At 35.9% G+C, this 72089-nt stretch overlaps 1 pseudogene; it reads left to right on the forward strand.

The window, feature by feature from the left end:
• The first annotated feature begins 24554 nt into the window (after window positions 1–24554).
• LOC114216494 (ras-related C3 botulinum toxin substrate 1 pseudogene) lies at window positions 24555–25267 on the forward strand (annotated as a pseudogene).
• The last annotated feature ends 46822 nt before the right edge of the window (window positions 25268–72089 follow it).

Raw genomic sequence — 72089 nt, forward strand, 5'->3', positions numbered from 1 at the left:
CTTCGTTTTCAGTTTGAATGTTCAGCCAAAACTAAATTCTTTGGGAATATTACATTTTCTAAAATCTTAACTTCTTAAAAATATAACCAAGTCCAAACAATCCAGTGTTTTCTTGCACAGGCTTTATCCAAAATAATCAAAGGTGAACTCTTGTATCTTTATTCATATAATATAATACCACTGCAGTGGCTTCTCAGAGAGCAATATGTAATTAGAAAGTCAGACCAACATAAAATAATCACTAATCTACTTGTAAAAGGCTAGGGAGAAAAATCAGGGGGAGGCTAATCAGAATTATATGTTGTCTTCCCTATACATATTCTCTTTATTAAGTTTTGTTTATACATATATGTTAGCTATAGGCAAATATTATCACAAGAGGTGTGTTACAAAAAAAAAGTATATCTGGAATTTTTAATAAAATTTCCATCAAAGCTCACAGTTTCATGGGAGCATATAAAACTAAGAGAGAAAAAGTTACTGGGAATTGCCAAAATCCTTCCTATACCTGGATATAGATAAAGTGGGATGGTCACACTTAGCCTGACAGGTACTCTTTCTCCATTACCTTTTAAAAGAGAATTTATAGATGAATACAAGATATCCATTTGTTCTGTGTTTTTGTAGATTCTAGTTTTGTCTACTTGGAATCTATTCATCACAGGACCACGTATAGTAACTATATTTTCCTATTTTCAATATTACTGATGATCTGGCATTTGAGGCCTTACAGACCCAGGGAGAGACTATCCCTTTCAGGGCTAGCTAAATCCCAAAGATAACTAACAACTTGCCTACAAATATACTTTTCATATACAAACCAACCAATCCCAAATCTATACCACCAACTTCCTCCTCTAACTCACACAATCAAATCAATAATTCTTCTGCCCTAAATCATCCCAGGGCCAGGTACCAGGCAACCAGAGACCACATCTATAGCCCAAAGCCCACCAGAATTATTTAAACTAGACAATTCTAAACTGTTTATTCTGGCTTGCTTTGCCTTGCCTTTCCATATAAAGGCTCTGGCCTAAACTTTTCCTTGCTCCTGTCCCCTGCCATCTGACCAAAAGCGAGCACTTCCCCTTGCCCCTGCAAAGCATGTAGCAAGACCCTTTCCAAAGACCTGTCAGTATAACATGGCTTTTCTGAGACTCTCCTGTGTTATTTTGCATAATTAAAACCTTGTACGTTTGACCCACACCTCCCCCTACCCTCTTCTCCCCACAACCACTCTTCTACTCTCTGCTTCTGCGTGTTTGACTATTTTAGATTCTGCATATATGTGAGATCATGCAGTATCTGTCTTTCTGTGTCTGGCTTACTTCACTTAGCATAATGTCCTCCTCAATTGTTTCTGAGTATTCAATTATTACTTCTGAAAATCAAATGGTCTCTAACTCTCGCATGTCTAATCACTTTTGTGAAACGCTAGATGGATTAAGACCCATCTTGTCCTTATCTTATTGTAACCTCCTTGTCATTTCAAATTGTAGTCCGAAAAGTTCCCCAAATCTTTAATAAATAAGTTTTATTGTGTTTAGTTTGTGTGGTCTTTTTGTCTTTGAAGAATGGTCGCTAAGGACGAAAATTTTTGTTTTCCTCCCCCTCATCTGTGTCTCTTTTTGTGGCCACACCTGACTGACCATATCATAAAAGCCCACAGAACACTGAAACTATTGACTTAAAAAGATAATCTGAATTATCTTTGAGTCTTATTTATTTGTAGTGATCTGATTCTCCCTTTATCGTGGATTTTCTGCACAAAGACATTACCAAAACAGTGCAAAATGTTTCTTAAGCCCATGATTGGCACATTTTACTATAACATCCTATGTAGGTGGAATCTTTGCTGCATTTCTTAAAAAACAGAAAAGCTACTTGTTTACCTCCTCCATTCTCATCTAACAGGAAAGCTGCCATAAAGGTAATTAATGTAATTGAATCAATTAAAGTTTTAGATTCATTAAAATATATGAACCGTTCATATATTAATGTTTGTATTAAAGTTCAATCGCATTTTGTGAAGCACTCATGCTTCTTGTTCTCTAAATATACAGGTACTTTTTGAGATAAATATAAATATGTGTTTATAAATTATTGAAACATAATCACCAAATTATTGTTTTATGGAACAATCTGCAATTCAATAAACTTTTGAATCCTCTTCATTCCCTTTTCAAGATATTTTAGGAACCAAGAGAAACACCAGGAAAGTATATTTTTCCAAGAAAAATTTATTCTAATGTCAAAATTTTCAATGTAACCATGAAAGTTAGGTAGTAGAATTCATTCTAAAATATTTGACCTACTTGAAATCAAGAGAGCTACTGAGCTAACTAGATACTTTGCACTGAGATACATCACTGTCCTAGGGAATCAAAGATATAAGCCCTTTTTTAACCTGTGCCAGATCAAACAACCATTTCTAAAGATGGGAGAAATCTGTTTAGAAGAGAAAGCCATATAATTCAGTATTCCTAATCAAAGAGATATAAGGAAGTTTAAGTATGTAAAAGGAAATGGAATAATATTTTTAAATCATGAAAGGGAATAAGTGAAATTATAAGCTACTTGAAGTAATTTCGTGAAAGGCTGATCTTTCAAAGCTGGGTTCAAGGCTGATTCAGCATGTTTTAAATGGATATACCATAGTTAAAATTTCCTGAATTATGAGAAAGCTTCACTGATCTTTTAAGCAGACAAAGTTGATATTAAGTTCCTCATTTCTGCATTTTTGTCCTCATAAAGATTTGGCAAGATATTATATTACTTTATGTTACAGAAATGGTCTGTACTGGAAATACCAGCTCCTTTATTAGACTGGCACTAGTATCTAAGCAGTTTCTAATATCAAGCTAAAAGAGTGGCTGTTCAAGATTTTTTGTTGTTTAGTTCTTATGATAACCATTTATAATGGATATTTATGTTAAAAACTAAATAGAAAGTACTAGCTTACAATGCCAAGACAAATGTAAAACAATTTCTGTTGTATAACTGTTTACTAAATTACTTGAATTAAAGTAAATTAACCCTAATATCAGTTCTTAAGAACTAATTATATTTTTCAAGCCACATAAAGATAAAAAGAATTATTAAATCAGAGAGTTACGAGCACAGTCCAAATCATCATGTTTTATTTAAGTAACAACATATAGAAAGGTCTAAGAATTTTACTTTTGTCAAGTTTGTCATCAGGATCTTCAGGTACTTCTTCAACATGGTTTTGGTGACATGAAAGGTCCTGGATGGTTCAAATAAGAATGACAGTCTCTTCTTAAGGAGTGGTAAAGATGAAAGTGCTGTACATAAGAATCATCTTAATACAACAAATAAAACCTGAGTGCCTATCATAGACTAATAATCAGTTAGGCTGAGAAAAAGGGTAAGACACTGAAACAGCTTGTGAAATAGACCTCTATGAACTTCATTCTTAAAAAAATTTTTTAAAGAATGTCTGTGGTTTTGAAGAAGTAGGGGAAATATCTCATTCATTCAAGATGACTGAAAATTTTCATGGCCAAAATGTTATCTAGTATGGATCTGCAATGATGGGGCTAGAGTTTCATATCTTCACTGTACAAAGGAGCCCTGTATATAAAAAAAAAAGATAAGCTAGTAACTATAAGCAGAATTTTGGTAATAATTTGAGTAAGGTGAACAAACTGAAGAATTTTCCAAATCGTTCAACAGTCTTCAGAACTGTGATTTAAAAAAAAAAAAAATACTTCAGAGAGAAACACAAACTATAGTAAAGTTGCAAATGGAATACAAAAGAAAGTGTTAGCAAAATGTTGTCAATTGCCAACGTTTTAAAAATACCTGTGAGGCTTCTAGTGGAAATAAAAACTGGTTCTATAATCTTTCTGGAAGGAATTTGGGCAATATTTATATGTAGCCTCAAAAATTAGCCTAGTAGCTCCTTGAAGAAATTACCAATTCCGGGGCTGAGGCAGAAAAAATACAAGATGACCCTGGGAAATCTTAGCGCCAAACACTAAGGAAGTGCTCAAAAAGAATGAGAGCTTGTTGAAGGAGCTCCTAATGTCCAAAGGTGAAAGCACTGGAGCAACAAAACTGGAAGTGAGAGTGTTAGAATATGGCCCGTAGAATAAAATAAATAGCTCTGAGTCCATACTGAAATGAGCAATTGAATGAATAAATGGAGGCTATGTGACAGCTCTTCCCTACAGAAAAAAACCTAATTTCTGAACACAGAAAGAATGAGACAGAAAATCATCACTAGGCAGATACCACAGTAATACGTAAATAATAAGCAGGAAATAGTCACTGATGAACACTAAAATTTGTGGGCAAAGAGTTGAGGAAAAATAGGACATTCGCAATGGTCTTCAAGTATCTCCTCAAGATATTCATTATTACAAAGCAGAGATTTTTAATTTTACAGTCGAAAACCCAGCAGAGGGGCGCCTAGGTGGCTCAGTCGTTAAGCGTCTGCCTTCGGCTCAGGTCATGGTCCCAGGGTGCTGGGATTGAGCCCCACATCGGGCTCCCTGCTCAGCGGGAGGCCTGCTTCTCCCTCTCCACTCCCCCTGCTTGTGTTCCCTCTCTCCCTGTGTCTCTCTCTGTCAAATAAATAAATAAATAAAATCTTTAAAAAAAAAAAAAGAAAACCCAGCAGAGACCTCCCTAATCAAGGTTAACATCCCCCAAGATAAGACTTCATCTATCCCCTGATATAACTCACTGAGAAGGAAGCATCACTTCAGTGGTATTCTTGACAATAAATGCATAACCCCAATCTCATTATGAGAACCTCACAAACACAAATGGAGAATCTACCAAAAAAAAATGCCCTGTATACTTCAAGAGTGTCAAGGTTATGAAAGGTAGGGGAATAACAAATTGGAGATGATTAAAGAGACATGATACCTAAACACAAAATAGGATCCTAGAACAGAAAAATGATATTAGTCCTTTGATATCCTAATAAATACTGTGGTTCATTTAACAAAATTGTACTAATGTTCATTTCCTTTTGATTATTAACTATAGTTATGTAAGATGTTAATATTATGGCAAAGTGAATGAAAGGTATATGGGAACTCTTTGTACTATTGTTCCAATTACTGTGTGCAAAATTTGTCTCAAATTAAGAAGCTAAAAATTAACAAAATGAATTTTTTCTTTTATATTTGCTTTTCTGTTTTCTAACCCACTTTAAAAAATAAGTATTAATTTTAGAATTAGGAAAAATATATTTTATTATGCTTACCAGATTATATTATTGGCTTGCATCTTATTACTCTCAAATGGATAAACCAAGTTATTGACTAAGCATTATTAAATCAATAATTCGTTATTGAATTAACTATACATATTGGGTATGAAAATCTTTGGTGCAGTTATTTTCAATCAAAGAAGAATATTATTCCAGTAGTCATACCAATGATAGCTATCATTTTTGAGTAATTCTTCCAAACAGTATAACTCTTATATGAATGTGTATACATAATTATGTACATAATTTATTGATTCTCATGAGCCTGTGAAGTAGGTATTATTATTGTTATCATTCCTATTTTATAGGTAAGAAAAATGAGGCTGTGAACAGCTGGGAAATTTGTCAAAGCTGGCATACATACTTAATTGAAACAGAACGGTGTGACAACAAAGTTTAAGCTCTTGACAACTGATGTCTACTAATGTTGCTGCTTAATATAATATATATATTATATATTACCCATGATATGTTTAAGAAGGACTTGCTTGCACTTGGCTCTGTTAGAGAGCAGCACACAATTACGTGAAATAGACTCTGCTTTTAAGAATCTAGCACTCTAATTAAGGAAACAAGTTATATGTATGTGTATTTATATATAAGTAAAGTAATTTTATATATACATATAAATTGCAAAGTGATATGTAATATGTCATAAATGCTAATAAGTAAAATAAGCAGTAAGCAATTTTGTAATCCATTATGATCTATAAAAAATAGCTCTATTTTTTTTTTGGAAGTTTTGGTCTTCTAGCATTCCCAGAGCTAAAACAATTCAGACATACTATAAGTTTTCAGTTAATTTTTTAAGGTAAATGTTCTCAAACTCTAGTGTACATAAGAATCACCTAGGCAGTTTTTATATTTCTTGTTTATTGGCACCACCTCCTTGATAATCAAGTCTTCAAGTTTCAGTAAGTCCCAGAACTTGCATTTTTAATGAGCCCTCCTAATGATTCTGATGCAGCTTGAGTTTAAAGTTTCAATAACAATCCCTTTGTTTAGGAGGAAAAAAAAATATCTCCTGGAAGTGCTTTGTAAAATTATATAATTTCAGATTTTTGGAAGGCATTTACATCATAACATTACTCATTAATAAAATATGAAGTACATGATATGCACTTAAATAACAAATTAAATTATACATTAGGTCTATGTCTTGATGTCTACATGGTCTACATGTTTTTCCATTTTTTAACCACAATCTTGTTTCTGAGCAAATCAGAAGAGTTTGGATAGGCTTATTCCAAGAGCAGCTTAAATATCAACAGAAAATCACCTCTGTACTTATGAAAGGAACAGAGTGAATCTAACAATAATGAAATGTGCTTCATCAGCAGAGCTGTTTTCATTCCATCTGGCAGTTATATACCTAACTACTTTTTATGGCACTTGCTTTCTGGAATGTGACTAGGTTATCATCTTTGATATCAAAGCCCCATTAATAAAAAAAAAAGGCTTTAGGAAGCAATCACCTTCTCTAAATAATATTGGTTTCTCAGAATAAGCTAGAAGAAGCATAGGTACAATAAATGTTGGAGGCACTCCAGCAACCTAACACATTCAATATGCAATGGGAAAATTCTTCTTAAAAAAAAACTTGCTTATTAGATCCTTAGAGCATAATATTCATGATGAATCATCAAGTCTTGATGATACTGATGTAAGGACTTTATCACTAAGTCAAAACCATACCAAGTCTTTGGCTATAATACTTTATCCCTCTATCTCACTCAATCCCATAGATTAATCACTATTTCCATTCTCTTGGAAGACCCTTGGAGTCCTGAACTATTTGGAAATGGCCTAAGCTTAACATAGAACTTGTATGTAAATGGCATCCAGAAATTTTTGTGTCATCCTTGATATAGTACTTAGAAGTCCTCACTAAAAAGAAAATAAAACTATAAAACATTGTCACAAGAAATTAAAGATCTAAATACATAGAGAGACAGTCCATGTATGTGTTTTGTAAGACTCAATATTGCCAAGATGGCAATTCTCCCCAGATTGATCTGTAAGTTTAAAACAATCCCTATCAAAATCTTTACAGGTTTTTTTTTGGAGAAATCAGTAAGTAGATCCTAAAATTCATATAGAAATACAAAGAACCTAAAATAGCCAAAACAATTTAGAAAAAGAAGAACAAAGATGAAGAACTTAATCACTTGATTTCAAATTTCACATGAAACCTCAATAATCAAGACAATGTGGTATTAGGGTAAGGAAATGCACATAGATAAACAGAACAGAACTCAGAGCCCAGAAAAAATGACCTTCTATTGATAGTTACTTTCAACAAAGCTGGCAAGAAAATTCAATGGAAAAAGGTGGCCTTTCCCACAAATGGTGCTTGGGTAATTGGATATATATATATATGCAAAGAATTTATTTATTTTTTTAAAGATTTTATTTATTTATTTGACAGAGAGAGACACAGCGAGAGAGGGAACACAAGCAGAGGGAGTGGGAGAGGGCAGAAGCAGGCTTGCCTGCGGAGCAGGGAGCCCGATGCAGGGCTCGATCCCAGGACTCTGGGACCATGACCCGAGCCGAAGGCAGACGCCCAACGACTGAGCCACCCAGGCGCCCCAATGCAAAGAATTTAGACTCTAACTTCACACCATACACAAAAATTAACTCAAAACAGATCATTGATCTATATGCAAGAATCAAAACTATAAAACTCCTAGGAAAAAAATACAATAAAAATCTTTGTGGGCTTGATTTAGGCCGATTTCTTAAATTCAATACCAAAAGCACAATCAATAAAAGAAAAAAAATTGATAAACTGCACTTTGTCAAAATTAAAAACTTTTGTATTCCAAAAGTCACCATTAAGAAAGTTAAGACAAGGCCAGACAGTGAGAAAATATTTGCAAATCGTATTTCTGAAAAGGAAGTTGTATCCAATATATATATATGTATATATATATAAAAGAAAACTCTTGGGGCGCCTGGGTGGCTCAGTCGTTAAGCATCTGCCTTCGGCTCAGGTCATGATCCCAGTTTTCTGGGATCAAGCCCCAGGTCGGGTTCCCTGCTCAGCAGGAAGCCTGCTTCTCCCTCTCCCACTCCCCGTGCTCATGTTCTTTCTCTCGCTTTGTATCTCTCTGTCAAATAAATAAATAAAATTCTTTTAAAAAAATTAAAAAAGTAAAGAAAACTCTTTTAAGTCAAGAAGACAACAAAATAACCAACTTGAAAATGAACAAAATATTTTAATAGACATTTCATCAAAGAAGATATATAAATGGCTAAATAAGCACATAAAAAGACGTTCAACATCATTAGTGCTATAGACTGAATGTTTTTGTTTCCCCAAAATTCGTATATTGGAACCTAGCCCTCAAAGTCATGCTATTAGAAGTTAGGGCCTTTGGGTAGGTCTTTTATAAAAGAGGTCCCAGGGAGCTCTCCTCCCCTTCTGCCATGTGAGAACACAGCCAAAAGATGCCCATCTATAAACCAGGAATGGGCTCTCACCAGATACCAAGCCTGCTGCTCTATGATCCTGGCCTTCCTAGCCTCCAGAACTGTGCAAAATAAATTTTTATTGTTAATAACCACCCAGTCTATGATATTTTGTTACAGTAACCAAATGGACTAAGACAATTACTCATTATGAAAATGCAAATCAAAATCACAACAGCATACCACGTCACACTCATTAAAATGACCAGTCAAGAAGACAAACAATATCAAGTGTTGGCAAAAATGTGGAGAAATCAAAACCTTTATATTATGGTACAGGTGGTATATGTAAAATGGCACAACCTCTTTGAAAAAGAGTCTCGCAATTTCTTTGAACATTATACATAAACTCATTATATGATCCAGTAATTCCACTCATAGGACTCGATCCAAGAGAAATGTAAATATGTGTTCACACAGAGACATATACATGAAAATTTATAGCAGCACCATTTATAATAGCCTAAAGTTAGAAACTATACAAATGACCAAACTCTCAATGTGATACTTTCCAGCAATAAAAGGAACAAACTTCTGATACATGCTACAACATGAATGGACGTCAAGAATGGCTCACTTAAGTGAAAATAGCCAGATGCAAAAGACTACCTATTGTACAATTCTACTTATGTTAAATGTCCAGAAAAGGCAAATCTACAGAGGCAAAAAGCAAATCAGCAAAATGTAGATTAATTATTGCCTAGGGTCAGAAGTGGATGTTAACTACACATGGGCTGAAGAAAGCTTTTGGGACAATGAAATGTTCTAAAACGGATTGCAGTGATGGTTGCTCAGCTCTGTAAATTTACTGACAATCATTGAATTGTACATTTACAGTAGGAGAATTTTATGATATGTAAATTATATATATGTATATATTATATGCATTTATTATATGTAAAAAATCTCCTTAAGCATCATAAGATCTTAGAAGAAACATACTTTGAAAATCACTATAAAATGACTGATAATGAATCGATGTTTTCCTTGGAATTTATTATAGTCTATAGTAACATGACACTATATGAGGCTAGACCAACAATGGCCTTAAAAAAATGTTGGTAACACAAAGTGAGGTATAATGGAAAAAAATATATTTTCCTAGAAATTTAGGTGTTTTGATGTTCCTTATGTTAAAGTTTAAAGTATATCAAGAGAAAGTTCAGAAAAATGATTTGGAGGGAAAAAAATAACAATTTGACCCAAGTTAAATAGTTATCTTCCTCTGCCACACATAGGATATGCTATATACTCTCATAACTCAGCTTTGAAGATATATTCCAAAAGACCTCTAGGTCTGAAAATAGTTTACTGAAACCCTGACCAACCTCAGCATTGTCTTGACAAAAAGAATAAATTTTGTGGTAAAGACTATCCAGGGTGTGTGTGTGCGTGCACATGTGTATATGTGTTATGTGCATTGTAAATTTTCATGAATATATTCCACTTGCCCTTTTCTTGATTTATATAAATATGACTTACATAAGAACTGTGTAGATCCTCAATTTTTTCCCTATTAGTGATAATGATTAAACAATAACTTACATTTTTTGCGATATTTTTTAGGTAAAATTTGACATTTTGCAGTATACAATTCAGTATAATTCACAATGTTATACAAACATCACCACTATGTAACACCAAAATGTTTCCATCACTCAAAAAAGAAACCCATAGATGTTAGCAATCACTCTTCAATTTTGCCCCAGGCTCTGGCAACCACTAATCTACTTTAGTCTCTAAGGATTTGCTTATTCTTAAGTTTTTATATAAATGGAATCATGCAATATGTGGCCTGCAGTATCTTAATTTTATAAGATCTTATATCAGAGTATTTTCACTTTTGAAGAGGTAGATGAGAAAGCCCATTTTATAATGGTATTCCTTTTATTTTTTAATTGGTTCTAATTAAAGAGAACAGTCACTTTTTAATTAGATGCAATATTTTCAAATCCTAGCTCAGTACGTATTAGCTATGTGAATCTGGGTAACTTACTCAATCTTCTCAGCCTCAGTTTCTTACTTGTAAGGCTGGATAACATTAGCAACCTTTCAGAATCATCATGAAGACTAGAGATGTCTGTGCTTAGTTGTGAGCCTGAGACAATATTTCTTATCACTTCATAAGGATTGTCTAATTACCATCGTCATTTTAATCTGGCACTCAGATATTACTCTATGCTAGAAGAGGGACTACACAGGGGCGCCTGGGTGGCTCAGTCGGTTAAGCATCTGCCTTCAGCTCCGGTCATGATCCCAGGGTGATCCTGCTTCTCCCTCTCCCTGTCGCTCTGCCTATTTGTGCGCTCTCTCTCTCTCTCTCTCTCTCTGTGTCAAATAAATAAATAAGATCTTTAAAAAAATAGAAGAGGGACTATACAAAGATGGAAAGAAACAAGAGATTTGGACTCTAGGCCAAGCTCTGCCATTAACTAGTGTAAGCAGAATGACCTTAAATACATCTTCTTATCTCTTTGGTATCCAGTTTCACCATGTGTAAATTAAGGAGTTAGTCCAAAATATGCAATTGAGCTTTATAGTCCTTTTCTGACCAAAACATTTATGACTCCATAAAATAGATGCATTAAATACTAGTTATTCCCTTTTTCTAAATGAGCAACATACCTCCAAGGGGTATCCGAAACACTCTTTTACGTGAGACAATATATTAGAACTTTAATTTACATTTATTTTATCTAAAAATAAATAAAACTTAACGAATATTACTCTACAGATTGAAAGTGGTATTCTCACAGAAAGCCAAATGATCAAGTGTCAGGTATCCTATGAGGTATGAGAATGGAAGGAAGGGTAGAGTTTCTCTACACAGAAGTGTTGAGCATGGCACACACATTTCCCCATTCACTTGAAGCATCTTGCAATACACTGTAGTCTGTCTTGCCCTGTTTAGACTTCTGAAGCAACCATCATCCCAAGGTTAGAAAGAAATGATATCTTGGAAGTGTGAATATTTTTTTGGCAATGCTCGCTGACTCTATCTGAATTCCAGAACTTTGTCCAGATATTTTCTAATTCTCCATGAAAAGCGATCTCACTTCCTCATCTGACTTCAATATTTTTAGCATAAACTTAATACTTGTAGGCTTTAGACTCTACCACTCATTAGCTACCTTAGCATCCTATACATATGTTTATTTCTATAGTCACTCACCACTGTAGAGTAATAATTCAAGTTATAAAGGGGAAAAGGAGAATTGATTTCTTATATGGCATCTTGCTTCCTATGTATTACTACGAGAGTATGTTTTCATTAAATTAGTATTATAATCTAAATTACAATTTAAGTAAAATAAAAATACCAATATTACTTCGCCAACTTATGTATTCTTTTTGTTATTTGACATTTTAGTCCCATTTCCCTTTCCTTAATTTAATAATACAGAAGATTTTTCATAACTTTTTTTCACAAATAAAGCAATAAATTGGGCCATCTGGAAATCTAGAATTAGGGTGCCTGGGTGGCTCAGATGGTTAAGCGTCTGCCTTCGGCTCAGGTCATGATCCCAGGGTCCTGGGATCGAGTCCCGCATCGGGCTCCCTGCTCCTTGGGAGTCTGCTTCTCCCTCTGCTTCTCTCTCTCTCTCTCCTTCTGTCTCTCATGAATAAATAAATAAAATCTTTAAAGACAAAAAAGGAAATCTAGAATTAGCATTTTAAAAGGTACCATATTCCACCATCTACTCTACACCAACAAATTACCTTTAAAAAGTGATCTTTACTCTAGTTCCATACGTCAGGGCAGTTTTATAAGCAAGTTCAACTTAAAATAAGTTCCTTTTAGGACAGCAGAATTTTAGAAAGGATCCAACATGGAACCACTACAATATCACCCAAAATTAAGTGGCATGAGATAAAAATATTTGTTATAAAAATATTCTCCTATAAGTCTCTTCCATGGTCTAGTAATTTAAAGATTGTCAGGTTACTCCTAGAAGCAAATTCAACTCTGAATGTCAATGAAAAATTTGAAGTCCTATGCAATATCCTAAATTCCTGGCTTCATTTCAAAAGATTAATTCTATCTTCACTGAAGTGATATCACCATCATTACTATGACATATAGTCTCCATATCCACCGATGTCAAACAGCTTATAACAATGATTAAATAGTTGAGGAGAAAACAGCACTTTTTCTCAACAAGTTAAATAAAGCTCTATCTATAGACTAGCTAGATTGTGAGCTCCATGTGGACAGGGTTTTTGTCCATCTAAGATGTTCAGTGCTGTATTCCCAGCCCCAAGAAAATGTCTGGCCAACAATAGACTTTTAATAAATGGAGGAATCTTCTGAACACAGTTTGATCCATAGCTTCAGGTGCTATCAAGGCCAGACTGTATTCTGGGCCTAGAAGAGCAGAACATCCTAACCTTTAGAGTGACAAGGGCCTATAAAATGCAAAGATGCCTCACCCAACAAAAGAAAATTATCTTTAAAGCTCTCTAGGGAGGACTGAGGAAAAAAAGGAAACATGTCAGGACCTCCTTCACTCACACCCTTAAAACGAACTTTATATACAGTAAATGAAGGTAAACCTTGGAGGCTTAAAAAGAATGTTTGCCTCCCTTTCCTCCCTACTAGCAGCTAACTTTTATTGAGAACTTACTAAATTACAGATACTTCACATTGATTATTTGAATCACTCCTTACAAAACCCAAGAGATATGTACCATTCCCTTCCCATTTTTCAGCTGAAGAAACTAAGGCTTATCACGTCCCCAAGATCATAGAGCACATAAATAGCAGTGCTGAGACCTACTAGACTGTTTTTAAGTACTATGCCATATTGCCTCTTACATAATTATTTGCAAAGTCATCTGATTAATTTTCTAAAACAGAGTCCTAAAGCTATTTCTTCCTTTCTCTTCCAAGTAGAAAAACTCCAGTCCAGGATCCGATTATGATAAGACTGATTAATAATGTAATGTAAAAAAAAAGAAAAAGAAAAAGTGCTTTTTTTCTGAACTAGTTTTAGAAGACCTATATTCTAGTCCTGGCTTCAATACTGTGTGACCTTAGACATGTTATTCCAACTCCTTGTGCCTCAATTTCTCATTTTTAAAATTAAAATAATAAAATCTGCTTTACTTAACATGATTGTTTTGAAAACTAAAAAAGGGGGGCATAAAAGCAATTGGAAAAACTGAAAATACTATATAAATATAAAAGTAGGCCAGTAATTCAGCATCCTTTTTAGCCTCTCCAGTTTCTTTTTCATATAATGAACTGCTAGCATGATCTTCTTTTGCCATTAAGCTATGGAACTATGGAACTATTCTGTACCTGGCCATTATGCACATAAAATGCAATCTTTGACTCTTCAAAAATTTCCATCAGACTGATTATAAACCTTCTTTTCTAGCCACACTTGTATTTTCTCTGTTCCTTTAAGCCACACTCTGATTGCCCATCTAGCACAGTAATGTTATCCCCTTCTAAATCCATCTTGTTAATCCTCATTTCGTCCCAAACCCTTTAAGTGTTCCCTACAAGTGGCAACTCATATACCACACCAAACTGACTTCAGCCTGCTTTTCTAGGACAACTTCCAAACCCCTTCCCCCTACTAAAAGGGTTTTTTCCCTATATCCTAACCTTTACTAAATCTCCATCCCTCAATTCCTATGCATAGTTCCTTCCTTTTATCCAAGGAACAATTGTTCTCTGGTATGTTTGTCATTCTTTATTCTGAGTACCCACAGAATCCTAATTTATGTATCTATTCAAGTTTGGGAAGATAGACAAATCTTTTACTCTCATTTTTATAAAACAACTCTACTTTGATCCATAAAGAAATGTCTCTACTTTTAAGCAGGCAGGCTAATTGATATGCTTTCTTTTTTCCCTCACTGCCCCTGCTCTTTATTTAGGCTCCATTCGTGGTAGTGATGTCTGCATTCTTCCCATCCTCCTGCTCCCTCCTGGCCCAAATCTAGCGTCCTGAGGAGAACTGAGCATGCTCAGTAGCCACAGCCAATTCCGGATGCAAACTGGCATCTTTTGCAGATTTTGAGCCCAGCAGGAGAGGTAAGGCCCTAAAAATACAGTGGCCCAGAATTTGCCCACTCCCCCTGAGGTATCATTTGATGTAAAGATGTGTTCAAAGCCTAGAAATGGACTTGGAAATGGACAGCCTGCTGCCAGTCCCTAGTCTGCAAGGTGGGTCACCAACCTGAGTAACAGAGAGCTGAGAAGAGCCCCTCTTCCTCATTTGGCGCAGGGAGGAGATTTCTGCTGCTCTGAGCTGTGATAGTGCTGATAGATGGCTGGAAGCTTACATTTGGCATTTCTGTTGCGTCAAGAAAATACTGTTGTTGTTGTTGTTTTTCTTTTTTTCCTTGAACACAGCAACATCAGCTGCTCCAGACTGAGAAAGATGTTGCCTGAAGAGCTACAAAGTCTATGAGCCAGCCAGAGAGATTGTGGAGAGGATAGGCAAACCAACAACTTACCCAAGAATTAGATCTAGGGAGGTGTCTTAAGACCCAGAAATAAACAGGCTTTTTCTAAATGACAATTCAGGAACCTTTCAGATATTCAATGCCAAATTGTCTGCTTGTCCCCCCAAAACACACACCTTCTTTGTATGTGAACCATGACACATTTCCTTTTAAGAGACTGACAGAATACACACACACACACACACACACACACACACACACACACACACACACACACACACAAATCCTCCTGTTCTCCTTTCCCCTGGTTTCTGCAGACTAAATCTCTGGAGCTGCAACAGCAGCAGATTCCCTTACCTCACTGCCAGGGGGGTGAGGCATAGGGAAGAAATTTATCATGAATGGAATATGATAAAAAAAGGGGGAGCTTCTTTGCAGGGTCTTCAGCCACCACTGCACAGCCTGAGAAACAGAGATAGGCAGAAACAGGCTGGAAGAGAGACACACAGCTGCCCCTGCTGCTAAAACCTAGCCATCTCTTCCAACAGCAACAGACATGAGACATTTCATCACCGTAGTGCATCCATATTGAGAAGAGGGGGGAAAATATCATGTGCTTTGCGTTATGCATTTCAGTCACCCGAGATGGGAGGAGACCCCTGTCCATATGTCGTGGGAGCTATCCACCACCCCAAAAGTACGATCACTGCATCTAGCCAGCCGACCGCTTGCCTGACAGGTTTTGCAGCAAACGCGGTTAATCTGTGACAGCAGGTTGTCTCTTACCGTAGGCAGCAGCGGCTCCATTTGAGCTCCCTGGTCTTTAATCTCCATGTTTTGTAACGCCTCTGGAATAAGCACCTTTCTCTGCAGTGTCTTCAATGTCCTACACTCAGCCCGGCACTCGCTCTGCTTAGTATTCGGATCAGGTAGCTCTGAAGCAGGAGGCAATTGCACACTCCAACTCACCAGAGTCACATGGCTCCTACTCACTCGGGCTGCTGGCCAGGTTTTGCACTGAATGCCTTGGATCCCTGGGCCGGTAAGAGCGATCTCCCAAGCCCTGTGTCACTGCCCACACCTGGCTACTGGTATAAAATACAGCCTGCAATGCTGCAAGTCTAGTGGACATTAAGAATCTCACCTAAGATGCTAACTTCTTATACAGACTCGTCCAAGGGGGACTCCAACCAGCTCAGCCAGATTTTAACACTTTGAGGTACTACACTTCATTCCCAGAACCCCACAGAGGAGGAGGCATAGTTCAAACAAGAGGATGTTAATAAGGTGTACTAGATGTCCTGCTCCGAGTACGTGGGGTCTTTAAAAACAGAAAAGATGACATCAAAATTGATATGCCTTAGTGAGACTGAACTATGCATTAACAAAATCATTTAAGTCATTGTTGACTGAGTAAGAATTGGGCAGACAGATACTTTCAATATTTTAATTATGAGAAACTTGGGTAAGTCACACACTATCACAAATAAAATATATTTTTCTATGATTTCCCAATAAAAATAATAAGGAAAGAAAGTATTTTGATAGTACCAATTATCAAGATATTCAAGCATTTTGAAAAAAAATGAATCTGACAAGAGTAGCCTAAGCATGTACCCTTTTGCCTTAAAAGTCTCAACAAAAGAGGAGTACAGGATTCTCTAATCCATGGGAGAAAATGAGTCAGAGGAGCTCTTTTGTAGGGAAAAGAAGGTGATAATGGCTGTTGAGTGACCACATATTTCCCAGAATTAATTGTAGATCCAGAGTATTTTAAGTAATGAAGCCCATGTAATGTATCACTGAATCCCAGACTGAGTACAGAGGTTACAAATGAAGAGGAGTTAAACAAGTATGACTAAAAATTATTCACATAGCTTATCTTAAATAAGATTTTCACCAGATTTAAAAAATATTCATCAGCAGGAGTGAATATTAAATTATTTTCAGCAACACACCAAAATTTTCCACAACATTCCTCATAGGTGGAATCATTAATAAATTTCATGTTTACCTTCCCAATACAATTCTTTATAATAAACTATTATTTTGATGATAAGAAAACATTTTTTATAAACTATAATGATTAATATATTTGAGTAGCAACTCTGTGCACAGCACATAGAGATAATAGCAAAGACTTAAATAACAAGATGCTGATTGGGAATTTGCTAATTTGGGGTCCAACTTGACTTTCTACCATGGACTGATAAATAAAAGCTCTCTTTCCACTCACATGACCATAGTAGATTATCACAAACAACTTAATAGAAGAAAAGTGATAACCTCTCTAGAAAGATTATTTCTATCTCATTAGGAAACCCTAAGCCATCCAGTTTACATTTGTTCAAAAAGAATTCAAATATAACTATGAAAAAGTCTGACTTTTTTATTCCAAGAGGCAAAATAAAAATAAGATAGTATTTTAAATTACATTTAATCAATATTTTCCTACAGTGTATATTATTAAACCATATAGGTACTTTGCTGGAACAACTATTTCCTGAGTGTTCTCTATATGCTAGAGCTACTATTTCTGTCAACATAACAGGACTTAGCCAGAGTTTCAACAGCAGACATTCTACTTCTAGAGATCCAGCAAGCCCATATCTCTACAGTTCTATGATCCAAGACACTGAATGCTAGCTTAGCAAAAAGAAAAGTGGGGAAAGAAAGTGTTCCTCATTTAACCCACTACTTCTATCTTACACTCTAAAGACTTTAGAATTAAAGACTTTAGAATTAAGGCCCATATCCTAAGAAAATATTTCCACATAATAAACAAGTCCCAATGAAAAAGATAACAATAGAACAGATAACTTCTGGGAAGAAAAGCATCACTAGGGAGTGGAATTTTTACTAACAAAACCATAGAGTTTTACAGATAGGCCCTTGGAAATCAACTTCTCCATTCATTTTCAAACTCAGAAAGTGAAAAGAACAGAGGTTAGGGAAGAGAAAATCCAACTTGTGTGAGCAGCTTTTTTTTTCCCCCCAACTACATACTGTCCACCTTGGAGATTCTGATATGTCCTTGGTGGAGGCTAAGAAAGGAAGTAGCTGGGATATACTTTTTGAAAAATACCCCAGGTAACTTTTACATTTCTCCAAGTCCAGAGCTCTTTCCACTACAGTTAAGCTTCCTTGGATTCTAGATTAAAAATGAAACCCAGTGAGATTTCATTAGCACAACTTGACAGCCATAATTTCAAACATAACATTAAGTACTACAAAGACTGAATATGTCCAAGGAACTGAATGTTCCAGACATTTTACCGGAATGAGCTAACAGTACAATTTTCATTCAGTCAATCCTACTATGTGCAAGGCACTGTGCTACTGATGCTATTTCCTGTCATACTGAGCAATACTAATGTGGAATTTTCCTCTCTGAAGAATGAAATAAAAGTAGCAATAGGACACAAGCCAACCATGCAAAGGGAATTACAGAAATCACTAAACAGAAGAGCCACCTTCCTTTCCAGCTGCCCATGTAGTGGCCAAGAGAAAAGGAACACAGCCACCATGGTGTGCTTCCTTCCTTGATCCGTCTGGCATCCTGGGACTCTTGCTGACCTCAAATTTTACTAATCCCCCCAAGTATGCAAGTCAGCATGGAGCCAATATCCTTTCAGTTCCTACCTCCTTTTGCTATTTTAAGCCCTGGGGGTTAAGATATGCACATTAATATAGTGTTTATCTTAGAGAAGAGGCTATCTAATATTTTATTTGATACATCTAATTGTATTTGAAGAAGACACTGAATTCTAAAGGTTACTGCCAACGCTAGTACTTCAAGAAAACATTTTTTCATCCTGGTAGTATTGGGTTCTGGCTTAGATCTGAAAGTCCTTTGCTTTGACTCTTTTTAGTATAAAAGACTTGAACTTTAGGTAGGCAACAAGATCAGAAATATATTCTGAACATTAATATTATGTTGTTGATAATAGTATTAACTCAAGATTAATATTTTTAAATGACTATTTTTCACATATTTCAATGTGACAGAGCACTGTTCACATCATTTACGTAAGTGTTATTTCCTTTGTACTTCTATCCTTTGGGATCTGTAAATGTTCTGAACAACTTAAAGTGTCTTATGTAGATTTAATAGATTTATCAATCTAAAAGTGCTTAGCTGAATTTGACAAATTCAAGAAATACCCAAACTGTTCTTTCTTGACAACTTAAAAAATGATGACATCTAACCATTTAGGAAAGATAAGAATGCTTACTCCCCAATGTGGCATACCATAAAGAACCTCATTGTATAACACTAGAGTTTAAAGGTGGCAAATCTTACTCCTTTTTACAGATGTTCTTGGCCACCAATCTGATAAGCAATCAACTATCAAAAAAGAAATATATGAAATAAGTAATTAGGAAGCCCATTCCAATGTTGGGCAAATGTCCAGATTTAAGAGATCCCTGAAGTCCCACTTCCCTTAGTTCATGACTGATTTTTCTAATCCTGAAGATTGAAACAAAGACTTGATTTTCACTCTGCTCCAATTTACCCATACAGGAATACCCAAAAAAGACCTACTCTGTAGATTGAGTACTAGAAGACAGCATCTTAACCCAATTCAACTCAATTCAATAAATTTGCGGGGGGGAAAGTAGTGAAATGGGTGAAAGGGACCAATTATAAAATAAATAAGCCATGGGGATGTAATGTACAGCATGGTAACTATAGTCAGTAATACAGTATTGCAAATTTTAAAGAAGTGAGTCTTAAAACTTCCCACAAGAAAAAAAAATTATAACTTTCTATAGTGTCAATTGGTAACTAGGCTTATTGTGGTGATCACTTTATAATGTATATATATGTTGAATCATTATGCTGTATGCCTGAAACATGGGACACATGAATAATGATTATTTTATTGTAATTCTTCAAAACATGATATAGAAAAAGGACAAGTTAAGGATTATTTAGCTACAAAATTAACTCTGTAATAAGCGTGGTGTTGATTATTTTCAGGTTAGGAATAAAAATGCATTCAGGACCATTTGACAAAGACAGTGATCATTAGGCTTAAAGGCTGATAATTGGAGACATAGTAAGTTGAGGCATGCACATACTTCTAGCTTACATAACAAGTAAAGGAAAATTAGATTTTTTTTCCACAAAAAGAAATACCCTGGAGATTTTAGATCTTTATTATAAAGGGGAGAAAAATGCTATTAGAAATTAATCATTTTGTCTTCTGGTGTACCTCTATTTTTTGTACATATTTTTACTTAAGCACTTGTCAAATGATATTATATCTCTTCTCTTCTAAACTATGACCTCTCTGAATGTAGGGTTCATGTTTTGTTTGCTCCTGTATAACTGCTAGTACATGGTACGTACTCAATTGTTTATTGGTAATGTTTAATTAATTAATTTTTATTGAAGTATAATTGATATATAATATTAAATGTAATTATCTGAATTATCTATCATTTTCTTTCTCTCCACCAACCCCAAACTGAAACTCAAATAATGGAGAAAAAACACACAGCCCCTTCTCAAGGGTGCACACTGGCAACTAAAGTTCCTTTCCAATTCTTCCCCTCCTCCATTCCAGAGAATCTTTTGCTATGGACAGCCTAGTTCTTCATCTTTCCTTAAAATGCTATTATTTAGAAACTGTGTATCCTTTGAGTTTAGGCTTTTGAAATTTATTTTTCTAAAGATTTTATTTATTTATTAGAGAGAGAGAATGAGAGATAGAGAGCACGAGAGGGAAGAGGGTCAGAGGGAGAAGCAGACTCCCCGCCAAGCAGGGAGCCCGATGTGGGACTCGATCCCGGGACTCCAGGATCATGACCTGAGGCGAAGGCAGTCGCTTAACCAACTGAGCCACCCAGGCGCCCTAGGCTTCTGAAATTTAAAAGTGGCTTTTTTTTTAAAGTAGGCTCCATGCCCAGCACAGGGCCCAAACTCACCACCCTCAGATCAAGACCTGAGCCGAGATCAAGAGTCGGACACTTAACCAACTGAACCACCCAGGTGCCCCAAAACTGGTTTTCCTATTACATCATCCATTCCTGAGACATTAAATGCCAATGACTAAATTAAGAAATATAAGGCAGTTAAGTAAATGTAGGGGAGAAAACTTGATTATGATAAAAAATATTATTGGGGTGCCTGGGTGGCTCAGTCAGTTGGTTAAGCATTTGTCTTCAGCTTGGGTCATGATCTCAGGGTCCTGGGATCAAGCCCTGCATCAGGCTCTCTGCTCAGCAGGGAGTCTGCTTCTCCCTCTCCCTCTGTGCGTTCTCATTCTCTCTCTCTCTCAAATAAATAAATAAAATCTTTTTAAAAAGATAAAAAATATTAATCTTACTTCAACATTAATAAAATAGGGTAAAACTGAACAACTGAAAATTGCTCTTCTATTTCTAGTAAGAAAATTTTGTGTTTGAATTCAATGCCTCCTCTCAAGAATACAATTATAAATCAAGAAAGATACATAAAAATTGATTTATTCATTTAATAGACATTTACTAAATACCTCCTATGGGCCCAATATTGTGCTAGACACTGAAAATCCCAAGTCCCTACCCCAGGGAGCTCACAATCTAGAAGAGAGACAAATAATCAGACATTCCAAAGACAGTGTGACAGATACATGAAAGAAATAGAAAGAACACCAAATTATGGGAACAGCCCAAGTGCCCATTGATAGATGAATGGATAAAGAAGATATGGTACATATATACAATGGAATATTATTCAACCATAAAAAGGAATGAAATCTTGCCATTTGCAACAACATGAATGGAGCTAGAGAGTATAATGCTAAGCGAAATAAGTCAGTCAGGGAAAGACAAATACCACATGATTTCACTCATATGTGGAATTTAAGAAACAAAACAAGCAAAAGGAAAAAGAGAGAGAGAGGCAAACCAAGAAACAGACTCTTAACTATAGAGAACAAATTGATGGTTACCAGAGGGGAGGTAGGTGGGGGTATGGGTGAAATAGGTGGGGGGATTAAGGAGTGCACTTGTGATGAGCACCGGGTGTTGCATGGAAGTATTGAATCACTATTTTGTACACCCGAAATGAATATAACACTGTATCTTAACTATACTGGAATTAAAATATATTTAAAAAAAGAATTAATGCATTTCTTATGACCTTGAAATACTACCCAAAAAATGCAGATCCTATAACTGCAGATTCTAACAAATTAAGTAAGAAATTTTCCATTTATTGCATCATCCGTGTTGGTTTAAGTGAAATATTTAAATCAGTTAACAATTCTCAAGAAAACACATACCTTGTAGATAAATATTTCTCAAAGTTTATCCACGGGCAATTTACATCAAAATAACCTTCCTTGGGCGCTTCTGAAATTATTTGATTCCTAGATCCCATCTCCAAAGAGTCTTATCCAGTAAATTGAGTTGAGAACAAGAAGCCTGTATTTTTAACAAGAGATTCTGATACAAATGGTCTGACACCATCTATCCCAAATTTTATTTCCATACTTTGTTACTCTAACTATAGCCCTCTTCTTAAAAATGATTGGTTTAAATATCTATAATTATTTAGTAGACAATACATAGTAGTATATTAGGATAGATCTTAAATGAACTGGTGAATGGTGACATCCACCATTAAATAAACACCTACCATTGTAAGGAATCACTATGTTGTACACCTGAATCTAATATTACACTGTGTTTTAACTAACTGGAATTAAAATAAGAACTTTAAAAAAATCTACTATTTATTTAGTGTTTACTACATGTCAGGTACTGTGCAAAGTAGTTTATATAATTATTTAATTTACTTTTCATATGAACCCTGAGATGCATGCATTAAATTCTTTACACATGGGAAAGCTGAAGCTGAGTGAAGTTAAATAACTTGCTGAAAATCACACAGAGATTAAGCAGCAGAGTCAGAAATGCAACCTAGGCGGGGTATCTGGGTGCCTCAGTCGGTTGAGTGTCTGACTCTTGGTTTTGGCTCAGTTCATGGTCTCCTGTCATGGGATCGAGCCCGGCATGGGGCTCCACACTCTGCACAGAGTCTGCCTGAGATTCTCTCTCTCCCTCTCCCTCTCCCCCTCCCCACCCTCATGCAATAAATAAATAAATAAATAAATAAATAAATAAATAAATAAAATCTATTTTTTAAAAAAGAAAGAAATGCAACCCAAGCTATCTGTCTCCAAAGCACTTACTTTTTGTATCATGCTATAACTGATCTCTAATTTGTTACATTGTTATATTACAGATAAGATTACTGAATTTTCCCAAACCACAGAGCTGGTAAATGGCAGGGCTGAGATTTAAGTCCAAGAAGGCTGGTTTACTGAGCTTCTTGACCACTACACCACACTGCTTCTTACAGTGGACAGAGTATGAGAATGGAAATCTCTGTCCCTAAGTAGCTCTGCAATCATGGACAGATTACTGCCCTAGTACTTTCTTTACTTTCTTTATTGGTTAAATAAGAGGGTTGGACTAAATATAGTATATTCTGCACCTGCAGAATATGAAAATAGGTAAAACTGAAGACTCTGACTCAAATTCAAGCCTGGCAACTACCTGGCTGAAAAAGCTTAAGCAAATCAGTCAACACTCCAAGCCTCAGTATCCAAACCATTTTGCATGTTATCACTAAAAATAATTTCTGGGGTTTCTAAATATGCCACAATCTCCAAACATCAAAAAGGAAACTCTTCCAACTTCATGCTGCTGTGTTAACCAATCCAATCAGACAGCCATCTCTCCTACTTTCCTCAACTACTCAGTCTTTAAAGAGTGTTACCTCAGTTGCGAAACCAAATGTAAATCTACTGATATGGTGTTTGTGTATCCAACCATCTATCCATTTGTTGATTGACTCAGAGCTTATGAGACAGTAGGTACATTATGTACTATAATAAATTATAAAATACATTATGTGCTAAGTAAATAAGACTATATAAAGATAGGTGAGATATAAAGAATATAAATAAAACATAAATCAAACTCTCAGAAAGCTTACAGTGTACTTGGAAATGGGGAAAGACATTCATTTAGCATCCCATATGATGACCACTATATTAAAGGTATGAAATGGGCTCTAGGAGAGAATAGAGTAAAAGTATTCCAGATAGAATAGTATGTGTACAAGAACTCTTAGCAGTCCCATATGGCTGAAATATGGAATGTATAAAAGGAAGCGGCAGGAAAGAAGGATGTACGTGAAGACAAACAGTGGATTGGCAGTATTCCCTCAGCTTTGGGTGGTGGCCGCTTCTGGGCTCCGGCTTCCCGTCCGCGGAGGGCTAGGCGGCGTGGACAGCGGCCCCGGCACCCCGCGCCCTGCCGTCCGCAGCCGCGCGCCCTGCCGTCTGCCGCGCCTCGAGTTCGCTGTTTCTCGCGTCGGCGCCTGGCCGCCGCCGCGGCCCAGCGAGCGGCCCAGATGCAGGCCATCATGTGTGTGGTGGTGGGAGACGGAGCTGTAGGTAAAACTTGCCTACTGATCAGTTACACAACCAATGCATTTCCTGGAGAGTACATCCCCACTGTCTTTGACTACTCTGCCAATGTTATGGTAGATGGAAAACCGGTGAATCTGGGCTTATGGGATACAGCTGGACAAGAAGATTATGACCGATTACGTCCCTTATCCTATCCGCAAACAGATGTATTCTTAATTTGCTTTTCTCTTGTGAGTCCTGCATCATTTGAAAATGTTCGAGCAAAGTGGTACCCCAAAGTGCGACACCACGGTCCCAACACCCCCTTCATCTTGGTGGGGACTAAACTTGATCTCAGGGACGACAAAGACACGATCGAGAAGCTGAAGGAAAAGAAGCTGACACCCATCACCTACCCGCAGGGTCTAGCCATGGCTAAGGAGATCGGTGCGGTAAAATACCTGGAGTGCTCGGCACTCACGCAGCGAGGCCTCAATGACAGTGTTTGATGAAGCGATCCGAGCGGTTCTCTGCCCCCCTCCCGTCAAGAAGAGGAAGAGAAAATGCCTGCTGTTGTAAATGTCCGGGCCCGCCCCCGCCCCATCCCTCTCGGAACCTTTGTACGCTTTGCTCAAAAATGGTGGAGCCTTCGCACTAGATGCCAAGTTTTTGTTACAGATTAGTTTTTCCATAAAACCATTTTGAACCAAAAAAAAAAAAAAAGACAAACAGTGGATTACAAATGGTCTTGTTTGCCATACACAAGAGATTGGACATTATACCACAAATGACAGGAAGTTATCTAAGGATCTTGAGCAGAAAAGCAATGTGACAATACAACCAGTTAGAAAAATCACTTAAGCTGTAACATGGAAGATGTTGGGGCAATACTTGTGGCAGAGAGACCAGTTAGTAAGCTGATAAGAGATAAGAACCTAAACTTTGATAGCTGCAGTAATAATAGATAAAAGGAAACAGTTCCAAGAGATATGCAAAAGGAAGAAATAGATATAACTGTTCAGATGCAGGGAATGAAGAAGAGAAACAGGTCTAGGAATCTGGCTGTGATAACATTCAATAACATATGGAAAACAGTAAATGGAGTAGTTTGAAAGAACACCTAAGGAACACTATTTTGAAACTAGTAACAGTGGTTAAGAACATAGGCTTTGTACACAAGAGTGTCATTTAATATCTGTGTGACCTTGAGAGAGTTCCTTAAACTCCTGAAGTCTCAGTCCTCATCTATAAAGCTGAGGTACTAAGGTAAAAAAAAGAATTGTTCTGAAGATTAAATCAGCTAACACAAATGAAGCACTTAGAGTACTGGCAAATAAATGGTAATTTCTCAAATAATGTATGTTATCATTATTCCATTGAGTTTGAGGTCGTTGGAGGTTGTGTAAAGGCAAATGGTAAGAAAAGAGTTGGAACCTTCAAATAAAATTTAAAAAAAAAGAGTTGGAAATATGGGTTTGGAACCAGGAAAAAGTCTGAGTATGGATTTTTTTTTTTAAGATTTTATTATTTATTTGACAGAGAGACACACAGCGAGAGAGGGAACACAAGCAGGGGGAGTGGGAGAGGGAGAAGCAGGCTTCCCGCTGAGCAGGGAGCCCGATGCGGGGCTCAATCCCGGGACCCTGGGACCATGACCTGAGCCGAAGGCAGACACTTAATGACTGAGCCACCCAGCTGCTCGGATTATGTTTTTTTTAAAAGGTTATGTGGAGTTAGAAAAATTCAATGAATGGATGGCTGAGTAAACACCAACATCTACAAGTCTTCTGGATGTTTTTCTGAACCACTCATTATCCTAAATATTTGTTTCAAACTATTGCTGAGTCCCAGTTTATAACTCTAGAAACTTTTTTTCCAATAAATCAAACCATTTTCCAACCCTTCAGAAGGGTCCTCATATTCAATCTATTCTTAAAATTATTGTTTTTATTTGTATAAATCTGTGATAGAACATTTGTCCATTTCAGTTCCCCTACAAAACTGTATCATCCCAGAAGACCCTATGGAGTTACATATATACTAAAATATTTCTTCACTGACACACAAATACCACCCACATATAATGGAAAAGTTATTAATGATTTCTATGTTCATGTACAATTTTGACTCTTGCTTAAGAGCTAGTGGGACTCATGAACAGTGTTAGTCCCAGGAAAAAAGTTGTGACCAAAAATGGGTTCTGAAAGATCCTTGTCCTTCGGCATCCGTCTGGCGGCACTGTGTACCACAACTGCAGAGTCCTACATGTGAATCTAGTAGCCTACTTTTTAACTTTAAGGACCTCATTTACTTAAATTGTCCAGAAGCCCTTCTTTTATTAATATTTCCTTTCTACTTTAGAGAGAATAAGGATTCCAGAGCTTCCTCAGGAAACATAATGATGTTTTTTGGACCAGAGGAAAGGGCAATCACAAAGACCGGGATGCTTACCCTCAAAATAATAATAATAATAATAATAATAATAATAATGCAATATTCCACACATGAGACAATGAGAATAATGAGGAAAAGCTGAGGAGAAACTGGTTTAGCAAGTGAGTAGTTATCATACCCCAAGATGTCAATGTTCTACTTACTTTGATGCCTGCCAAAATGTTTATAAGATCAGGAGGTTGATCTGCACTGTGTGACCCCAGAACACTTCTCACATTAATAAAAAGAAAGATCTATAACAAGACAGTTGGTAGCTACACTTGTAATGAACATAGCATAATCTGTAAATTTGTCAAATCCCTAAGTTGTACAGTTGAAACTAATGTAACATTGTATGTCAACTATACTCGAATTAAAAAAATGATCTAAAAATGAACCTTGTACTCTTCAAAGCCAAGTAAGTTAAAATCACACAAACCAGTAAAGAATGCTTGTAGAATTAATACTCATGAATGAGTTTTATTAATTCATTCAATACAATGAATAGTTTTTATTTTAAAATTACAGTTGAATATGAAAGTATAATATTCTCCCTTTCAGTAAACTATGTCTATAGAATACAAGCCTTTTCAGACTATCACTGACCCAATGGAAAATTATCCTAGTTAACAACAAAATTTATTCCTTTTCCACAAATAACTGGGTACTTTTATAAGCCAGATTCTTAATATTCAATGCCCTATGAACTGGGGATATAGCAGGGAAATAAAACATTCAAAAATGCTGGTTGATGGAAGGGGAAAAAGGAAGACAAAGAATAACTAAGTATATGAGGAAAACATAGTATGTAAGATGATAAATGCAATGAAGTAGGGGAAAGCTGGTAAGGAGAATGAGTGTCTGGATTTCCAATGTTACTTAGTGGTGTCCAGAGAAGACCTCACTGAGAAGGTGACATTTGAATAAGGACCTGACGGAAGTGACATACTGGACCATGAAGCTATTTGGGCAAGTCAGTTTTCCAGACAAAGAGAACAGGGGCAAAGAATAGATAGACAATAAGCAGGGCAGGAAGCAGAGAAACCAGATAAGAAGTTTTTGCATAAGATAATAATAGCTTGAACCAGATGAAAAATGGTGGGGTCTAGATGTGTTTCTGAAGGTAGAGCCAACAGTATTCGCTGAAGAATGGAATGTGGATGAAAGAGAAAAAGAGAAGTCGGGGATGCAGCCAAGGTGTGCAGCCTGAACAAGTACCACAGCATTTTCATTACGGATGAAGACTGAAAATCTCACTTGTATTTAGCAACGAAGAAGTTATTGGGGACTTTCACAAGAGCTGTTGTTCATGGAGTGGTAGGAAGAAATTTAAGAAACAATAGGGGGAGAAAAATTGCAAGTATAGACAGTAAGTAATACTCCTGAAGATTGGAAAAGGAAGGCAAGGAATGAAGGAGGGAGAAGTAGGCTCAGCAAAAGAAATCCGTTATTATTTACCTTGCAAACTAGACCAGAAAAGTGAAAATAAATATCTTGTCTTTTCAAAGCATTTCACCATATCTCATTTGTGGCTTTTTTGTTTTTTCGTTTTTGTTTTGCTTCCTTCCCTGTGAGCAGCAAATTAGTAAAATAATGAAGGTATTGGAGCCATTCTAGTCAAATTAAAACAGTGTAACAATAATGCCTCAAATTATCTGCAACAAGATATATAAAATAGGCAACAAATCTTTTTTATCAAAAAGTGTGGTAGAACAGTCCCTGGGAAGAGAGCCTAGTGGTTTGATCAGCAATAAATAAGGGTTATTCCCTTTATTAAAATCCCTGATTACATAAGAAGAACACAAATATTTTTAAAGTGTATCATAGTATCAGTTCTCTCACCATGAAATTTTAATTCCTGTTGTCTGGTAGACATAGATCTGCTGGAGACAGGAAGCAAAAAAATACCATTCAGCTGAATGAATGAATGAATCATTGAAGTAAACTATAATTTCCAAAGTCAGGTCAGGACATCAGGGATAACAATGTGGCTCTCTTCAGAAGAGCATGGAAGTTTTTTTTGTTTTGTTTTGTTTTGAAAAGAGTGAAAAAAGGTACTGATTTGGGGATTCATTCAAAAGATTCCACTAGAGTCTCTGTTCCATAACAGTATGGACTAAGTGTGTCTTGTTCCCTGTTGTTTTCCCAAGGTCTATTTTGGTGCTGGACACATAATAAGAATTCAATAAATATTTCTGAGTGAACAAGTGAATGACTGAAAGCATGCAATAATTAGTTAAATGAAAAAATGAGTGAACAGCACCTTAACCCTATATTAGACAATATATCAGAGTTAGGATCTTACATAATAAGACTTAACTAACAAAACTCTTGTGTGATAAACAACCACCACACCTAATTCTAACTCTAACCACATATATAGAATGCTTTAAAAGACTACATATGTTATCTATATTGACTAACCAGACAAAATATTATTACTAATTTCATAGGGATACCAGCTGAAGAAAAACTTAGTTTGGCTTTGTTTGTTTTAGAACCACTAGGAGCTTCTAGCAGTTAGTGTTCCTAAAAGTAAGACAACCTTTATTTTGAGAAAACCATGAAGAAATCTGTGACATCACCAAAATATGAATGCTGGTGTGACTGTTTAAATAATATAAACTGGATTAATCCTTGGCCTGACTATGCCCTTCTAGAACAAGAGAAAGATTTCCTACATAAATATTAACGTCTCCCACATATCATATTGATATCATTTATGACTAAATAAGAGACTTTTAGAAATATACTGTTCCATATTTTTATTTTCTTGTCTGAGTAGAAACTAGACCATACCCATGGGTGGAGGCAAGCACTCCCCTAAAAGAAACAGATGATTCTTTTTGTCACCCTGGGGCACTCCTTAGACTGGGCATGAAAAAGAGTTTAGGAGCCTGGGTCCAGGATTCCTATAGATTTCTCTTCGGTGGAGATTGAGCTTGCCTCACAATATGATGCCACATGGAAACAAATTGATATGGGGGAAAATATCTTGGAGAACTACAATACTGTCTTTATTAATCCATACATTCCCTAGAATAAAATCATTTGGAGTATGAGCAACTGTTAGAGGGCATAAGGTGCCACCAAGACTAACTAGAAAAACATAAAAATTCCTTTAGTAGGCCCAGACATGAATTGTGTAAAAGAAACGAGTATGGAAAAAATTTAACTACCCTATCTATAGGATGGATTTTTATAGTCATGTTTTTGAGTATTACGTTGGAAATGTTTTGTTTTGCCTATCATGAAAAGTACTCTTCCCCTTCATCTGGGAAATGTTTTATTTAACCTTTTGACCAGAGTTTATTGGTCCAGGGATGGCCATCTGATCTAATATGAGCTGATCAGTGTCAGTATGCTACCCCTGGATTCTTAAACTTGATATGAGACAGACCTAGTCTGCATGCATCTCTTGTGGAGGAAATATGAGGCTCTAGGGCTGACGGAGACCATATCTCCCACCAAAAGAAAAAACCTCAGGGAGAATGACTCTAAATCATAAAAAAATAACCAAGGTGAGATGTAATGAGTGACAAATCATAATTATCCCTGAGATCTAGGCCTAGCCCAGCACTTCTTGTGGTTTGATTACTAAAGCCAATAACCCTTTTTTTTCCCAAAGATAGTTTAAACTAGGTTTCTGTCTCTTAAAATTCTAAAACCAGTGTCCCTTCACTAAACACACCCTATGCTGATATCTTGACATTTACTGTAATATTTATGAAATATATTCAGAAGATTTGACCACTGATGGGTTAAGTTTGCAGAACTACTTTACCTAGGCAAATGGGCTAATCTTACATAACATTAGGTGTCTATTCAATATAATTTGTTAATAAAGGACTGGTAGTACACTTCATACCTGGAAGCTTTTTATTCACTCAACAAATACCTTAGTGTGACAACTATGTGGGAAAAAACAAAAACATAAACATAAAAAACACTACACCAGTGTTCTGTGCAAATGAATAACTTGGGAATCTTGTTAAAAGGCAAATTCTGGTTCAGTAGGTCCGAAGTGGGGCCCAAGAATCTGCACTGTTCCAAGCTCCCCCTGATGCCAATGTTGCTGGTCTGCAAACATTTTGTGTACCAAAGCGCTGAATTATCTGGGAGATAAAATAATTAATGCATATTGATTATGCTTGAGAAGCTTTTAAAGTAGAATGGAATAAATGTTATTAAATGAAATTTTAAAATAAGACTTTAAAACAACCAAGGAATATGTACAACAGACATGTTTACCCCATTGCTGAACCTAGCAAAACATAATTTTGAAATAGTGTTTAAGAAGCAAGGTGAAGGATTGGTTAGGGGTCAGGAAATGGATGGAAGCAAACCACAGGGTAGGTTCAGGATGGATAAAAGTCAGTCTTGTTGTGTAATTACTTAAATTCTAAAAAGTATTTTTACAATATACATACTTCAAACTGACTGTATCAAAATGTCCTGTTTCCAAGAAAGACATATACACAGGTGTAATATAACCATTCACCCAACAAACATTTAATTTTCTACTCTATGCCAGAATCTGTTCTAGGCACTAAGGATGCAAGAGAAAACAAAATACAAAAAAAAAAAAAAAAAAAAAGACTATTATAAGTACCAAGATTGGTACCTATTTAGGGTTTAGGATCCTGGTACCTCCAAAAAATGTGTTACAGAAATTCAGAGGAAAAAAAAAATCATTCCTAACTAACAAGATTATCAGAGAAGGCTCTGTAAAGAAGATTGTAACTGGCCTTAACTAGCAAGAAAATGAGATTTCCAAAGGTAGAAATAGAAGAACATGGCATTTTAAGTTGAGGGGATGGCATGAGTAGGAAAGGAAAGCAACAGTGTGATAGGGGATTGAAAAGAGCTCAGATTGACTGAACAAGAGAGTGACAAGGCAATTGCAAATTATGAGTTTAAAAAGGTAGGGTTAAGTCAAATCATCTGTTACAGTTTCAGAGCATTTTCACTAGCCAGATTTTTACCCTAGGCCAGAATTCTCTTCCCTCAGATCTTTGAGTGGCTTGGTCCTTCTCATTACTCAGGTCTCAAGGTAAAATCCACCCTCAGAGATTTTCTTTGAACAGTCCTTCTAAAGAACCTAAATCTGAATTTACCATAATCATCTTCTTATTAATTTATTAGCTGTTTCCCCTACTAAAATATAAGCTCCACTTCCACTTGCAGCCTTTATGGAATAATAGTTATCATATTTACTCTTCTGCATGGAACTACATTAAATTTGGACAAAATATGTGAAACCATAGTTTTCAGACATTTGACTTTAGGCAATGCAAGATGGGGATCCCGGAGAGAGGGAAACAAAATGAGTCCTCTGAATGCCCAGAGGAAGCCCTGTAGCACAGGAAGTGGAGGATCCGGAGCTTGATGGTCTCCTTAAGTTGAAGAGACGAAGTTGGGAGTCAAGACAGGTCTAGGTAGTTAGGGTTGACAAGCCAGATACCAAAGAGGAAAGAGATACGCAGAGAGGGAGACTTCTGATCTTCAGCTGGATAAGGATTAGCACAGTGTGTGAAGAAACTACCTGAAGCAAGTGGGAAGAAAAAAAAAAAAAACACTTGAAAAGAGTAGAGGAATAATCCTCAGAAGTCAAACAGAGACAGGAATACCACATTTTCCCATCAGACAGAAAACTTCATAATTTATAGGGCATTGGATAGAGTACTCAGAAGTATATTGCTTCAGGTGTAGGGCAAAATTAGCCCTAGTTAAAACGCTGCTCTGTTCCTTAAAACGAAAGCCTGGAAGGACCAAACTGTTTCCAAGTAACTTAAATGTGTCCCTGGGAAAAAAAAATTCTAGAATATTTACAGGAATAAAAGAATATCCAGCAGCCAACAAGGTAAATAAAATTCACAAATTTAGCAACTAATAAAAAATCGTCAGGCATGCAAGAAAGCAGGAAGATACAGCCCATAAGAAGGATTAAAAATCAATCAAGAAAAACAGACCCAGAAATAAGACAGATAAATAGAACTAGTAGATAAAGCAAAACAATTATTATAACTATATTCCATACTTTAAAAAGGTAGAGGAACAAGTAATCATTTTAGTTACAGATATGGAACTCATGACTGACTTCACAGAAATTTAAAGCCACTTATAAGGAAATATTATGAATATTATGTTGGTATAATATGCCAACATACTAGATAACTTACATTAAATAGATATATTTCAAGAAAGACAAAAACTACTAAAATTAAAATCAGAAGAAATAGAAAATCTGAATAGATCAAAAACAAAACAGATTAAATTAGTTATTTAAAATTTTCCCACAAAGAAAAGCCCAGATCCAGATAGCTTCACTGGTGAATTCTACCAAACATTTAAAAAAGAATTAATATGATAACATCACAAGTTCTTCCAGAAAACACTTTGCTGCCATTATGTATAAACAAAACAAAACACAACACAACACTAGGGAGTGGCCTCAAAAACTAAAAATAGAACTACCAGATGATCTAGCAATCCCACTTCTGGGTATATATCTTAACCTTTGTATATATCTTCCGGGTATATATCTTATCTTAGCAAAGTCACTAACTCGAAGAGATAGCTGCACCCACATGTTCACTGCAGCATAATTCACAATAACCAAGAGACAGAAACAACCTAACTATCGATGAATGAGTAGATAAAGAAAATGTGGAATATATATACAATGGAATATTATTCAGTTATAAAAAAAGAAGGAAATGCTGCTATTTGCAAGCACATAGATGGAGTTTGAGGGCATTATGCTAAGTGTAATAAGTCAGAAAGAGAAAGACAAATACTATATGATTTCACTTATATGTGGAATCTAAAAAAGTTGAACTCATAGAAACAGAGAATAGAATGGTGGTTTCCAGGAGCTGCGGGAGGAGGGAAATGGAGTGATTATTGGTGAAAGGGCACAAACTTCCAGTTATAAGATTAATAAATTCTGAAGATTTAATGTACAGCATGGAAACTATACTGTACTATATACTCAAACGCTGCTAGTAAACGTTCAAGAGAGTAAACCCTTTTTTAATTTTAATTCCACTACAGTTAAAATACAGTGTTATATTAGTTTCAGATGTACAATATAGTGATTCAACAATTCTATACATTCAGGAGAGTAAATCTTAAATGTTCTCACTACAAAAAAATTATGTAAGGTGATGGAAGTGTTAACTAACCCTATTGTGGTGATCATTTTGCAATATATACATGTATCAAATCATCACATTATACACCTTAAACTTACACAATGTTGTATGTCAATTATATCTCAGTAAAACTGGAAAACATTAAAATGTTTAGAACATAAAGAACTTTCAAGAAAGAAAATGTCTAGCCAGTTGACTCATTATCATGTAGTGAATACCCCTCTCTCCTATTTAAAATGACCACCTCGGCAGGGGGGCAGGGGCAGAAGGGTGCAGTGCTGGGTGGCTCAGTGGGTTAAGCATCTGCCTTAGGCTCACATCATAATCCTGGGGTCCCACATTGGACTCCACACTCAGCCGGGAGTCTGCTTCTCCCTCTCCCTTTGCTCCCCCCCAACTCATGCTCACTCTCTCTTTCTCAAATAAATAAAATTTTCAAAAAATAAAAATAAATAAAATAACCACCTGAAATTTAAGAAACAAAACAGATGAACATTGGTGGGGGGAGAAGAAAAGAGAGACAGAGGGAAACAAATCATAAGAGACTCTTTTTTTTTTTAAAGATTTTATTTATTTATTTATTTGAGAGAGAGAGAAAAACAGCATGAGAGGGGAGAGGGTCAGAGGGAGAAGCAGACTTCCCACCAAGCCAGAAGCCTGATGTGGGACTCAATCCCAGGACTCCAGGATCACGACCTGAGCCAAAGGCAGTCGCTTAACCAACTGAGCCACCCAGGCACCCGAGACTCTTAACTATAGAGAATAAAAGGAGGGTTGATGGAAGAAAGTGAATGGGGATGGGCTAGATGGGTGATGGGTATTAAGGAGGGCACTTGTTATGATGAGCACTGGGTGTTATATGTAAATGATGAACCAGTAAACTCTACTCTGAACCAATATTGAACTGTATGTCAACTAACTAGAATTTAAATTTAAAAAATAATATAAGATAAAAAATAAAGTAAAATGACCACCTCTTTTTCATATAGTAAATCCTTGTATGTTCCAGTCATTCTCAAACTTTTGTTTAATGTGCATCAGAATCACTTGGAAATCTTATTGAGCTATAAATTGCTGGGCCCCACCTTTTCTAAGATGTTTCCAGGGGATACTAATGATGCTGGTCCAAGGATCACACTTTGGGAACTGCTGCTATATTCCAACTATGTTATAGTTAGCACAGTGACTAAGAGCTCAGGCTTGGATTTAAATGTTTACTTTAACCAGTTACTGCCTTAGGCAAATCTGTAATTCTCTTTAAACTTATGTTTCTACATTTTAAAAGGGAGATACAAATTGTAGCTACCTCATTTAACTGTTGAGAATTAAATAATAAAGCCCTTAGAGTATTGCTTGGCAAATAATAATAGCTTCACAGCCATTCATTATTATTACCTGGGAGCTTACTAGAAATGCAAATTCTTAAAATGCAAATTATAGGATAAGACCTGAGATCCTCCAGTGTATATTAAAGCTCAAGAAATACTGGCTTGGTTGTCATCATCAAGACAGTATGGTACTGGCACAAAAACAGACACATAGGTCAATGGAACAGAATAGAGAGCCCAGAAATCGACCCTCAACTCTATGGTCAACTAATCTTTGACAAAGCAGGAAAGAATGTCCAATGGAAAAAAGACAGTCTCTTCAACAAATGGTGTTGGGAAAATTGGACAGCCACATGCAGAAGAATGAAACTGGACCATTTCCTTACACCACACACAAAAATAGACTCAAAATGGTTGAAAGACCTCAATGTGAGACAGGAGTCCATCAACATCCTAAAGGAGAACACAGGCAGCAACCTCTTCGACCTCAGCCCCAGCAACTTCTTCCTAGAAACATCACCAAAGGCAAGGGAAGCAAGGGCAAAAATGAACTATTGGGACTTCATCAAGATAAAAAGCTTTTGCACAACAAAAGAAACAGTCAACAAAACCAAAAGACAACCGACAGAATGGGAGAAGATATTTGCAAATGACATATCAGATAAAGGGCTAGTATTCAAAATCTATAAAGAACTTATCAAACTCAACACCCAAAGAACAAATAATCCAATCAAGAAATGGGCAAAAGACATGAACAGACATTTTTCCAAAGAAGACATCCAAATGGCCAACAGACACATGAAAAAGTACTCAACATCGCTCGGGATCAGGGAAATCCAAATCAAAACCTCAATGAGTTACCACCTCACACCAGTCAGAATGGCAAAAATTGACAAGTCAGGAAACGACAGATGTTGGCGGGGATGCGGAGAACGGGGAACCCTCCTACACTGTTGGTGGGAAGGCAAGCTGGTGCAGCCACTCTGGAAAACAGTACAGAGGTTCCTCAAAAAGTTGAAAATAGAGCTACCATACGATCCAGCAATTGCACTACTGGGTATTTACCCCAAAGATACAAATGTAGGGATCCGAAAGAGTATGGGCACCCCGATGTTTATAGCAGCAATGTCCACAATAGCCAAACTTTGGAAAGACCCAAGATGTCCATCGACAGATGAATGGATAAAGAAGATGTGATACACACACACACACACACACACATACACACACACACACACAATGGAATATTATGCATCCATCAAAAGGAATGAGATCTTGCCTTTTGCAATGACATGGATGGAACTGGACGGTGTTATGCTGAGCGAAATAAGTCAATCAGAGAAAGACATGTATCATATGACCTCACTGATATGAGGAATTCTTAATCTCAGGAAACAAACTGAGGGTTGCTGGAGTTGGGGGGGTGGGAGGGATGGGGTGGCTGAGTGATAGACACTGGGGAGGGTATGTGCTATGGTGAGTGCTGTGAATTGTGCAAGACTGTTGAATCATAGATCTGTACCTCTGAAACAAATAATGCAATATATGTTAAAAAGAAGAAAAAGAAGAAGAAGATAGCAGGAGGGGAAGAATGAGGGGGGGAATCAGAGGGGGAGATGAACCATGAAAGACGATGGACTCTGAAAAACAACTGAGGGTTCTAGAGGGGAGGGGGGTGGGAGGATGGGTTAGCCTGGTGATGGGTATTAAAGAGGGCACATTCTACATGGAGCACTGGCTGTTATGCACAAACAATGAATCATGAAACACTACCTTAGGCTCAGGTCATGATCCCAGCATCCTGGGATCAAGTCCCACATCAGGCTCTCTCTCCTGAGCAGGGAACCTGCTTCTCCCTTTCCCTCTGCCTGCCTGTCTGCCTACTTGTGATCTCTCTCTCTCTCTCGGTCAAATAAATAAATAAAATGTTAAAAAAAAAAAAAAGAAACACTGGCTTATCCACAGCCAGCTTTTGTTCCTATTGTTAACCCTGAGGTTAGAAGTCTTTTTTTTTTTTTTTTTAAGATTTACTTATTTATTTGAGAGAGAAGAACATGAATAGGAGGGCAGAGGGAAAGGGAGAAAGAATCTCAAGCAGACTCCTACTGAGCATGGAGTCCAACACGGGGCTCAATCTCATGACTGTGAGATAACAACCTGAACCAAAACCAACTGTGGACCACTTAACCACCTGTGGCACCCAGGCACCCCTCGGGTCAGAATTCTTTAAGGGTGTTATCTAATCAATAGCCCTCAGGTACACCTACATGGGTTGTGGCTGCTCTGCTCGATCTCTCCCTTTTTCTGATCCCATTAGCTTTTTAACTTCCAAAAATCCTCAAATGTTCTCTCCCAGTGATAGCTCCTTTCCAGTTTTCTAGCAAGGTTATGGTCTTTTTTTCTTACCAAAACTTATGGGATGCAGCAAAAGCATTCTAAGAAGACAATTTACAGTGATAAATACCAACATAAAGAAAGAAGATCTCAAATAAATTAATTTTACACCTCAAGGAATTAGGAGAAAAAAAGAACAATATAAGTCCAAGGTTAGCAGAAGAAGAAAATAACAAAGATCTGAGGAAAGATAAATGAAATAGAGACCAGAAAGGCAACAGAAAAAAAGTCAACAACCAGATTTTTTTTAAATGATAAACAAAATTGGGAAACCTGATGGCTTCACTGGTAAATTCTACCAAACATCTAAAGAACTAATAGTAATCCTTCTTAAACTTTTTCAAAATATTAAAGAGGAGGGAATACTTCCTAACTCATAAGGCCAGCATAGCCCTGTTACCAAACCCAGAAAAAGACATTACAAGAAAACTACAGACCAGTGTCCCTGATGAATATTGATGCAAAAACCTCCAACAAAATACTACCAAACAGATTCAGTAAAGTAGGAGGGCAGTTAGGCAAGAAAAAGAAATAAAACACATCCAAATTGGAAAGGAAGAAATAAAATTTGCTCTGTTTACAGACAATATGATCTTTTGGGTAAAAAAAAAAAAATTCTATAGACTCACAAAAAGAGATTTAATAAATGAATTCAACAAAATAACAGGCTACAAAGTCAATATGCCCAAAAAAATGTATTTCTATACACAAACAAAAAATCGGAAAAGGAAATTACAAAAACAATTCCATTTACAATAACAGCAAAATGAATAAAATATTTAGGAATTAACCAAGGAGGTGAGAGATGTGTACAACGAAAACTACAAAACATCACTGCAAAAAATTAGAAAAGACATAATTAACGGGAAACACATCCCATGTTCATGGATCAGAAGACTTAATATTGTTAAAATTCAATATTACCCAAAGCAATCTACAGATTCAATGCAATCCCTATTAAAATTCCAATGATTTTTTTGCAGAAACATAAAAACCCATTCCAAAATTTATGTGGAATATCAAGGGACCCTGTATAGCCAAAACAATCCTGAAAAAGAAGAACAAAACTTGAGGTCTCACACTTCCTGCTTTCAAAAAACTTACTAGAAAGCTATAATAATTAAAACAGTGTGGTATCAACATAAAGACAGATATATAGACTATTAGAATAGAAGAGAGCCCAGAAATAAATCCTTACTTACAAAGTCAAATGATTTTTGTCATTGGTGCCAAGACCATTCAAGGAAGTAAATAAAGATTAGTCTTTTCAACAAATGATGCTGGGAAAACTGGATATCCACACACCAAAAGAATGGAGTTGGACACTTACCTTAATACCATATACAGAAATCAACTCAAAATGGATCAAAGATCTAAATGTAAGACCTAAAGCAACAAAATTTTTAGAAGTAAATATGGGCAAAAACTTCATTATATCGGATTTAGCAATGATTTTTGGATATGACACCAAAGGCGCAGGTAACAAAAGAAAAAATGACATACTGAACTTCATAAAAATTTTAAAATTGTGTATATCAAAAGACATTATTCAGAGAATATAAAGGTAGCAGACAGAATGGGAGAATATATTTGCAAATCATGTATCTGATAAGAGATCAATATTCAGATTACATACAGAACCCCTAAAACTCAATAACAACAACAAAAACCCAACTCAAAAACGGGTGAAGGACTTGAATAGGCATTTATCCAAAGAAGATATTCAAATAGCCAGTGAGCAGTTTATAAACAGCATAGAGGCTTCTCAAAAAGTTAAAAATAGAACTACCCCAGGATCCAGCAATTGCTCTACTAGGTATTAACCCAAAGAATAAAAAAATACTAATTCAAAGGGATACCTGCACTCTGGTGTTTATAGCAGCACTATCTACAAATTACCTACACAGCCCAAGTGTCCATCAACTGATGAAGGGATAAAGAAGGCATGGTATAGATCTACAATGGAATATTACTCAGCCATAAAAAAGAATGAAACCTCACGATTTGTAATATCATGGATGGAGCTAAAGAGTATTATACTACATGAAATAAGTCAGTCAGAGAAAGACAAATACCATATGATTTCACTCATATGTCGTATTTAAGAAACAAAACAAATGAGCATCGGGGGAAAAAAAGAGAGAGAGGCAAATCAAGAAGCAGACTTTTTTAAAGATTTTATCTATTTGTCAGAGGAAGAGAAAGAGAGCAAGCACAAGCAGGGGGAGCAGCAAGCAGAGGGAGAAGCAGGCTCCTAGGACCCCGGGATCATGACCCAAGCTGAAGGCAGACGATCAAACAACTGAGCTACCCAGGCACCCCAAGAAACAGACTCTTAACAAACTGATGGTTACCAAAGGGGAGTGGTGGGGGGAGATGGGTGAAATAGGTGATGGGGATTAAGGAGTACACTTGTGATGAGCACCAGGTGTTGTAAGTGTTGAATCACTACTTTGTACACCTGAAACTAATATTACACTGTATGTTAACTAACTAGAATTGAAATAAAAACTGAAAAAAAGATGCTCAACGTCACTAATCATTTGGGAAATGCAAATCAAAACCACAATGAGATACCACCTCACACCCATTAAGACAGTCTATCAAAAACACAGGAAACAAGTGTTGGTAAGGATGTAAGAAATTGGAACATTTACACACTGTTAGTGGGAATATAAAATGGTACAGCCACTGTGGAAAACAGGATGCAAGTTTCTCAAAAAATTAAAAATAGAACTACCATATGACCCAGCATTCCACTGCTGGGTATATACTCAAAACTCAGAGATATTTGCATACCCACATTCATAGCAGCATTATTCACAATGCCTAAACTGTGGAAGCAACCCAAGTGTCCATCAACAGATGTGGTACATACATACGATAGAATATGATTCAGCCTTAATAAGGAAGGAAATTCTGCTATATGCTACAACATGGATAAACCTTAAGGACATTATATTAAGTGAAATAAGCCAGTCACAAAAAGACAAATACTGTATGATTCAATTTATATGAGGTACTTAGTCAAAATTATAAAGATAGAAAGTATAATGGTGGTTGCCAGAAGAGAAGGGAAGGGGAGAATGGGGAATTATTGTTTAATAAGTATAGAGTTTCAGGGGCGCCTACATGGCACAGTTGGTTAAGTGTCTGACTCTTAATTCAGGCTCTGGTCATGATCTCAGGGTCGTGGGATCAAGCCCCACGTCAGGCTCTGCACTCAGTGCAGAATCTGCTTGAGATTCTCCTTCTCCCTCTACCCCTCCCCCCACTCTCTCTCTTTCTAAAGAATAAATAAATAAATCTTTAAAAAAATTATTATAGACTTCAGTTTTACAAGATGAAAAGAATTATGGAGATGAATGATTGTGATGACTGCACAGCAATGTGAATATATTTCATACTACTGAAGCATAAACCTAAAAATGATTAAGATGGTAAATTTTATGTGTATTTTAACACAATAAAAAATTAAAAAGAATATAAGTAAATACCTGAAAAAACTCAATATCATTAAGTTATATAAAACATTAAAAAAGAATATTATCTATGTACTTAAGAGTTTAATACATATGAACATTTTTGTATTTGCCTTTTTACCAAGACACTCTTTTGCTGCAGTACAATTATTAGAACTGTAAGTCAGAACACAGTAAAATAGATACAATATATATTCAAGGAAATTTCACTGCTTTTTTAATTCAAAATATTTATTATGCTACATACCATATCTACATAAAACTGCAAATTAGACAGTTCTTGATTAAAGTAGCACAAAATCCAGCTGGACAGACAGACATATACAATTAACTGGCTCTATAAATATTACAATTAACAAATTATAATCGAAGCACAGAAGAGGGAGCAACTACTTCTACTGCAGAATAAATGATATATTAGCTGGTCCTTGAAGGTTAAGTGAGAACTTGAGCAGATAGAAAGGGATATTAGCAGTCTTATAACATTGGAAGCTATAAGAAAAAGAGAACTGAAAATATATGGCATGCTGGGCTGACACAAAGAAACTTTTTTGTTATAGTTAATTCACAGAATGAATAAATGGATATGAGACTGGGGAGAGAAGGCAGAATTATGTGGCCAAAAAAATAGGTTATGCTGAGACTAAGAAAATCCAACAGTACCAGGATAAGGAGATAGGATTTTTTTTCCTGGAGTTAACATGGAACCACTGGTGATTTCTGAGGCAAGAGTGATATGAAACTGCTGCCTCCCATATGGCAGAATAAATTCATACTAGGATTGTCCTCACACAGAGAAAAACAGTAAATTCTGGAAAAAAAAAACACTAAAAAATTTTAAGTTACTGGAGAGTAAACAAAAAAAGGTTATGGAGGGAAATCAAAACGTGAAGAAGAGAATGGCACAGAATGAAGTTTTTCATTTGTAGGGCTTTTAGCCCACAACCTTTCTGGCCTTGAGAACCAGAGGACAAATTTCAGGACCACTACTCCCCCTAGACAGTGTAAGTCTCCAAAAATAGAGAGGGAGAGGCCCAGATTCTATAAAATCTGCCCAGATCTCTGAGTGTTCACTGAATCTTCATGCATGAGAAAGACACAAAGCAGCCCATCAAGAATTTTAAAAACTAAACTGAGATTTGAAGCTGCCACTCAGGAAACACAGTACTTTGAATCCAACTAGGAAAACTGCCTGCTAAAACCAAAATAACAGCACTTTTGTAGTAATAGAAATGATCCACAATGTAACATTCACAATGTCCAGAAATTTATTTGAAATTTGAAATTATTCAACAAGTGAAGAATTGGGGAAAAAATTACCCATTCTCAAGTAAATAAACATTGTATGGAGCCCAACTCCAAGATGACAGAGATGTTAGAAAGATTTTGATGTAGCTATTTTACTCAAAGAAATAATTGGAAATATGCTCACAATGAATGAAAAGATAGGGAATCTTAGTTAAAAAAATGGAAATTGTAAAAAAAAATCTAAATTACAGAACAAAAATTATAATTCCTGAAATAAAAGTTAATCGAATGGTCTTAACAGCACAATGGTGATAATGGTGCAAAGAGTCAGTGAAGTTTCAGATAAACAATGGAAGTTGGGCACCTGGGTGGCTCAGCTGGTTAAGCAACTGCCTTCGGCTCAGGTCATGATCCTGGAGTCCCGGGATCGAGTCCCTCATCAGGCTCCCTGCTCAGCAGGGAGTCTGCTTCTCCCTCTGACCCTCCCCCCTTTCATGCTCTCTAGCTCATTCTCTCTCTCAAATCAATAAAATCTTCAAAAAAAAAAGGAAGTTATCCAATCTTATGAACAGTGAGTTTAAAAAAAAAAAAGATGAAAACAATGAACAGAGCCTCAGACCCTGTAGCAAAATATCAGAAAGACTAACATGTGTAACTGGAATCCAGGCACCAGAGAAGAGGAAGAATATGCAGGGGAAAAAACTGGAAGAAATAATAGCCAAAAATCTCTCATAAATGGTGAAAGATATAGATGTATACTTTCGGTAATTTGGCAAACTCCAAGCAAAATAAATCTAAGCACATCATGGTCAAAATTCTGAAAACCAAATATAAAGAGAAGAGTCTTAAAACAGCTAAAAAAAAAAAATGACAAAGTACTTACATGAGAACAAGGACTCACATGGATACTGTCTTTTCATCAGAAATTACAGTGATCAGAAGACAGTAGAACAATACAGGAAAGTTCTAAAAGGAAAAAAATGTCAACCCAAAATTCTATACCCAGAAAAAAATATTCTTCAAGAATGAATGCACAATGAAGACATTTTCAAATAAAACTAAGAAAGTTTGTTGTCAAGATGCTTGGACTATAAGAAATAATAAAGGAAAGTCTTCAGGCTGAAAAAAAAAAAAAAAAAAGATGCCAGAAAGAAACTCAGATACAAAATTGAGAGCATTAGAAATAGTAAATATCTGAATTATAAAGACTACTCTTTCCTTTTAATTCAATAAAAGATAAAAGACAACTGTAGCAATAATGATAGAGAGCAGGTAAATGGAATATCATGGTTGCAAATTCTTATGTTTTAAATGAAGTAGTATATTAACTCTAAATAGACTGTAAAGTTAAGGATATATGCTGCAATCCTAAAGAAAATAATTTAAGAGAAAAACAATTTTAAAATAATGGAAATAGGTATAGCTAAAAACCCAATAGCTTCTAGAAAAAATATAAGATATAAGAATATGCCTTTACTCAGGGAAGAGTATATATATATATATATATATATATATATATATATATACCAATGGAATATTAGCAGAAAAAAAAAAGGAAGAATTTAAAGTTTAGAGAAGCAAGAAAAGAATGACTTTCTTCCTCCTCCAAAATAACCAAATTCTATTTTTTTTCCAAACTTGAATTACAAAGTTATTTCCTAAATTCAGTCAAATTTATGAACACATATTTATAGATATAACTAAATAGTCTCTACAGACGCTTCAGTTTAAAAGTAAGGTTTACTATGGGTATTGCCAACTACAGGGGCACAGGAGCTTAACAACATACATATGGGTGCACTCTGTCCGCAAACCGTCTAAGTATGAATTCCCCCTTTTCTGCAAAGAAAAAGGGGAAATATTTCAAGAGTAGGTTGCAGTAAGGTTAATTATCTTTGGTATTTTAATAGCAGTTTACTTGTTTTCAAATAATTCACAAATAACAGCAACAGAGTTTGGTTAAACCTCCAGCTCCTTAACTTACTGTCAAACTAACTTTTCTTTTCTTTCTTTTTAAGCTCAAAGTACCTTTTACTGATCCTTTCTGCACTTCCCCAAAGACATACCCATCAATAGACCCCTGGATCTTAGAATTTGAATCAGCAATATTTTGTCTGTGACCTAGGCTTTAGTGCCACTCAGTGTTCAAATAGCAGAATTGCAGCAAATCAAACCACCAAGTCTATCATAGCAACCTCAAAATATTTACTCTGGATTTAAAGCCATCAATTCTTAAATCCCTGCCTGCTTTAAACCGCCCGATACATCTGAGCAAGATGAAAAATTCAGCATATACAAGATACCTGTTGGAACTTTGATCTGGAGGAAGTGGAGAATGAGCACCAGAGACCTTATTTTCTCCTTTCTCTGCTTGAATCATCTAGTACTGTGCCATGTCTCCAAATATAAACGGACTTACAGAAAGCAAAGGAGAGAGAGATCATTTGCTTAGAAGGAAAAAAAAACGCAGCCATTCAGGGACAAGATCTAACTAATAAGTCCCACAGTAACAGAAAATAAAAACACTGATGGAAGTTTATAAACAAATGCTGAAATTAAAACACCAGTTATTGGGAACTAAGTTATAGAATCTTAATTCTGTTAAATAACATAAGATAAAATAAGCAAGCAGGCAATCTTCCATTTCTCACAACAAATTCCATACCAATTTTGCAAAATTTTCACTGGTTTGGGAAAAAGAAAGATTTGAAGAATGAATACTGAAAGTGTGTTACAAAAGAAAAAATACAAAAATAAGAAAGGCATTTTTTAAGTAGAAAATAATTAGAAAAATAATAGAAATCGAAATATAAATGTGGAAAGGTTAAAGAAAATAAAATAAAAATTTGGTCAGCAAATGAGACTAAGAAAAATTCACCTAGAAATCATGAATAAAATTATATCATTCAAGTTTATCTGGGAATAGCATTACCAATAACGATCCATTTTTAAAATCAAAATAATGACCCATAGGTACCATTCATTAGAAATTTAAAAAGGATGGAGAGATCAAAAATTCCCTTTTCTAAATCTGTGACTATGCTTTGAAATATCTTACATGCAACAAGAGGTAATTTAAAGAAAATTTCATGGTAACTTTTTCTTCCTAAAAAATTAAGATGTCTATTTATTGTAGAAAATTTTAAAAGTTAAAAAAAATACATGAATTATAGTCCCACTAATGGGACTAATAAGATGATCCGCATTAGCATTTTGGTGTAAACTTTTTCAGTCTTTTATCAATGCAAAAATTTACAGGTTCTAAATGAAATCTTAATGATTTAATGACATGATTTATTCTTTTAATATACAGTATATATATTAAAATGTCATTGCACAGTCCTTTAAAATATCATCTTAAACAACTACTGGTTTCTATTTTATAGATGTACCAATTTTCTATTGTTGGACATGTGGGCTGATTCCAGTTTTTAGCTATTATAAGAGTCGATATCCTTGAACTAAATCTCTTATATATGAAATTATTTTCTCAGAATAAAAAGCTAAAAATTGAATTACAATGTTAAAACCACGCAAAGTTTTATGGACTTTGTAGATAATTTTCCTACAGAAAGGATTTACCAATTGTCTGGTTTTCTGTATCTTGCCAATAAACATGACCACTATTTTTACATCTCTCAGTTTGATAGACAAAAATGTTTTCTCATTATTCTCATTTGCATTCATTTGATTTCTGAAAAAAGTAAATTTTATATGTTTACTGTCTATGGGATGTCTTTCTTTGTGAATTGCCTGTTCATGTCTCTGACCATCTATAGGAATGGAGGGCAGTGCCTTACAGTGGTTTAGGAGCCCAGGCTCTGAGGTCAGACCACTGGGTTTGAAGTCTTCATCCATCACAAACAGTAAGATCTCTCCAAGCCTTAATTTCTTCATCTATGAAATAAAGATAACAGTACCCAGCCCCCCAGATGAGTTGATGGCCTGGCATGTACTACATGCTCCTATATTTCAAGAGCTCTTTATAAGAAGGATTTTCACCCTTTGTTCACCATATGTGTTGCAGCCATTGTTCCCAGTTGTCACTTGCCTTTCAATCTTGTTTATAGTGGATTTTGGCAGACAGAAGCTTTAAATTTTTGTAGTAAAATCTATCACTCTTTTCTTCAGGGTATTTGCCTTTGGTATCATGCTTAGAAAGGCAACAGATTTAGAGAAGGAGTAAAGATAGTACAACTTTTTCAGGAAAGCAAAATATATCTGGCATGTGTATTGTGAATCAGATCAAAATCCAGCATTCTTCTTCTCATGCACCTCTACTAAGCATGCACAATTTTTTAAATAACTTCAGTCTGAAAAAGAAATACACAAAATTCACAATGTCAGTCACTATACACAAAACTTCCAATAATCATGGCCTGTCTAGTTCCCTGGGTTGGCTGAATCTTGGTATTCAACTTCAATAAAAGCTACATAAATATAGATATACCACAGTAATTAAATTAAATCCCCCTTTTAAATCAACTTCCCAGATGATTAAAAAATGTGTAATAAAATTAATTATTCCAAAAGTCAAAGAACTTCCCAGAATCACTCATATCTGAGGGAATCGGCTTGTGACTGAGTTTCTTATCCTATCCTCAGCAAATTTAACACAAAGACTTTCAAAGTTTAAGCAGAATAAATTAGTAAGGCAGCAAGGTGCTGTTCATTTGAACTAGGATGACATTTTCCATCCAGCAGAGGACAGTACACACAAGCTGAAATACCAAACTATAAACTGTTTCCTATACACGTCTCACACAATAGCATTATTTATCACGGTGTCATTACAGAGATAGTATTTAGTCAATTAATATCTTTGAAATAAAATTGTAAGCAGTAAAACATAATTGAAATTTTGTAACAATTTTTCAAATTTAGTTTAATACTAATTCAATTTTAATATCTAAAAGATTTGAATATGTAGGGGCTCCTGGGTGGCTCAGTCAGTTAAGCGTCTGCCTTTGGCTCAAGTCAAGATCCCAGAGTCCTGGGATCAAGCCCCACCTCTGGCTCCCTGCTCTGCAGGGAGTCTGCTTCTCCCCCTCCTGCTCCAGCTCCCCATTTGTATGCTCTCCCTCTGTCTAATTAATTAATTAATTAATTAAGGATTTGAATATCTAAAACATTTCTATAACAAGTGGAAGTACAACTCAATATTATATTTTCATTTATAATTCATATAGAAGTTCAAACCAAAAAGTTATCACTAGCCATATAAAGGGCATGTCTTTAATCATTACAACAAATTGCATTCAGGTGAGCCACTTTGAAAACATTAACAGTACCAATATATTTAAAAAAAAAACAGAACTATGTTTAAAATCTCAGTATTCCTATATTGCAGGTATTTGGGGCTATTTTTGCCTCTTTTATAATATAAAATTGTGGTTAACATATCAGAACTGTAAAAAAAGCTACTGGTTTTCCCAAGATCACAAATAAGTAAACAATTGCATATCAGTGATAAATTTTTCTTAGTCTGCTACTCTATCCACCACAGTATGTAATTTCTGCCATAAACATCTTAAAATATGTAAGAAGTCATAAGAATTGCTAATACTACTTTTCAGCACTGTCATATTTTGTCCGCTGAGCCAAACATACCAGATGTCTTTAAATAAAAGATTTAGACAGCATAAAAATAAAGTGTTATTGTATATGGGATTTTTAAAAATATACCAATACATTAGAAATACCATAAGGCTTGAATATATACTATTACCAAAGAGGAAAAGAGTTTATAGATACTAACAGAATATATCTGAAGACATAAAGAGATAGTGACCGTAAATGGAGATAGTTAAGAAGAAAACAATAAAAAATCAATGCGACACTCTGCATGATAAAGAATATTTTATCTATTTTAACATAATGAGCTAGAATCATACATTCTCATTTCTTGGAGAAAATATGGGTTTTTCATTTCCTAAAAGTAAGATAGCCCCATCAGTGTAAAATTCTAATAGATTCTATGAAAAAACCACTGTCGTTAAGTAGGCTGGAACGACAGTGAGGGGGTGAAGGGATGTGAGGTGACTACTGGGATTAACTGGTGATATTATATTTAAACACACACACTCACACTCACAACTAGTGAAAATGGAACTATCTGGGAGAACAGATTTGAAACAATAGCTTCATCCTGAGCTGCTCTTGTGCATCTGTTACATTTACACATTTCTATCTAGTAACTCTAGATATTTAAGTGAACATTTCTCTTCCCCCCCCCTCCACTTCTAGCCACAGATGATCATAGAGGGAAAGGTAGAAGGGGAAAGAGAGATGAAGACAAAACAGCAAGTCTTATATCCACACATATAAAAAGATATAAAAGGGCACATATGGACATAGTTAAAAACGTAACAAAAATAATTTTTAAATGCTCACTTGAATAGTTTAAAAGATTACCTTCATTTGCCTGCAGAAAGTATAAAATGTCCTTAGTCCTACATAACATATTAAAGCCCTCCACAATCAGACCCAACCTATATTTTCAGCCTAGGCTCCCACCAGGCACTGATATGAACCCTTTATTCCCCACATTAATGCTTGCCATTCTCCTAGGCCCACAAAATTTTGTGCTTTTGAGCCTTTAAACAAACCATTTCTTCTGCCTAGATCACCATCTTCCAGTTCATCTAAAGAACTTCTCCTCATCTCTCCAGAGTCAGTTCACTTACCATAAGATAATATATTTGCTTACTTTGGTGTCAAACATCAATAGACTAGATTTTGAGCTCCTAATAGGCAAAAATAATCTTACTTATCTTTGTATTCCCAGCACCAATCACACTACTACGCATCAGTGCTGATTTATAAATGTTTGCAGAATGATGAATAAATGAATGAATGAACACATATTCAATCAGTACTCATAGATCTTTTTTAGGAGTGACAGAATCTGTTTTCCTTTTCTCTCCTCAAACACTCAAAAACACTATAAATTAACTAAAATGGAATTTTCTTCCTTTGCCCAAAACTACCCCTTTCTTGTTCACAGCAACTCCTAACCTCAGCAGCAAGTAAAAGATTTTTTCTATTTCAAGACAGTAAAAGACACATTATTCCAGGAAGATGGAATAGATGAATTTTTCCATATTCTCCCCACTAGGTACAAGTAAATATCCTGGATGTTATACATAAAAGAAATCCAAAACTCTGAAAGGTGGAGAGAGGAAGGCAGACTGGCTAGGGACATCAAAACCCAAGGAACAAGGTGGTGGTGAGTTCCTTGGGTTTTCTTTTTTCTTTTCTTTTTTTAAGACTTATTTATTTAGAGAGAGAGTGAACGAGCAAGTTGGGGAGGGGCAGAGGGAGAGGAGAGAGAGAACCCCAAGCAGACACACACACCAGCCATCCTTCCTCCCACCCCGCCCCCCAGCCGTTGAGCACAGAGCCCGATGCAGGGCTCGATCTCATTACCATGAGATCATGACCTGAACTGAAATCAAGAGTCAGATGCTTAAGGAACTGAGTCACCCAGGCACCCTTCCCTTGGTTTTCTTGCCTCATACATCCCAGACTTATTGCTTAAGAAGCCAGTAACCAGGAAACACCAACAGGCATAAAAATAGCCCCCAACAAAAGCTTGCTCTCTTTAACCAAAGGACCAAGGAAAAGTCAGCCTAGTGAGACAGAAAACTTTTACATAATAACTGCTCAACTCCAGTCAAACACCACAAGAAAAACTGTGGCTCCATTCCCATCCATACCAGCAAAGGCCAAGTGGGGAGCCTAGACATCCACCCTCACACTCAACCAGAATAGTGTCAAAGAAGTCCAAATAGGAAGCTGGGACTCCATCCCTGCTGGCCAGTAATGTGATCTCCCCCTCCTTGTAGTGTCAGTGGAGAACACATAAGGAGCCAGGACTTCCTCCCCAACCCAGTAATGAAGCACCCTCCCCACTCCACAGGAGGAGTGTTAGAGGAGGCCTAATGCAGAATGGGACTCTTACTATCACTCAGTGGTAATAAGGCCACCCTTACCGCAGAGTCAGTAGAGACTATGTAAGGAGCCAGAGTCCCCACTGCCACCAAACAGTAATAAGGAGCCCCTCCCATTCAAGTGTCAACAACCTACTTAATATTTTTACTCCACTTAATATTAACTTGGTGACACCACTCCCCTTCCTTCCACTGCCAGAGTGGTGTCAGAGAAAGTCAACCAAAAGGGAAGGTTTAAATAAAACTCAAAGTCTCATAATATAATATGAGAATGTCCAAGTTTCAATAAAATGCCACTCACTACACTAACAACCAGAAAGGTCTCAAACTGAATGAAAAAGACAATCAATGGATGCCAAAAAGAGATGACAAAAGAGCTAGAATTATCTGACAGAGATTTTTGTAAAAGCCATTATAAAAATGCTTCAATGAGCAATTACAAACACGACAGAAACAAATGAAAAATTAGAAAGCCTCAGCAAAGAAAGAGAAGATATAAAGAAGAATGATATGGAAATTTTAGAACTGAAAAATACAATAATCAAAATTTAAAAGGCTTAGTGGATGGGCTTAACAGCAGAATGGAGGAGATAGAGGAAAGAAAAGGTGAACTGGAAGAAAAAACAATAGAAATTACCCAATCTAAATACAGATTAAAAAGACTGAAAAAAAAAGAAGAAGAAGAAGAAAAAGAATAATGCTTCAGGGACCTCTGGGACTATAACAAAAGATCTAACATTTGTGTTATTAGAATCCTAGAAAGAGAGGAGAAACAGGGCAGAGATGAAAAGCACTTAAAGAAATAATGACTGAAAACTTTCCAAATTTAGCAAAGGACATAAACCTACAGACTCACAAAGTTGAGTGAACCCCAAACAAAATAAACTCAAAGATATCTACACCAAGAGAAATTATAATTAAAATTCTGAAAACTAAAACCAAAGAAAAAGTCTTGAAGGCAGCCATGACATCTTACCTATAGGGGGAAACTATCTGAATGACAGTGAATTTCTCATCAGAGTCTTTAGAAGGCAGAGAGAAAAAAGTGGTACACTATATTTCAAGTCCTGAAATAAAAGAAATGTAAGAACCCTATATCCTATGAATTTATCCTTCAGGAAATAAAAAGAAATAAAGACAGTCTTAGATGAAGAGAAACTGAGAGAATTTAATACTAGTAGACCTATCCTAAAAGAATAGCTAGAGGAAGTTCCCTAAATAAAAAAGGAATAATAAGAGAAGGAACCTTGGAACATCAGAAATGAAAAAAGAACACAGTAAACAAAAATATTAGTAAGAATGATAGGCTTTCCTTCTTGAGTTTCTTAACTTACATTTGACTTAGACAATAGAAGCAAAAATTACAATATTGTCCTATATGGTACTAAATGTATGTAGAGAAAGTATTTATGACAATTATATTATAAACAGAGGAAAGTAAAGGGATACAAATGGAAGTAAAGTTTCTATACTTCACACAAACTGCTAAAATGATGACACCAATTATTGTGATAAGATATATATTGAAATACCTTGCAATAAGAAAGGGAAATAAAAGACATACAGATTGAAAAAGAAGAAATAAAATTGCCCTGTTTGCAAACAGCATGATTATCTACATAGAGAATTACAAAGAATCTACACACACAAACACACACACACACACACACACACACACAACCTGCTAGAGCTAAAAAGTGACTTCAGCGAGGTCACAGAATACAAGATTAACATACAAAAATCAATTATATTTCTATACAGTAGCAATGAACACACAAACACTGAAATTTAAAATACAATATCATTTATAAATACTCAAAATGAAATACTTAAATGTTATTCTAACAAAACATTCATGATTTGCATGCTGAAAACTATACAAAGCTGATGAAAGAAATCAAAGGAAATATAAATAAATGGAGAGATGTACCATGTTCACTGGTTGGTAGGCACAATAGAATAAAGGTGTTAATTCTCTCCAAACTGGTATGCAGTTTTGATGCAATTCCTATCAAAATCCCAAAAAGATTAGATAGATAGATGATAGATAACTGATAGATTGATAGACTGATAGATAAATCGATCTAGATAACTCTAAAATTCATTTGGAAAGATGAAAAACTAGAATAGCTAAAATAATTTTGAAAAAGAATGAAGTGGAAAGAATCAATCTACTTGATGTCTAGACATATATACAGCTAGAGTAATCAAGACTGTGTGGTATTGGTAGAGGAACAGACACACAGATAAATGCAGTAGAACAGAGAACACAGAAATAGACCCATACAGATATGCCCAACTGATTTTTGACAAAAGTACAAAAGCAATTCAATGGAGGAAAAATCCTTTTCAACATATGGCATTGGAGCAATTGAAAATCCACAGGCAGTAATTAGAACTTGAACCAAAGTCTCGTACCTTATACAAAAAGTTAACACAAAATTGATGAGAATCAAATATAAAATGTAAAACAGTATAATTTTTAGGAAAAAATTGGAGAAAATCTTCAGGATCTAAGACTAGGTGAAGAGTTCTAAGACTTGACACCAGAAGCGCAATCTACAAAAGGAAAAATTGATAAATACGATTTCATCAAAATTTTAAATTTTTGCTCTGTGAAAGACCTTGTTAAGAGGGAAAAAAGACAAACTATAGAATGGGATAAAATATTTGCAAACCATATATACAGCAAAGGACTAGTGTCTAGAATATATAAAAGACTCTTAAAACTCAACAGTTTTTAAAAAATTAATTAGAAAATAGGCAACCTGGGTGGTGCAGGTGGTTGAGCATCCAACTCTTGGTTTCAGCTCAGATCGTGATCTCAGGGTCATGAGACCAAGTCGAGCGTGGAGTCTGCTTAAGATTCTCTCTCCTCTCCCTCTGACCCTCCCACTTATGTGCTCTCTCTCTTTCTCCTCTCTGTAATAAATAAAAAAATCTTTTAAAAAAAGAAAGAAAACAGGCAAAAGTCATGAATAGACATTTCACCAAAGAGGATACAGAGATGGCAAATCAGCACATGAAACATCATTAGTCATTACTGAATTGCAAATTAAAAGCAAAATGAAATGTCACTACACACCTTTCAGAATGGCTAAAATTTTAAAAAGTGACAAAACCTTATGCTGGTAAGGATGCAGAGAAATTGGATCACTCATATATTGCTGGTAGGAATGTAAAATGGTATAACCACTCTGGAAAACAATTTGGCAATTTCTTTAAAAATCTAAACATGGGGGCACCTGGATGGCTCAGTCAGTTATGCCTCTGACTCTTGATCTCAGCTCAGGTCTTGAGTTCAAGCCCTGCATTGGGGTCCATGCTTGGTGTGGAGCTTACATAAAAAAAAGAAAAATCTAAACATGTAACCCCATATAATACAGCAATTCCACTCCTGGGCATTTGTCTCAAAGATGTGATCACACAGAAACCTGAACACAAATGTTTACAACACAAATGTTTATTCATAATAGCAAAAAACTGGAAACAATCTAGATGCCCTCCCATGGGTGAGTGGTTAAACTAACTGTGGCACATCCATACCAAAGAGCAATACCCAGCAACAAAAAAGAATGAATTATTGATACATGCAATAACCTGGATAAGTCTCCAGAGAATTCTAAAATGTGAAAAAAGTCAATCCTAAAAGGTTACATACTGTATGATTCAATGTATATAACATTCTTGAAATGGCAAAATTATAAATGGAGAATATGTTAGGGTTATTGGGGCTTAGGAGTGGGGGCAGAAGGGAACTGATATGGGTATAAAAGGGCGACATGAGGGATCCTTCTGGTGATGGAAATGTACTGTCTCTTGACTATATCAATATTAATATCCTGATTGTGATATTATACTATAATTTTACAAAATGTTACCTTTGGTAATGTGTACACGGGATCTCTATGTATTGTTTCTTAGGGCTGTACGTAAATCTACAATGTTATAAAAATTATGTTTTTTTTAAAAACTTTTTTTTGCTTAAAGAACTAAAAGAAGGAAATAGAATTGATTATCTCACTAATCAACAAAATACATATGTTGAACATCTGTATTAAGTCAAAGAATGAATGAGCGACTAGGCAATTCCTATTGGCCTATGCTCATCTGGTGGACAGCCCTGTCCTGACCTTCTAGGTAATTAAAATTAATCAACATCTTTGTTTTGTGTCCCGATGAGCTACACAAGCTTAGTATATAAGGTCAGAAGGAGTCTTAGAGGTCACCCAATCCAACTCTCTTATTTTGTAAAGAAGAAATTGAGGACCGGGCGCCTGGGTGGCTCAATTGGTTAAGTGACTGCCTTCGGCTCAGGTCATAACCCTGGAGTCCCATGATCCTGGAATCCCAGGATCAAGTCCTGAATCAGGCTCCCTGCTCAGCAGGGAGTCTGCTTCTCCCTCTGACCCTCCCCCTCTCTCGTGCTCTCTCTCTCTCTCAAATAAGTAAATAAAATCTTAAAAAAAAAAAAAGAAATTGAGGACCAAGAAGATTAAATTACCAGGTCAAGTTTAAATACAGTTTGTAGTGGAACCAGGCCTGAGTTCTCATTCACCAGTACAATATTCTTTCCATCATCAACTTTGATTTACATATCCCTGAGGGGGAAGACTGTCTCCTTGATAGGTCTACATGGAGATTTATTTAAGGAATCAACTGTATACCATCTGAAACTGAACTCCCACTGCATACTCTCTGGAATGGAATGGCCTCTTTTATACAGGATGGCTGATCACCAAACCCATCCTTGGAAACTATCAGCAAAGACAAAGAGCAGCAAAGAAAAACATCAATAGCCTAGAAGCTCATCATCCCTCCTGGACAAGCACAAAAGAGAGTCCCACAAATAAGGAGTCCCCCCGACCCCTAGAGACCAGGAAGGAATTTTACTCTGTATCTTCCCTCTAGCTGCATTCCAGCATTCTGGGAACCTAAAAATATTAAATATTTATTGAGTAATTATTACATGCCAGGAACTATGCTAGACGCTTGGGATAGTGAACAAGAGACACAATCCCAATCTTCACGGAGTTGCCATCTGTGAGAAAATAATTACAGGTAATTACAATACAGTATGTTAAGAGTTAAGAGTATGTCCATAATACCGAGAGCACAAGAGGGAGATCATCTCTTTTTTTTTCAGATTTTTTTTTAATTTTTTTATTGTTATGTTAATCACCACACATTACATCATTAGTTTTTGATGTAGTGTTCCATGATTCATTGTTTGTGCATAACACCCAGTGCTCCACGCAGAATGTGCCCTCTTTAATACCCATCACCAGGCTAACCCATCCCCCCACCCTCCTCCCCTCTAGAACCCTCAGTTTGTTTTTCAGAGTCCATCGTCGAGGGAGATCATCTCTTACTGGGCAGGGAGAAAGCGTAGGAAGGTGGTGGGGAGGTGTGGGGAGAGTAAGCATTCAAAATAACCAGACAGTGGAGAATTAAGTTAATTGTTTACTCAATTTACTCAACTGAGGAAGTATCAAAATAAAACAACTGTTTTGGATCTTACATAGTTCACTTTGAGGCTTTGGTAAATGCTTCTATAAACCTCATAATCACATTGTAATTTATCTGTTTTGTAAAGTCAGCTTTTTATATAGTAGATTTACTTTTAAAAGACTTTCACTACACTTGTAAAAGACTACTGTATCACCTCCCCCCACTCCCACTCCCTAAATCAATTCTGTCAAAAGAATTTTTTATTGTATTTGTTTTGGTACTTAAAAACCCAATATGTAACTTAAACGACATGGTTTACATTTTTTCCACGACTGTCATGCCATATTTTGTCACACCCACTAATCAGATATTTTCCACTCATCTCTCTGTTGTATATGAAGCTGGCAGAAGACAATATTCTAAATTGCTTTCCAACCACAGCACCTCAAGAGACTTAAAAACACATTAACCTCAGGCAAGATAGCATGCTTTCATTTTGCAGGAAAATAAAACACTAATTATTGTCCCAAAACCTTCCTTAAGGGTCAAAAATAAATCCATAAATGCAATAAAATTGAGAGAAAACTTAACCTAGACCTTAAAGGAATAAACTCTTGATCTTGGAGTAAACATTGGAAAAAGTCACTCTAATTTAACTTCTTCTGTGCCATAGTACCAAAACAAAGGGGGTTAATTAAGGACACAGTAATCTTTTGTCTGGTTTGTTTTTTTCTCATTCTCGCAGGTATAAGTGTAAATTACTTGTCTAGCTTAAGATACTTGTTCACGTTTCAGGTCAATGCATATCCGCTTAGAAGAAGGCAAGCACTGTGAACAGTGCTCTTAATTAATAATATCTTCACTGCGTTGTTATATATTCTGGTAAATTGAAATCAACAGCAAAAATGCCTCATTTATTTCAGTAGGACTAAAGAAAATTTTAAAATTTATGTAGTACAAACAATATGTGTGAGCCACCTGTTTGCTTTTTAACTAAATGGATTGGTATGGAATGACAGCTGCTGCAAAACCAACAACACTTCCAATACTATATATTACTTTGCCAAGAAGATGAAATTTTGGTATCATTTACTTTATTACCATGGGACGTGTTAATGGAGATTCCTACAGAAGAGCACTGTAATGAATATTTCTAGCCACTAAGTGTCACTCTTGAGTTAAATATTTTAAAACTGCACTGGGCGGGGAGGGGGGGGGCGCATCACTGTAGAGTCTTTTAAATGGGGTCAATCAGAAACAAACAAAAAGACTAGATTATATAACGCACTCAAAGCAAAGCGCAGGCACTATACCAGTGGAAACTGCATAAAGAGGAATTCCTAGAGATAGAGGTGTTGCTCTCAGTGGAATGCCAAGTGATCAAATCAGACATTTTGCAAGCTTAAATAAGGTTTGAGCTGCACTAAGCCTTGTAATCTGTTTTTACCAATATAAATGCCAAAACTGAATTGCCACTATAAAGTCTGCCAAGTTTCTTTGTATTGTATGTCAGTATGCTGTTTTCCTTGATAGTGCCATCAATAAACATGTCTGGGGATCAACCGCTTGTGATCAGATATGCTACTTTCATTGTTTCAAGCTGAGCTGATACCGTATGAAAAGCCAATGCCAGAGAGGTTCCATTCAGGTTTGAGCATGTGAGGGAAGAGATAGGGCATAGTTCCCGTTACCCTGCATACATAAGTCTAGGTTAATGTTGGAAATCCCCCAATGTTCATGAGTTATAGACCTCATTTCTAAGACATGCATAAATTTTAGACAATAGCATAATGCTCTGCCCCATGTAGGTGTTTTCTAAATAATTCAACAGATAAATACTCCGAGTTTAAAAGAACAAGATTTTCAGCCATACCACTCATCATATGTAAGAGTCTTGTTATCTCAAGATAGCAATATTATTGTATATTTTTCTGGTCATGTCACCATACAGGATAAAAATATAAGTTGTTGCTGGAGTTTCTTTGCAATTAAAGGATCCCTTCAAATGTTTTTCCTCAAAATAAAATATCTATACTCAGAGTTACTCAAATCTCTATCTTTTCTTGCAAGGCAGACTGCTTCCATTTTGAAAAAACAGTTTTTCTAGCTTCTACTAAGTTTTGGGGGGTTTGTTTGTTTCATTTGGTTTGGTTCTTGTTTTGTTTGTTCAATCTTGGGCATTTCATGCTAGGCAATCTTTCATACTTATAACACAAGTCAGAAAAGTTAATGAGTACTTTAAAAGTTCAGAGCTGAGAAAAGTAAATTTGTAAGGGTAGGAGTGGGCAAGTAAAACTTTATAAAAATAGTATGTTCTTTAAAAGTATACATTACTATATGGATAGAATTTCCTTAGACCTAAAAGTGGAGACAGGACATTCATATAGCTAGAATGGTGTGAGCAAAGATGTTGAAACAGTATATTTTGGAGACAGTGAGCAAAGCAATTTGGACTGAGTAATGATTTCACATAAGAAAGTGGTAGTTGACTAGGATTAAAAGAATTTTTGGAACCAGACTGGAATGGAAAACATGAAGTCAATAAGTTTTAGTTCATACAAACTAAGAGACAATGGGAACCATTAAAACTTTTGAAAACATAAATGAAAATGATATGAAAAAAATGTATCCATAAGATTAATCAGACAAAGATGTGGAAAATTTAGAGGTGGCAAATGACAATTATACAATATTTTTTTAAGAATGTATACTGCAGGGGCGCCTGGGTGGCTCAGTTGGTTAAGCGGCTGCCTTAGGCTCGGGGTCATGTTCCCAGGGTCCTGGGATGGAGCCCCGCATCCGGCTCCTTGCTCAGCAGAGAGCCTGCTTCTCCCTCTCCCTCTGCCTGCCTGCCATTCCCCCTGCTTGTGCTCTCTCTCTCACTCTCTCTGTGTGTCAAATAAATAAATAAAAAGTCTTTAAAAATAGTTTAAAAAAAATAAAAAAAGAATGTGTATTGCAGATATATTTCAAGATTCTTAAAAATGTATAAACGTTCACATCCAATAAAGTCTTCTGCTGAATAACCCACAAAAAATTTTTAAATAAAAAAAATCCACAAAAGGAAAATCATAGGTACATCAAAATTACATCAACATTTGTGGGGGGTTTTAAGATTTTATTTATTCATTTGGAGAGAGAGAGAGTACGAGAGGGGGAGAGGAGCAGGGACAAGCAGACTCCCCTGACACGGGGCTCGATCCCAGGACCCTGGGACCATGACCAAGCCCAAGGCAGACACTTAAATGACTGAGCCATCCAGGCGCCCCATCAACATTTCTAATAGGAAAAAAATACCTCAATATCTAAAATTAGGGAAAGAATGACACATATTCTTGAAGAATTTTGTGTAGTAGACTAATAATTATGAAGACTATGTAAATTACATAGAAAAACTGAAAAACTCATGGTATATATAATATCATTAATCACAATTTGGAGTGCAAAAAACATCCCCCAGGGTGCAATGTTTGTTTGCCTAAGACACCAGTAATCAGGAATTTGAGAATACAGCCTTGACCTGAGGCTATAAAAGCTCTTCTTCTTTGTATACCCAGAGGGCCCCCCCCCCCCGCCCCCGCCGCTAAAGTTATTTTAGGAAAAGAGTCTAGGGGGTCTATCCCAAATCCGTACACTGGCTGTGATAGAGGGGCATTACTGCTCGGTAAAAGCTGGCCTTGGCAAGTGGCAACTGAAGCCAGAATCTAAAGCAAGGGCCTCTACAGCAACCATGGGTAATGGGGCAGCACCTGGAACTGCTGGTAGTAATTATTCTACAATGTCAATTCCATTGTAGTCAAGGAAGAAAACTCCCAATCAAGTTGAACAGGGCCCGCTGGATTACAATTCTTTTCACTCCCTCCCTCATCCACTCTCACACAGTGCTACAGGTGAAGACGGAACAGGTTCTGGTGACAATCAACTCACAGGCTTGAATCAAGAGGGGTTTTTGCGTTTATGGAACAGTGGCCTTCACGGAGCACATCGGGCTAGGCAGCTCCAGAATGGAGAACAGTGTGACCCAGATAGGATATAGACATTAAAGGGTTTTCTATTTCTCCAATCACCACCTTCAGCTGTACTAGCTCAAGTCTCCCTTTCTCATCCCTTACAAACATTTCAGAAAAAGTACAGAACTCTCTGGGTCACTTTTCAGGTATAAAATAGTCCAATCTGATACGAGACTTCCCACGTCGAGCTCATTTCATCCTTTCTGCAGTGCCGTCTGGGCCTTAAAGACTTAGAGTGACAAAGTAAACAGCGTGATCTTTCACTCCTCCTCCCCAGCAAGCCTCGTTTTAGAGCTCCCTTCTCCTGGCTTGTGGCAAGGAGGGAAGAGTTGGAATGAGACAAGTGGCTCCTTCTTATCTGATCCCTGTCATTATCCTTTCTTGGCCAAAGCTGGGTATTGAGGAGTTCTGTGTGGCAGGTATCCAAATGTTGGCTCTTTCATTAAGCAAATGTGGTTCCATGAAACAAAAAATCTGCCTCCAGCTTGTCCTCTGCCAATGCCCCTTCAGTTTGCACCCCTGGAGGTCCCTTCATGTTACATCTTCTTTCTGCCAGGATATACTTGCCTGGAGGCAAGTTGTCTTGAGTGGCTTCTGTCAAGATGGCTGAGGCCCAGCTACCTTCCCAGCTGACTCCAAAAACTAACACATCCTTGATAGGCCTAACATGGGAGTGCAAGCTGTCCACATAGCCCCTCCTCCATTGCACATTCTCCATTCTCTATTTTCCTGTTCAAAAGGCACTGGATTCTCAACAGATACAGGGTCTAGCTGTTATATTTCATGCTATTGTAGCTACTTGATGCCTCCTTGTCCCCAACTTTGAGTCCTAGTCAACAGAAGTTCAACTCAGTATCCCGTTATTAAGAAAACCTGTAAGAAGTCTCTGAACTTAGAAACACAGATTTCAAGAAAGCAAAATGCTGCCTACATTCAGAAATTTTTTCCTGAAGTTCAAAAGCTCTCCCTACAGGACAAGAGTGAAACACAGAAATGGAGTCTGAGTCTCCTTTCTGAATGTTAGAATGGTGCTCCTCTAGTTGTACTCCACAGACAGAGAGTCATTTCTTAATAAGCCCTACTGCCAAATATTTTCATTCCTAGGGCACAGCTCTGGATTCACACATACAACCAAAAGAGTTAGAATCAGTTGCAGAATCCACTGCCTCAAAGACTCAGAACTACTATCACCACTTCCACCATCTACCCATGCCCCCACTTCTGTCTCACTCTGTCCACACGTCCCATTTCCTTCTGTAAACTGCCCTGTCAGAGAGAGACTCCTTGACCATCCCCAAAAGATTTCCCTAACTTCAAACCACAGGGAATGAGGGTGGGATCTTTTTTTCTTATCTCCTCCTTGAAACATCACGATAGGTCTTCAATGGCATAACAAATGTGATCCAAGTGCAAGACAATTTCTTAAATAAAACAGAATTCCTTTGGTCACCTCCCACCCCAAACTCAGAAATAGCTACTTTTTAAAATGGCACTTCTTTGGTTTTGTTTTATATTGTTTTATCTTACTACATAACCATAAGATCTTCTTCTAGTCAAAATAAAAATTATCTGTCTCTCCAGTTTCCTTATAGAAGTAATAAGTCCCTAAGCCATATATCTGAATTCACCCCAATGAAAATAATTTCACACACAAAAAAATACTTTCCTTTTGAAAAAGTTGTCACCATAACCAATTACAACTCATGATTTGCCCCATAAGCCATATAGAGACCAAGCTGACTCTTAAAGACTCTTAAGTAAATTTAAAATTCTCTTAAGTAAATTTAAAATTTAAAATTTAAAATTCTCTTAAAGACTCTTCAGTAAATTTAAAACCTGCCATTTTCCCTTTTCCCCTCACCCCTAATTCCAATTAAATGAAAGACCAGAAAGCTATATTTATGAAATGTTTAGAACTCCTCAACTAGAAAATACAACAGAAAACCAAGTGTTGTTATAAAGCTTAATAGTATGCATTTACTATGAAATTGTGGTAATGGGGTCAGCTTTCGTTTCCCAGGGTTGAATACCATGGAATTTGAGAAATATGGAGGTTTATGGGAAGAAAAATATTAAAAACATGGTCTCAAATAAAATAGGAAAAAGAAACAAAAACATTTTCAGTAAGCATTGCAGTACTATTTGGATAAAATCCTGAGCCCAATTGAGCTTCCATAAGACCATTACCACAGACTAATAGCATCCATCATTAGATTCTAACTTTAACAGCACAGCCTCATTGAACATATGTGCTGTCTGCATGGGAGGTCTGAGGGCTAAAGCTAGAGCATGCAGCAAAAAATGTGCGAAAAGCAGTGCACTTCCGAAAGATTTTACTGAATGTTAACATCCATTAAAAACTTTCTTTGTGTTGCACGCAACTCATAACCTTTATCCATCTCTCCCCTCCCTCATTCTGTAGAATCTGTATATAAACAATTAAGATAACTAAATAATTCTCAGGTTACTCACTAAAAATAAACTTAAATACAATTCTTTAGTGAGATGTAGTCTAAGTACTTATGAGCCCCTGAGGCTTCTTTCTCACAAGAATCTAAAAAATTAGAGAAATAAGATCTTCCTGTGAGTGTAAAACTCTGAATGCTTAATACACAACAGTAGAGATGCAAAGTCACCTTAAAAGACAAATGAAAAGACTTGCATGTCATTTGATTAATTATATAATGATGCTTTATTAAATATGTCAATCAAAAGGGGAACTGGCCCGTCAAATACACATAGATAAAGAAGCCTCAGAAAGCTGCACTTGGGCAGCACTCGTTCGAGCACTTGTACATGGGAAAATTTGTTTGGGCCAAAATACAGCCCACTGAAAAGATTATTAAATTAATCTAATTCTCTTTGTCCTAATTAATGCTCAAAAAACAGTACTATGGCTTTATTTCCCAGGTACATATGCCTACAAGGAAAAGATGGGCCAGTCACATAAATTTGAATATTCTGGTTCTAATGGCAATTATATTTATTTTTATAAATCAATAATACTGGCTTCCCATGTAACCTAACTACAGGTATCCTGAGCTAACCAGGCTGACTGGAGTTTCTCACTCCCTGTTCCAGTTAAAGTTCTCAGCATAAATTAACAAATATACTTTATGACAAATAACAAATATGACTTTATAACAAATATGCTTCATTATTATGAGTCACCCATGACATATGGATTGAATTTAATGTCAAAATTAAGTTTCTAAGTCAGCTGAGCTAAGGGCTCGATCCCAAGATAATAAATGTCAATTTGTGAGACTTTGAGTAATAGTTTGCCATCCTTCCCATATAACAGAGATCAGCTATGTTATCATCCTTAGGAATGACTTACTGGAACTCACCCCATATATCTAAGGTTTTGAAATATAGATATTTCCAATAGGCCTTTATACCACTATTTCTCTACCCCTGCCCTTGGTCGACTTCACAACATTCTTTCCTTGAAGGCCAGATGCAAACTTAGAACCATTCTTTTTTTTTTTTAAGATTTTATTTATTTATTCATGAAAGACAGAGAAAGAGAGAGAGAGGCAGAGGGAGAAGCAGCCTCCCAAGGAGCAGGGAGCCCGATGTGGGACTCGATCCCAAGACCCTGGGATCATGACCTGAGCCGAAGGCAGATGCTTAACCATCTGAGCCACCCAGGCGCCCATTCTTAACATGATCTTCTAAGCAGCCAGTCAATTAAAATTGGCATGAGGGGCTCCTCGGTGGCTCATTCAGTTAAGTGTACGACTCTTGATTTCAGCTCAGGTCATGATCTCAGGGTCCTGAGATCAAACCCCATGGCAGAGCCTGCTTGAGATTCTCTCTTTCTCTCCCTCTGTGCCTCCCTCCGTACCTCCCTCCACCCCGCTCTCTCTAAATAAATAAATAAATAAATAAATAAATAAAATTTAAAAAATAAAACTGGCATGAGGTGAAACTTATTTTCCATCTTTGGTATAGACTTTAAGTTGTTTGGAATTGATATTTCATATTATTTGCACGTATCAAAAGTGTAATTTGTGTCAAATATATATGGCCATAGTGTATTGTGATAAAATTTCAGGGTAAAAAAAACTTTTCTTCAGAAAAATTGATAAAGAATTTTTTTAAAAAAAGTTATGCTATTCCCTTTAGGCTTGAGATTAAACATTCAAAAGAGAAAATTAAATTTTGATCTTAAATTATTTGAGTTTCCCAATAGTAAGAGTCATCTTCCCATTTTTCCTCAAACTTCGTAGGATTTGTCCCATAACTCTGCATCCTGTTCAATCCTCTGTATCCTAAGGAAGTTCACCCCAATGATACACAGTGGCTACTTCAGAGATTAAAGGCATATAGCCAGCAGGCAGAAAGCTTGGAACAAAAGAGAAGAGAGTGAGAAAACCTTAGCCAAGAGCCATGAGAAACAGTAATCATGATTTGTTAATTGTATCATAATTGTCCACAGAAAACGTGTATCATCCTACTACATGATAGGACAGAGTAATATCTTAACAGCAGTCTTAAAACATGAGAGAATTTTTCATACTTAGTAGGACCATTCCTTTGTCCACTTCTACTAAAAAACTAACAATAGGAATTAGGTTTAAGCTGTCCACTGCCTGATGGAGGACTAAAAAGGAACACAAGGGAATTTTTCATTAACAAAGTTGCAAATCAGAGGTGAAAACAGGGTCCTCAGTAATGCTGCCAAAGGAAAGCATGAATGGAATGAAGACTAAGAAGTTGGGTGAGGAAGACCTGGTTGAAGCAAAGAGGATGTCCAGGGAGGGGCACCTGGTAGGGGTGCCTGGGTAGCTCAGTCAGTTAGGCATCCAACTCTTTTATCTCAGCTTAGGTATTGATCTCAGGGTCATGAGTTCAAGTCCTGCTTTGGATCCCATGCTAGGCATGGAGCCTACCTTAAAAAAAAAAAAAAGGATGTCCAGGCCTAGTGAGGTACAGGAGTCTTGGGGAAACTTAAAAAGGATAAATATGTTCTAACTAAAGTCACGAATAAAGCTTTGCTACTATGTAAGTTGTATTGGAAATTCTTGCCAACCGAAATAAAAAATAAATAAATAAAAATTAGAAAGGAAGAGGTAAATGATTTTCAGGTGACATGGTGATATAACTGGAAAAAACAAGAAAAACAATGAAAAAACTACAACAATAAGATAATTCAATAAAGTAACAGAATAGAAAATTAAATAAACCAATAGCTTTCTATACAAATTATAACCAATTAGAAAATAACAGAAAATCCCTAAACTGAAAAAGAAATGTGCAAACCTACATGTGGAAAGCTATAAAACTCTTATTAAATACATAAAAGTAGATGTGAACAACAGCAAGATAAATCATGCTCTTAAAATGATTAATTCTCCTAAAATTTAACACAATCTCAAAAAAAAAAAAAAACTAAATACCAAGAAGTTACTGGATCTAGATATGCTGATTCTAAAGTTTAAATATAAAGAAGAGTAATGGGAGTGCGGGTGGCTAGCCCTATCAGATCTTAAAAACACTACAAAGCCTCTATAATTCACTGACATATAAACGGACCAATGGAACAGACCATAAAGTCTAGAAATAGAAACAGTACGTTAGTTTATCATTCAAGTGACATCTTAAATGATTGGGAGAAAGAACTTTTTAAGAAATGATGCTGGGACAATTGGATAACCATTTGGAAGAAGATAAAATTGGATCAGTACAGAATAAACAAACTCCAAATGGTTCAGAAGTCTAAATATAAAAATATTACACAGCCATAAAAAAGGATGAGATAATGCCATTTGAGACAACATGGATGGACCTAGAGGATACGATGCCAAGTGAAATAAGTCAGACTGAGAATGACAAATACCATATGATTTCACTCATAAATGGAATATTTAAAAAATGAGTAAACAAACAAAAAGCAGAATCAGAACTATAAATACAGCAAACAAACTGATGGTTGTTGGAAGGGAGAGTGGTGGGGTGATAGGCAAATGGGTGAAGGGGAGAGGGAGATACAAGGCCTCCAGTTATGGAATGCATAAGTCACGGGAATAAAAAGCAGAGCAAAAGGAATACAGTCAATGAAACTGTTATAATGATATAATAGGACAGATGGTGGCTATACTTGTGGTGAACATAGCATAATGTATAAACTTGTCAAATCACTGATTTGGACACCTGAAACTAATGTAACATTGTGTGTCAACTATACTCAAATTAAAAAAAAAAAAAAAAAACAACCTGAGAGGCACCTGTCCATTGAGCATGCAACTCTTGATCTCGGGGTTGTGAGTTCAAGCCCTATGTTGGAGGTAGAGTGTACTCTAAAAGAAAATTGAAACTATAAGTACTAGAAGAAATTATGGTTGAATACCTTTATAACCTGGGAATGAGAAAGCCTTTCTCATGACTCAAAATCTAGAATCCATAAAATAAAAGATTGACAAGTCTGACTTTATAAATACAAAATAAATTTGCATGGCAAAAATATATACATATATATGTGTGTGCATATAGATACAGATATAAACAAAAAGAGCCTAGAAGAAAATGACCAAAAATCTAAGAGAAAAATAGGAAAATAACAGTTCACACAAACATAAATGCTAATGACCCTTAAAAAATTAAAATGTGCTCTACCTATCTCATAAGAAAAATGTAGGTTACACTACACCATTTTTTACCTATCAAATTCACAAAAGTTCAAAAGTTTGACAGCATACCCCATCATCCAGGCTGTAGAGAAACAGGCACCCTCAAACATTTGTGGTTGGATTGCAAAATGATGTGATCTCTATTGAGAAGGAAGTTGGTATTATAAAAAAAAATTACAAATGTGTTTACTCTTTAACCCAGCAATTCCACTTTTAGCAATCTTCCCTGAAGATACACTTCAAGAAACACAAAATAGCATATACACAAGGTTATCCAATGCAGGATTATTTGTCACATGAAACAACTGAAAACAACTCAAATGTCCTTTAAAGATGACAAGTTAACTGAACTACATTACATCCACAAAATTAATAGATAACCATCCAACCATAGAAAAGAATGAGAAAAATCTCTCTGTACTACCATGGTGTGAGTCTAATATTATGCAGTACCCTGATACAATTAGAAATTGAGAACCACCATAAAATCTAACCTATCCTTTTGCCTCATATTTTGTGGTAATGCATTATTCACATCTAGTTATAAATGAAAGAATGGGTACCATATAAAATTTGGTGGCTGCTTCTCTGAGCTATGCATTGTATTAGATCAACAGAATGTACACAGTTTTTGTACAGCACCTAGATCAGTTCTGAACATTTCTGTAATAATGCTAGGTCTGTATATTATATAAGGAAAAAACCAAACTTCTTCATATCTTGGGATTTTATTCATATAATTTGTAAAACTACACATTTCTAAAATATAAGTCAAGTGTAAAAATCCTTAATGAAACAGTAATAAAAGACTAAAAAATGTACTTTCACTATTACCTCCTACATAAATTTCATCCTAAGGTACTATATGATAAATTTTAAGATACTATATGAAATGAAATAAAATCTATACCACGATGACCATAAAAGATTTAAATCAGGTATGGCCTCTCAGAGGCCATGCTTAGGGGAAATAAATGAGGAAATGCACATTAGGCTATCCAGATGGAGAAACAGAACTAACACCTTTTTTTCCCCCAATGAAAGACCTATTAAAAATAGTGCCATATCAGCTATTTAGATATTAAACTACTTTCAACATCAAAGAAAAGCAATTTAAAGGTAAGAACATTATTTTTCCTTATTAGTGAATAAATATCATAAAAAAGAATGCAGTCTAGCATTCACTAGAAGTATTTCATAATCTATCTTAATTTTTACTATAAAATATTTGATACATGATACAATGTATGAGTTCACCATTTATTTTAATGAGAACATTACCAGTAGCATCTGTGTTCCTCACTGATCCTATTTCTCTGTCTCATTCAGATTAATCACTATCCTGAATGTTATCATTCCTTTGTTTAAAAAAAAAAAAAGTTTTACCCACATGTATACAAATCCCTAAACCATGTATTCTTTAGCTTTTCCTTTTTGAAAGTATTATTTTAAAATGGTATCATACTGTATGTAGTCTCCTATGACTTGATTTCTTCACTCAACATCATGTTTCCAAGATCCACCCATATTATTATGTGAAGCTGTATTACATGTATTCTTCCTATGTCATTATGACAATTCTTAATCCATTCTCCTGTCAAATAACAAGTGCTTATTTTAGTTTTTTTGCTATTACAAACAATGCCACATAAATATTTTTGTTCATATATTCTAGTATACTTGTGCAAGAGTTTATCTAAAACATAGGCTAGACAGAATAGGTGGGCTGTAGGATATGCATATGTTCAACTTTGAATCTAAAAGTTTTTTCCAAAGGAAGTATATCAGTTTATACTCCCATCAGCCATATCTAAAAGTTCTTATTCCTTCATATACTTACCAACATTTTGGGCTGCAAGACTTGATTGTAACAAACTAACTGGTGTAAAATAAAATCTCATTGTAATCAATAACATATTATTATGATCTACATAATATTCTATTAAATTAATATAATCTAATGAGTTTTAGTATCTTTTCCATAGGTTTACTTGCCATTCCTATCTCCTCTGAAATGGTCACCATCTATTTTTTAAGATAGTTTATCTTTTCTTATTAAATTATAAAAAGTATTTACATACTCTGGATACTAACACCATGCCAATTTTATGTCTTGTCAATATCTAATCCCAGGATATGGTTTGTCTTTTCAGTTTCTTTTACGTTCTTAATCATTTATTTTATATATATAGTTCACATTGTTTAGTTATGTTTAAGAAATTGTTCCCTATACAAAAGTCATAAAGACACTATTGTACACTTTATTTTAAAGTTTAAAAGTTATACCTTTCACATTTGTCTTTTATGTACCCGTAATTGACTTCTAGATATTATATAACATTGAGACCCAATTTCACTTTCTGTGTGATTGATCAATCGTTTCAGGACTATTAATTATATAGACCACTTTTTCCTAATGATCTATATCAAGTTTCCACATATGCTTCAGTTCGTTTCTGGATTCTCTAATCTAGTCTATCAGTCAATCTATCTTTGTGCATACTATCTTAATATAAATAGACTTTTCTATACAGCCAAAATAACATTTTCACAAATATAATCGAAATTTCTTAGTATCCTCTAATTTTCAGTTCATAAATCATCACCCCCAATTTGCTCTCAAAGTGTCTTATGGCTGGTTTCTTTAGAACTGGATCCAACCCAGGACCTCACATTCCATCTAGTTGTTCAGCCAGTGAGGCTCTTTTAAACACCACTTTTTCATGACACCAACTGGTTGAAGTAATTAGTACACTTGTCCCACACAATGTCCCATCTTCTAGATTTATCTGATTGCTCCTTTGTGGCATTATTTAATTACCTATCCCCTGAATTTCCTGAAAAAAAATCAACTGGAAGTTAGATCTAAAGATTTGTCTGGATTCAAATTAAACACTTCTGGCTAAAAAAAAAAAATTATAAATGAGACCCTGTGGTTCATATTGCATCACAACTGGAGATATATAATATCTGATGTCCCACCAATGATCACTGCATTAAGGTGACACCCCTCCATTGCATATTGCCCCTCCCCTTTCTTCAAAGGAGAATCTATGTAGTATTATTTTATCACCATTTAAATGCCCAGCTCAATTTCAATGTCCAGGTCATTCACCTAATAGTTTTAACACCAATTAATACTCATTGTCTAAACAATAATTTCATTAAGGATTGTGAAATGGTAATTTTCTGGTTATAGATATTTTTCTAAATTTATGCCATTATCTTGTAAAGATAGAGCTTTCCCTTTTAATTCGTTTACACTGAATTATAGTTCCTACTGGAAAGACAGTATAAATGCTTAAAGTCTTTCCTTCCAATCAACAGTTTTCAAAAAAATTCTTCAGTTTAGTAATAATCTATGTCTTTTAAAATAGACTTTTTGAAAGATTGTATTTATTTATTTGTTTATTCGAGAGAGAGAGAGAGAGAGAAAGAGAGAGAGCATAAGAAGGGGGAGGGTCAGAGGGAGAAGCCGACTCCGCACTGAGCAGGGAGTCCAGTGCAATGTGGCGGCTCAATCCAGGGACTCTAGGATCATGACCTGAGCCAAAGGCAGATGTTTAATTGAAAGAGCACCCAGGCACCCCAAAAATAGACTTTTTTAGACCAGTTTTAGTTTTATAGAAAAAGTGTCATTCCAGGATTCTTTACCCACTTAGAATACTCTTGAGGAATAAAAGGAAAATCAAGAAATTCTCAAATAAAAAAAAGAGAAGTTGTCACCAGCAGACCTACTCAATAAGAATGGCTAAAAAAAATCTTTTCAAATAGAAAGGAAATTTTAAAGAAAACTCTGAATATCAGGAATTAAGAAAGGAAGAGCAAAAATATAGGCATATCATAATAAGACTATTCTTCTCTTTTCTAAATTATGTTAAGAAAGGTAAAGAAAAATTATAACATCGTTTGATGTAGTTCTCAGTGTAGTAGATAAAGGAAAATATTTTTAAGACAACTATATTACAAAGGGAGAGTATAAAAGAACCTAAATGAAAGCAAATGTTGACACAAGTAAAGACTGGAGTAAATTATGTATATATAATATAAGGCCGAGAACAATCACAAAAAATATATACAAAAAAATACATTTGAAAATTCTAAAGATGAGGGGTGCCTGGGTAGCTCAGTCAATTAAGCATCTGCCTTTGGCTCAGGTCATGATCTCAGGGTCCTGGGATTGAGCCCTGCGTCAGGCTCTCTGCTCAGCAGGGAGTCTGCTTCTCCCACTCCCTCTGCTCCTCCCTCCCTGCTTGTGCACTCCCTCCTTCTCTCTCACTCTCAAATAAATAAATAAAATCTTTAAAAATAAAAATTAAAAATTAATATTTTAAAGATGAGTCAAAATGTAATTCTAAATAATTTCAAGTAACAAACATGAAAACAAAAAAGCGAAACAGAAGAATAAAAAACATGAAGAACAAGCAATAAAATAGCAGATCATATAAATAATTACATTAAATGTAAATGATCTAAATATACCAATTAAGAGAAAATCAGTTTGACAGATTAAAAAAACATGGCCTAAGGTGATGTCACAGAAGATGGTTGAGTAGGAAACCCCAGGAATCAGTCTCTCCATGGAGACAACTATTGAGCTGGCAAAAAGAGTCAAAACCAACTATTTGGGAACTCCAGAGTATAGTCAAATATTTGAAATGTTGAAGGGAGTGCTTCATGAAGAAGAAGCTAGCAAGTTTTTTTAAATTTCAGTGTTTTGCATTGCAGCTACTATCACCTATCTCTCTACCATATATCAAGCAACCATGTGGATAATAGCCCATGTTCTTGGTGCAGCTAAATGTTACCAAGGTGGTCAAGAGGGACCCTCCCCTCCAAAACTCATGACACGTGTTTTTTTTCCTTTAAATTATTTTATTGTTATGTTAATCACCATACATTACATCATTAGTTTTTGATGTAGTATTCCATGATTCATTGTTTGTGCATCACACCCAGTGCTCCACGCAGAACGTGCCCTCTTTAATACCCATCATCAGGCTAATCCAACCCCCCACCCCCTTCCCTCTAGAACCCTCAGTTTGTTTTTCAGAGTCCATCGTCTCTCATGGTTCGTCTCCCCCTCCGATTTCGCCCCCTTCATTCTTCCCTTCCTGCTATCTTCTTCTTCTTTTTTTTTTTTCTTAACATATATTGCATTATTTGTTTCAGAGGTACAGATCTGTGATTCAACAGTCTTGCACAATTCACAGCGCTCACCATAGCACATACCCTCTGCAATGTCTATCACCCAGTTACCCCATCCCTCCCACCCCACCTCCACTCCAGCAACCCTCAATTTGTTTCCTGAGATTAAGAATTCCTCATATCAGTGAGGTCATATGATACATGTCTTTCTCTGATTGACTTATTTCACTCAGCATAACACCCTCCAGTTCCATCCACATCATTGCAAATGGCATGTGTTTTTATCTGCCTGGCAGTAC

This window comes from Eumetopias jubatus, unplaced genomic scaffold (assembly GCF_037043125.1).
Source record: "Eumetopias jubatus isolate StellerSeaLion01/CBP00866 unplaced genomic scaffold, mEumJub1_p1.0 scaffold_3, whole genome shotgun sequence".
Classification (NCBI taxonomy): domain Eukaryota; kingdom Metazoa; phylum Chordata; class Mammalia; order Carnivora; family Otariidae; genus Eumetopias; species Eumetopias jubatus.